Source organism: Chrysemys picta, chromosome 1, assembly GCF_011386835.1.
Source record: "Chrysemys picta bellii isolate R12L10 chromosome 1, ASM1138683v2, whole genome shotgun sequence".
Lineage (NCBI taxonomy): Eukaryota > Metazoa > Chordata > Testudines > Emydidae > Chrysemys > Chrysemys picta.
In genome coordinates, this window is record NC_088791.1 from 134,204,375 (window position 1) to 134,276,463 (window position 72,089).

The 72,089-nt window shown below is 42.4% G+C and overlaps 2 protein-coding genes and 1 long non-coding RNA gene across 4 annotated transcripts in view; 1 reads left to right on the top strand and 2 right to left on the bottom strand.

Annotated features, from left to right (window-relative positions):
* LOC135976210 (uncharacterized) overlaps nt 1–4,144 on the bottom strand; it is an 8,615-nt gene extending 4,471 nt beyond the window's left edge. Inside the window, exons 1-3 of the long non-coding RNA XR_010593408.1 lie at nt 2,975–4,144; nt 1,683–1,737; nt 1–794 (exon numbers count right to left, since the gene is read on the bottom strand). The exon at nt 1–794 is cut by the window's left edge and continues 4,471 nt beyond it. This is a non-coding gene — a long non-coding RNA (uncharacterized LOC135976210). The remainder of the gene's footprint in view (nt 795–1,682; nt 1,738–2,974) is intronic.
* Nucleotides 4,145–32,019: 27,875 nt separating this feature from the next.
* NDUFA9 (NADH:ubiquinone oxidoreductase subunit A9) lies at nt 32,020–56,742 on the bottom strand. 2 transcript variants are annotated; one of them, XM_005307011.4, is made up of 11 exons: nt 56,566–56,742; nt 49,526–49,690; nt 48,437–48,534; nt 48,147–48,238; nt 44,757–44,898; nt 43,306–43,408; nt 42,443–42,510; nt 42,246–42,322; nt 36,645–36,740; nt 35,290–35,356; nt 32,020–32,296 (listed from the first exon to the last, which is right to left on the bottom strand). In XM_005307011.4, the coding sequence occupies exons 1-11, from the start codon at nt 56,621–56,623 to the stop codon at nt 32,126–32,128; spliced, it is 1,137 nt and encodes a 378-aa protein (XP_005307068.2). In that variant the 5' UTR covers nt 56,624–56,742; the 3' UTR covers nt 32,020–32,125. The 2 variants fall into 2 exon arrangements, with proteins under 2 accessions (XP_005307068.2, XP_065427027.1); XM_065570955.1 differs by lacking the exon at nt 35,290–35,356 and having other exon boundaries at nt 56,566–56,722.
* A 13,853-nt stretch (nt 56,743–70,595) lies between these two features.
* Nucleotides 70,596–72,089, top strand: part of AKAP3 (A-kinase anchoring protein 3) — a 13,625-nt gene continuing 12,131 nt past the window's right edge. Inside the window, exon 1 of the mRNA XM_042850273.2 lies at nt 70,596–72,089. This exon is cut by the window's right edge and continues 720 nt beyond it. Within this exon, the coding sequence (XP_042706207.2) occupies nt 70,767–72,089 (1,323 nt within the window). The 5' untranslated portion in view covers nt 70,596–70,766.

Sequence of the window (72,089 nt, forward strand, 5' to 3'; positions counted from 1 at the left end):
AACTGTTTTCATGAAACATTTTCTGATTTTTTTTAAAACAAAAGCCAAAAAAACATTTTACAGAAACATTTTTAGTTTCTGGTTTTTCTATGTTCGTTAAAAAAAGTTTCAATTAAAAATATTTTTCAGAGGTTCATAGATTCCGGGGCCCAGCAGTTGGGGCATCCATCACACTGAGGAAATTTAAACTTAAATCCCTGAAAATATTCATTTTTAGGAGGGGGTTCACGAGATTTCACAATTTAGTGAAAGGGGTTCACGGGCTGTTAAAGTTTGGGAACCACTGTTTTAAGGGTTATGGGGAAATTATTTTACTGTTTAGTCATTAAATTTATGAGGTGGTGTACCTCATTTCTTTTTCTTTTTTTTTTTTTTTTAAACAGCAGACTAAGTTTACAATGTCTTTTCTGCTGTGTTAAACTTTAAGTTTGTTTACAGATAATAGCTGAAAAGCATTATTATTATAAAGGATTTTTTCAAAAATCATACACACTATACATTGTTACAGGGTAACTTATTAACATTACATTTATTTTAATTAAAGGTATCTTTTTAAACCGTGCCTTTTATTTAGACAATTTGTTTGCTGAAGAGGTATGTCCTTTATTTGCAATTACTTTGTGCTGGCAGTTCTTTCCTTCCTTTATCAGTTAGGTAATTTGCATCAACACAGGCTTGGCTTTTGGATTTAAAGCCATCAGCAGAGCTCAGAGACTCTGTCTTAAAAGGAACACAATTAACTTTTACCAGAGTTTTGATTACTTTTAACTTTTGCTTCCAAAACACACACAGATCTGAAAAAGAAAACACAATTTATTGTGGCGCCTTTGGAGCCCTAATAGGATTTTAATTAAGTAGCATGTTTCGTTTGCATTTTTTTTACCCCGTCTATAATATACACTGAACATGTCTGCACATTTCTTTTATACTTTTAAAACATTAGCCATATTAATTTTTACATAAGGTGTAACGGTTTCTTTTGTTCTTACAGAGTTTTTATGTACCCTTATCAAAGTGAAAGTCTGATTACACAGAGGCATTTTAAGGCTCAGTGTTTCTAACATTGCTTCTTTTTGTTTTGTGCACCTCACCCCTGCTGTTGCTTCAGAGGGGCACTGTCTTTATTATTTTACTACAGCTCTTATTTGCTATTTTGTTACAAAAACAAAACAAACAAACAACAAGATTCCAGAATCTCTTCCTATTCTTCTGATTTTGACTGTCCTGCTGCAGCCATGACTTGGTCTTTATTTAAAAACATTTTAAATTTTGTAAAGAATCAAGTTACCCCTTAAGGGTTAACTACCAAATCCCAAATCCAACCAACACTGATTACCTGTGTCTGGCAAAAAAGGTCTGTCAGTTTTGCAACTTTGAATTAAAGAGTTAAATGGATTTTAGTTGCATTATATACAAAACAAAACCAATTTATCTTAAACATACAAAAAAGGAGTTTTACAAACCTTACATATTCCCACAGACAGACAGATACATACTCATTTTTTCTTCCTTAACATCCCTTTTACACTGCTTTGTTTTTACATAGCTGTACATAGATTACATTACCTTTATACATTTTGGACAGTTAAGTTCCAATAGAAACCCCCCCCCCCTTATGTTCTTTTAGCAAATTTGATTAAATTGTTTATAGTCAAATGATTTTAATTAGATAGTCTCTTTACCTGGATTATTTACAGGCATTCCTCTGGAAAAGGGCCCATTTTTTCTTTAGAATGGCTGCAAAGAAAACCAAGAATTTTTTTAACAAGGTCCTTTTTAACATTTTTACAAAGTTTAACTGTTTAATTTTCTCCAGTTCACTCTCTTTCCTTAAATTACTTGTTTATTTTCCAAAATGACACCTTTAGCAACTCAGATTTTACCATTTTAAGTATTGTTCCAGGGGTTCATACTTGCACTTACTCCTGACACTATGCCCTTTGGGCTTCCAACCTGTTTTTTAGTTTTTTTGTCTGTTGCTTGCCTGCTTGTCTGGGCCCGATCCTGCTTTTTCCAATTAACCTTTTTTTTTTTTTTTGAGTGATATTGTGGTCATTTCACAATTTTGAAATAAATGTTCAAGGAAAGGGACCAGGAAGAGTTGGGGCTAGTTGAGGAGCCCACCCTCCTTGCTGAATTGGTAGTGGAACACTAAAGAATCAGTTTCTGAGGCAGACAACGAAGGGGAACAGAACAAGGGGCATTTTATTCTTTTTACAATGAGAGGGGAGTATAAAGGGGGTTGGGATCAATCCGGGGTTGTTGTTTTTTCTTTCAGAGAACGGGGAAAAGAGGAGCGCTCGGTCTGGTGGCAGGAGAGGAGGCTTTTAATAAAGCTTTTAACTTATTACTTGAATATTTGAGAGAGGCGAGTTTTGATTTTGTCCACCTACGATTTGCCTCTTCCCACCACTGCATGAAACAATTAACCTCTCCTTTAGCAATTTAGTTTTAGGTCAGCCAAGTTTGTCTATTAAGACATCCACTCAGTCTTTGTTCCAAGATCTGAACAGTGGCCACTGAGTTTTGGGATTCCCCTGAGTTAGCCTAGACCATTTTTCCAGAAATTTACAGGAGTCCGGACCCTTCCTAAAATACAGAAAATGCAGAGCTGGCATTCCTTTAGGGAACTGTCCCAACTTAGACGTCTGGTTACCAATACAGGAGGACTTTACACACACCAATTACACAAGAAGGAAATTCGGGTTCGTCAGAGCAATGCCTGGTGCAACACACAAAAGTAGCCCACAGGCTACTGACTCAATCGCCCTTGCTTTCACACTAAGGATTTTACCCAAGGTGCGGTGCGGCTACGATTGTACAGATTTCATTCACTCAGACTGCGGGGACAGGAACCCCCTGGTCGGCCGATCCCCGGACGGAGATGGCACCCAGACTCAAACACTCCACAGGAGGACGGATAGACACAGAGACAGGACAGTCCTCAGTCCAGATAAAACACAGAAATAATTACCTGACCAGATTCCTGATGTCAGATCCCAGGATCCCTACCAGAACAGAGTGGGAACCAACAGGTTCGATGGCGTAGACCTCACTGTGGTCGTGCGCCCTTCCGTTCAGGAGGAGGACCGCTCGGGCCAAATGCCCAGGTGCCGGCTGCCACAGTCATCCTACAAAAATGGTCAGGAATCACACGGCCCCAGTGAAGACGGTTGCCATCTCAGTGGGACCTCCAAATTGTCAAAGTTAGACTCAGGACTCATAGTTTGTCAGACCACTCTGTTTTATTAGCACAGCGCTCTGCTAATACATTCAGATAATGTGAGCCCCCTGCAAGATTTAAACAGTCTTATTTATACAGATAAAAGGGTGCGAACTAAACAAAGGGACAGAGAGAGCAAAATTGTAAAATTTGCATGGGGCACAATATGCATATCCTGCTTTCTTATTAACTCTTATTAATCTAAGGCTAATGCTTCACTAATCGCCCTTAAGTGGAGCAATTCATTAAGCAGTTAATGTCTGCTTTCCTGCCACATGGATTGCAGCATTTCTTATTTCTACTTAAAGGTAGATACAGCATTCTTTAATTCATTCTATTTCTTTAATATAATTCATTTCACTTTCACAGTCTCAAACACAAACTTCACAGCACATGATATGGAAAAGTTTTAGGCTATGTCTACACTGGCAGAGTCTTTTTGCCGAGAGTTTGGTTGATGATCAAAAAGCGTTTAAAAAAAATTATTGTTGGCGTGTTCATATTGTCTTCCACTGGCGGCATAACATGTTCACACTTGGGGCAATCGCATCAGCAGTGAGAGCAATGTACTGTGGGTAGCTATTCCACAGTGCAGCTCTCCCCCTTCTGCCACTAGGTTTTGTGGGAAGGCAGAGGGGATCGCAGCACGTCAGGGGTCCAGGCTCAATGCCCCACGATGCATTGTTTTCCATCCCAGGATTGCATGTGCTTCTGTCTTCTGTTCGTGGCATTTTTCAACGTTCCTTGTTTTCTCCCCGCCACAACTGTCTGCAGGAAAGGATGCCATGCTAATCTCCACTGCTCTGCTAGCTGTCACTAGCACATCACGAATAGCAGTGAAGTTATTCTTGAAGTCAGGAAGGCAACGGCAGTCATATTTGCCTGATGAGTGTCCGACATGGATAGCAGCAACATTAGATTGCTTTTGACATTCACAGAATAGCTGAACACAGTGGAATGTAGCTTTTGTACTCAGAAATCTAGCACTGAGAGGTGTGATTGATGATTTTGAGCAGCCAGATACCAGGGCTATTATAGGGGTGCAACGTGGGGCAATAAGAATCAGTGAGGCCCTGAGGCAACACTTCGAAGATGAAAACCAGTAATGTTTGTTGCTATGCTTGGGACTGCAACGGTTAATGAATTTTGGTAGGCTAGGAAGCAGTTGTGATTGTTCAGGCCTAGGATTCAATATAAGCAACTGATAAAACTGCCTGTTGATTTGCAGGTGCCATCTGCTACCATAGCTTGCATGGAAACAAATAAAAAGTGCTTATCATTAAAACAATTTTGTTTTTATTGCCAATAAAAACCACAACACCCCTCCCCCCCCCCACACACACACACTCTTTCAGGGGGAGAGGAGGTAGCAGGGTAGCAGGGGAGGGCGGACTTTCAGAGCTAAGAGGAAGTCCAGCTTTCATGTGAAAAGGTGTCTGCGGGGGTGGAGCATAGGGGAAAGTGCCCAGACACTGGAAAGGAATGTGCGGGTGGAGTTTGGGGAGGATATGGGAAAGAAGTGCCGCTTCTCTCCGTCCGGCTTTGAAGGGGAAAGCGTTGCTTCTCTCCGGCCGCTGGCTGCGCGGCTGCCCCTGCTCCTCCTGAGTCCTCCGGCCCCTGCTTGCAGGGCTGCATTCTGAAAGAGGCTTTAGAGCTGCAGGCCAGGCCCCCGGGGCCCCCTTAGTCCAGGGCCCTGCAGCCCCTAAAGCCCCTGCATTGCGGGTGGCTCTGCCTGCTGGGGGAGCGGGGAGGGGCAGCTTCCCCGCTCGCTCCCTCCCTTCCTCCCAGAAAGTCCTAAGCACTGGGAAGCGCTGGGAGGGAGGGAGGGAGAAAGGGAGGGGAAAAAGGTGGAGAAGAGGAACTTGTGCAATGCTCCCTTGTAAAGTCAGCCAAATGATGTTATAAGGGAGCATTGCACAACTTTAAACGAGTATGTTCCCTAATGGAGCAGTGATGTGACTTTGAAACAATGTTAAGCGGGAGGACATTAAGTGAAGAGTTACTTGTACTTTGCACTATTAAATTTCATCCCATTTCTATTACTACAGTTTTCAAGGTCATCCAGATCTTCTTGTATGATATCCCGGTTCTCCTCCTTATTGGCAGTACCTCCCAACTTTGTGTCATCTGCCAATTTTATTAGCTCATTCACACTTTTTGCATGAAAAGCATTAATAAAAATGTTAAATAATATTGGTCCCAAGACTGATCCCTGAGGAACTTCACTAATAAGATTCCTCCAGCCTGACTGTTCACCTTTCATGACCCGTCGTAGTCTCCCCTTTACCAGTTCCTTAACCATCTTTCAATTCTCATATTAATCCGCATTTTATCCAATTTAAGTAATAATTTCCAATGTAGAACTATATCAAATGCCTTACTCAATGCCAGAAAGATTAGATCTACTGCATTTCCTTTGTCTAAAAAATAAGTTATCTTCTCAAAGAGATCAGGTTGGTCTGGCACAATCTGCCTTTTGGAAACCATGTTGTATTTTATCCTAATTACCATTCACCTCTGTGTCCTTAACTACTTTCTCCTTCAAATTTTGTTCCAAGACCTTGAATACAATTGAGGTCAAACTAACAGGCCTGTTTCCCAGATTACCTTTTCCCCCTTTCTTAAAAATAGGAACTATATTAGCAATTCTCCAGTCATAGGGTACAACCTCCGAGTTTATGGATTCGTTAAAAATCCTTGCTATTGGGCTTGCAATTTCATGTGCCAGTTCCTTTAAAATTCTTGGGTGGAGATTATCCGAGCCTGCTGATTTAATCCCATTAAGCTATTTCAGTTTGACTTCCACCTTGGATGTGGTAATTTTTATTTTCATATCGTCATTTCCATTAGCCACCCTGCCACTACCCCTAAACTCTTCATTGCCCTTATTAAAAACTGAGGCAAAGTATTTGTTTAGGTGTTGGGCCAGACCTAGATTATCTTTAATCTCCACTCCATCCTCAGCATTTAGTGGTCCCACTTCTTCTTTCCTTGCTTTCTTTTTATTTATATGGTTATAGAACCTTTCACTATTGTTTTTAATTTTCTTTGCAAGGTCCAACCCTGCTTGGCTTTGGTAGTTTGGTAAGTTTATCCTTACACTTTCTGACCTCCAAGAGAGAGCTTTCCTTCCTGATCCATCCCATCTTCCATTCCTCGTAGGCTTTCTGCTTTCTCTTAATCACCTGTTGAGATCCTTGCTCATTCAGTTTGGTCTGCAACCCTTCCCTACACATTTTTTACCCTTGCTTTGGATGCAGGTTTCAGATAGTTTCTGTAACTTTGACTTAAAGTAATTCCAAGCCTCCACCTCATTCAGATCCTTGTGTTCTTCAGTCCAGTCCACTTCCCTAAATAATTCCATTACATTTTTTTAAATTTTCCCTTTTGAAATCACGGACCCTAGTTGCAGACCTATTTTTGTTTATCCTTCCATTTAGTTTAAACTGAATTAGCTCATGATCACTTAAACCATGGTGGTCTCCTATAACCAGTTATTCTATGAGGGCCTTGCTACTCACCAATACCAAATCTGAAATGGCATCGCCTCTTGTTGGTTCGGCAACTATTTGGTGAAGAAATCTGTCAGCTTTCACATTCAGGACAGTCTGGGCCTTACTATTCTTAGTAGCACTAGACCACCAATCCACATCTGGGATATTAAAATCTCCCATAATCACACAATTCCCAGTAGTATTTATCTCATTAAAAACAATAGAAAAGGTCTCTCTCCATATCCAGATCAGGTCCTGGGGGTCTGTAGCACACCTCAAGCACTGTGCCATGGGAGCTTCTGGTAGCTTTCTTCCCCAAAGTGATTTTGACCCAAACAGACTCTGTCTGATCCATTCCATCACTTCTAATTTCTTTACAGTCTACCTCGGCCATGTCTACACTTACCAGGGATCGACGCTGCTACACTAGACCCGCTACATTGGCTGCAGAGTGCTCTCTAGTCAACTCTGGTACTCCACCGGAATGAGAGGAGTGTGAAAGTGAAATGAATTATATTAAAGAAATAGAATGAATTAAAGAATGCTGTATCTACCTTTAAGTAGAAATGAGAAATGCTGCAAGCCAGGGGGCAGGAAAGCAGACATTAACTGCTTAATGAATTGCCCCACTTAAGGGCAATTGGTGAAGCATTAGCCTTAGATCGATAAGAGTTAATAAGGAAGCAGGATATGCATATTGTGCCCTATGCAAATTTTACAATTTTGCTCTCTCTGTCCCTTTGTTTAGTTCGCACCCTTTTATCTGTATAAAAAAGACTGTTTAAATCTTGCATGAGGGCTCACATTATCTGAATGTATTAGCAGAGTGCTGTGCTAACAAAACAGAGTGGTCTAACAAACTATGAGTCCTGAGTCTAACTTTAACAATTTGGAGGTTCCACCGAGATGGCAACTGTCTTCACTGGGGCTGTGTGATTCCTGACCTTTTTTGTAGGATGACTGTGGCAGCCGGCACCTGGGCATTTGGCCCGAGCGGTCCTTCTCCTGAATGGAAGGGCGCACGACCACAGTGAGGTCTACGCCATCGAACCTGTTGGTTCTCACTCTTTTCTGGTAGGGATCCCGGGATCTGACATCAGGAATCTGGTCAGGTAATTATTTCTGTGTTTTGTCCGGACTGAGGACTGTCCTGTCTCTGTGTCTATCCGTCCTCCTGTGGAGTGTTTGAGTCTGGGTGCCATCTCCGTCCGGGGATCGGCCGACCAAGGGGTTCCTGTCCCCACGGTCTGAGTGAGTGAAATCTGCACAATCGCAGCCGCACCGCACCTTGGGTAAAACCCTTGGTGTGAAAGCAAGGGCAATTGAGTCAGTAGCCTGTGGGCTCCTTTTGTGCGTTGCACCGGGCATCGCTCTGATGAACCCGAATTTCCTTCTTGTGTGATTGGTGTGTGTAAAGTCCTCCTGTATTGGTAACCAGACGTCTAAGTCAGGACAGTTCCCTAAAGGAACGCCGGCTCAGTTTTAGGAAGGGTCCGGACTCCTGTAAATTTCTGGAAAAATGGTCTAGGCTAACTCAGGGAGATCCCAAAACTCAGTGGCCACTGTTAAAATCTTGGAACAAAGACTGAGTGGACATCTTAAAAGACAAACTCGGCTAACCTAAAACTAAATTGGCTAAAGGAGAGGTTAATTGTTTCTGCAGTGGTGGGAAGAGGCAAATCGTAGGTGGACAAAATCAAAACTCACCTCTCTCAAATATATTCAAATAATAAGTTAAAAGCTTTATTAAAAGCCTCCTCTCCCACCACCAGACTGAGCACTCCCCTTTATCCCATTCTCTGAAAAAAACCCAAACAAACAAAAAAAACCACAACAACAACCCTGGATCGATCCCAACCCCCTCCATACTCCCATCTCATTGTAAAAAGGATAAAAAGCACCTTGTTTTGTTCCCTTCATTGTCTGCCTCAGAAACTGATTCTTTAAGGAGAGTGGGCTCCTCAACTAGCCCCCACCCTTCCTGGTCCCTTTCCTTAAACATTTCTTTCAAAATTGTGAAATGACCACAATATCACTCACAAAAATGGTTCATTGGAAAAAGCAGGATCGGGCCCAGACAAGCAGGCAAGCAACAGATAAAGAAACTGGGGGGGGGGAAAAAAACAGGTTGGAAGCCCTAAGGGCATAGTGTCAGGAGTAAGTGCAAGTAAGAACCCCTGGAACAATAGGTAGGTAAAATCTGAGTTGATAAAGGTGTCATTTTGAGAGATAAACAAGTCATTTAAGGAAAGAGAGTGAAAAGTTAACTCTACAGAGGCTGGAGAGAATTAAGCAGTTAAACCTTGTAAAAATGTTAAGAACCTTGTTAAAATAATTCTTGGTTTCTTTGCAGCCATTCTAAAGGAAAAATGGGCCCTTTTCCAAAAGAATGTCTGTAAATAATCCAGGTAAAGAGACTATCTAATTAAAATCATTTGACTATAAACAATTTAATCAGATTTGCTAAAAGAACATAGGGGGTTTTCTATTGGAACTTAACTGCCCCAAATGTATAAAGGTAATGTAATCTATGTACAGCTATGTAAAAACAAAGCAGTGTAAGAGGAATGTTAAGGAAGAGAAAAATGTGTATGTATCTGTTGAGTCTGAACTTTTGATGAGCTTAAACTTAACCCAGACTTGATGTCTCTGTCTGAACTTTTAATCAAAGCTCTGACCTGCGAACTACTCATGACACCCTCCTCCCCTTAAGTAGCCATCTCCCCTTTTCTCTTTCTGAATTTACATTTTAACCTGTTTTATCCTGTAGAATCTTGATTGATTATACATGACCATTATGATCTGTTAATCACTTTGTTTACTTCTGTGTATAAATATTGATGCTCACCCCTAATAAATTTGCCACACTTACTCTGAAGCCTTTCAAGCTAAGGATAGTGTGAGCCCGTTGATCAACGAATTGGTGTCTGGTCTCTGACAGATTGTGAGCCCATACCAACTCCGCACGAACTCGGGTGCTGGAGAGGTGAGTGAGGACTTGCTTTTTTACCTAACAATTTGGGGGCTCGTCCGGGATATCCTTCTGGTGCGGTGCCTCTGTCCAGTGGTCAGACCACTCATATACGAATTGGCAGGCGCCACGGGAGATTTCTCCCAGCCAATTCAATATTGAGGGGTCGTGTACTGGACAGCAGGGTAAATGCCAGTTGGAGGGCTCCTGTCAGACACCATGGGTCAAGGGACTAGCGTGCCTCTTGAGAGTCCGTTGGGGATTGTAAATAAGTTATGGAACGAAGGGAAACTCCCAGTACAGACAGGAATGTCTAGGAGAAAGTTGTACACACTGTGTGTAAGGAATTGGACTGGGTATACTGCGGTATTGGCCGACCCGGAGATGAGGTGGCCTTCGTATGGCTCTTTCGAACAGGCTGCCTTAAGAGGAGTAAGGAGCCAGATCGAAAAAGACCATCCGGGACAGTTATGTTACTGGTTTTGTTGGGACACAGCAGCAGAGCTGTGGAAATCTTTAAAAATTATGGCAGTCAGGTATTCTCCCGAGAGTGAACCCCCTCCATGTTATTTCGATGAAGGGTGTAAACCACGGCGTGTTTTGACTCGTCAGTTGGTCCCCACTGCCCCTGCCCCTATTCCTCCGCAGGGGGACTCTCTCCAGGGCGCAGAGGGGAATCTGCAGGACTCCAGGTCGGAATCTCTGCAGAGGGATAAGGGGGAAATGGAAGGGCACACCTCGGGAGGAATAATTACTAGGCAAATGATCAAGCAGATGCAGCAGGTTGCATACCCCTCCCCGAGAATAGCCCAGAGGCTGCCTCTGCCAAACCTTTTGTGAGTGATAAAGGTGAAAGTAGAGTACTGCCTTTACAGGTGCACGACCAACCTTTTGTGGGCAATAATGGCCAGTTACAACATACTAATATTGTGGAATATAAAGGATGGCTAGAATGGGACTTGAAAGAATGGGGACGGTTGTCAGGGTCCTTTGGGGAAAATCCCCGAAAGATCACAGAGCTTTTAGAAAGATTGTTTTCAAGTCATAATCCTACTTATATGGATGTAGATCAGTTGTTAAGTAGAGTTTTGACCGGAGAGGAACATAGTAGATTGTGGATGGCAGAAAGGACATGGGGGGATAGCGATGCGGTTAATATTACTTGGATGGATAGGCGGGATCAAGCTGCTGGCTGGAATCCCCTAGACTGGAGTCAGCCAAGGCTGACTCAGCTGCGAATAGATCGAGAGCGATTGTTAGAGAGACTCAAAGAAATGGCTCGCCGCTCGCCTAATCAGGCTAAGTTCATGCAGATTCGGCAGGAATCTGATGAGCCACCCAGAAAGTTCTGGTCGAGGCTATTGGAGGGGGCCCGAATGTTCACTCAGATGGATCCTGAAAGAGAAGCAGACCACCCTACTCTTATTTCGTTTTTTGTGAATCAGTCAGTGCCCCCTGTAAGGGATTATTTCTTAAAGTTTCGCCCTGGTTGGGGAGGTGAGTCAGTCACTTCAGTGTTGGACGTAGCTGATTTTGCATGGGAAAAAGAAAGGGAAAGTAGTAAAAAGAAAGAGAAAAAGGAAGATTATAAGTTGATGGCTTTAGCTTTTCACGGCGGTGTTCGAGGCAGAGGCCGTGGCCGTGGCAGGGGATTTCAGGGTGCTCGGGGAAGAGGGTCCTGGCAACCCCAGCCACCAGGAAATTGTTTTCAGTGCGGACAGCCCGGTCACTTTAAACGTGAATGCCCCTGGGGACGCCCAGAGGGTCTGGTTGCATCCGCAGATACTTACACCAGGGACGAATACACCCCTGCACCACCAGCTCAGCCCGTTCCCCAGGCCTGGATCAACTACGGGCAACAGCAGCAGCTGCAGCAAACTCAGCCTCCTCAATGACGGTACCCCGGGGGCGAAGGCAAACCATGTGATGGTCTTATTTCCTTAATGTCTTTAGCCGGCTCCTTCCTCACTTTCTCCCCTCCCAGCAAAGAGCCTCGTCTAACCCTTTCAGTCCAAGGACTGCCTGTCTCCTTCCTCATTGATACTGGAGCTACTTTCTATCTTTTAAATCATGCCCCCTCTCCCTGGCTATCCTCTGAGGTTAAAACTGCAACTGGGGTGGAGGGCAACCCACAGTCTCTGGGACTCACTTTGCCTCTAAATGTTATTTATGCTGATAAATGTTTTTCTCACCGTTTTCTTTTTCCCCCAGCTTGTCCGATCCCTTTGATGGGCCGGGATTTACTCTGTAAGCTTGAGGCTACTTTAACCTGCACTCCTGAAGGGGTAGGATTATTGATGACAGTGTTAGGAGATTCGGCCCCAACTCAGGGTAATTGGGAAACCCCCCCTCTCTCTCCCCTGACCTCACTGACTTGCCTTTAACCCTCTGGGGAATTTCTGACACTGATGTTGGCCTGCTCCTTTTGGCAGAGCCAGTAAGGATTCAATTGAAGCCCTCCTTAACCCCCCCGTCAGTCCCTCAATACCCCCTGTCGCTGGAAGCCCGGGAGGGCATCCGCCCCATTATCGAGGGATTCATTGCACAAAAGCTAGTCCGCCCTCAGCACACTCCCTGTAACACCCCTATACTGCCTGTCAAAAAGCCTCCTAAAAAGGACGGAGACCCTATTCGTTGGCGCTTTGTACAGGATCTACGGGTTGTTAATCAGTATGTGGTCCCTCTTCATGCAGTAGTTCCTGATCCAGCTACTATCATCAGCCAAATCCCCTGGGATGCTGAGTGGTTCACTGTTATTGACTTAAAATCAGCCTTTTTCAGCATTCCTGTGCACCCAGACTCTCAGTATCTCTTTGGTTTCACCTGGGAGGGACAAAGTTATGTCTGGCAACGACTTCCTCAAGGCTACAGAGACAGCCCCACGATTTTCAGCCAATGCCTCCGCCACGACTTGGAAGGCTTCACCAGTCCACAGGGATCCACGTTAGTCCTATACGTAGATGACATCCTATTAGGTAACCGCGAAGAAGCTGCCCTCCGCATCGATGGTAAGGCACTTTTATTATACCTACACACTAGAGGCCACAAGATAGACCCTAACAAGATTCAGTGGGTCTCACAGAAGGTCCGATATCTGGGCTTCCTGTTAACCCCAGAGGGGAGACAAATGGACCCAGTCCGCATAAAGACTATCCAAAACTGCCCTCTGCCAAACACCAAGAAACAACTTCGAGGTTTCTTAGGATTAATTGGCTTCTGTCGCCCCTGGTTGCCGTCCTGCGGGGAGTTAAGCAAACCGCTCCACCGACTCACTGCTAACCTTGCTCCTGACCCTTTGCAGTGGTCCCCAGACACAATCCAAGCCTTTCAGTTACTCAAGGACAGTGTGGCCTCCTCCATGTCTCTCCGCCCCCCCAATTACAGCAAACCCTTTCACCTTTTTGTCCACGAGAGGGGCGGAATTGCTAGTGGCGTCCTTACCCAGCTGAGCGGGCCCCACCATTTCCCGCTTGCTTTTTACTCTCAGCAGATCGACCCTGTCGCTCAGGGAACCCCATCCTGCACCCGGACTCTGGCAGCAGCTGCCCTGCTGATCACAAAGGCAAAGAGCCTGACCCTGGGTAATTTTACCACGGTTTGGACCTCTCATGCCTTGTCAGCCCTTCTGCGTAGGGGCACAACCCAAGTCTTTTCGGCCCATTGTCAGCAACAGCTAGAGGCCGAATTCTTAGAAGACACTAACCTAATTTTTGAAAGGTGTGGGCCTCTTAATCCAGCTACCTTGCTTCCTGACCTGCCAGTCCTCCAGGATCAGCACGACTGTGTGGAAGTAGTTTATAGCATCTTACAGATAAGGGACAACCTGTTTGACGTGCCACTGGACAACCCTGATTGCATCCTCTTCTCGGACGGAAGCTCCTTCTATGTTGATGGCAAGCGTTTCACCGGTTATGCAGTCACCTCTGAATGGGACATTCAAGAGGCCGCCTCACTGCCAGGCAACTGGGGAGCCCAAGCCGCCGAACTCTATGCCCTGGCCCGAGCTTGCCAGTTGGCTGCTGGTAAGACCGTTACCATTTTTACTGATAGCAAGTATGCTTTTGGAGTTGTGCATTGTCACATCCACCTCTGGAAGTTTCGAGGTTTCCAGACAGCTGCCGGTAAACCCATTCAGCACCTCCCCCTCATCCACAAGCTTTTGGACGCCCTCCAAGAACCCTCGGTCCTGGCTGTAGTTCACTGCCGGGCCCATACTAAAGATGATAGCCCCGTCACCCGTGGGAATGCCCTGGCTGACGCCTCCGCCAAGACAGCTGCCGTCTTACCCTTAGCCATGCCCACGTTGGCTATTGCAGCCTCCTCCTTTACTCCACCGCACACCCTTGTGGACACCATCGCTCGCTTTTGGTATGCTCCAGGCATTCAACCCTACTGCCTGTCAATAGTGAAAGCATGCAGCACATGTCAGCGTAATGGACCTGCTCCACCTCTTAACAAAATTAAGGGTGGAAGACCTCCGCCTGCTGCTCCATTCAAATTGACTTTGCAGATATGCCAAAGGCTTTTGGGAAAAAGCACCTCCTTGTTTTGGTTTGCCCTCTGACTTCCTGGGTCGAAGCTTTTCCTACTGCTAATTGTACTGCTGCCACAGTGGCGAAGATTCTCCTTAGAGACATTGTACCCCGTTTTGGCATCCCTCTCGTGCTTGACTCAGATCGCGGACCTCACTTTACTGGTCATGTCCTTGGCCGTTTAGAACAAGGACTGGGCATTTCACACTCCTTTCATACACCCTACCACCCCCAGTCTAGCGGGAAAGTTGAGCGTATGAATAGGGAGCTTAAGTTTACATTGGCTAAATACTGTCAGGAAACAGGGTTAAAGTGGCCTCAGGTACTTCCCTTGGTCCTGTTTCACCTTCGTACTCGCCCAACCCGTGTATTGGGATTATCCCCCTTTGAACTGCTCTATGGACACCCCCCTTTCAAAGGCGGGGCGCTACCATGTGCTGATGTTTCACTATTGGGAGGGGATCATATGACCGCGTGCCAGTTTCTCTCCCTACAGGCTCGCCTCCGTACCCTTTGGAAAGCCTCGCAGTTTTCCCAGACCGTGCCGCTGGAAGAACAGATCCACCCGTTCCAACCAGGGGACTTCGTCTGGGCCAAAAAGTTCGTTCGAGGTTTACTGGACCCCACCAGGTTCTTTTAACAACCCAGACTGCAGTGTTCCTGGAAGGACGCAAATCCTGGATCCACCACTCCCACGTCAAGCCAGTCATAGTGGACCACAGTGACGGACCAGCAGCTCTTGCCACCACTGAGGACACTGCCTCTGACCAGTGGACCAGCTTACCTCTTTCAGACATCAGACTTAAATTGACTCAGCAAAAATGAGAGGACCTTTTATTCTGACAACTGTATGTTTTTTATTATGCCTTTTTAGTTTATTTTCTGCTTATGAAGATAATGCTTTTATTAGATATTCCCACGAGGTTAAAACTCGTATTTTAGGAAATAGAAGTAATTGCTGGGTAGGTACTCAATTTCCAGTAAATGCAGAACAGGGACTCCCCTTCACACCCATTCCCCTGACCACTGCTAATATGACTTGAATGCCACCGGCTAGAGTAAAAGATCCAGTCCAACACAATCTTACATGGGACAAAACAGGAGTGCCAATTAACAGATATCGCAGGGTAACCAATCAGACAGGATCACTGTGTTTTGTTAAAGAAAAGGGGTCAACTTTTGTGGGAACAAGTAAATGCAACATGTATTTTAATGGCACCGCCTTTAGTAAAAATCTTGGCTTCAAGCCTTGCGCATCCCACTTATCCCATATGTGGATCCCTCACCCCGATCCAACTTTTTCATGGGTGGGCAAGCCTTCAGAGTCAGCTTTTAAGAAGCCCTGCTCAGATCACGAGGGTGTCCAACTAATTGCTAAGGGATATACGATTGCCTTCTACAACTGCTCAAGCAGTACTACACTGCCCTTTGAAAACACCACTACCAAATTGTGCCTCTGCAGTTCGCACAACGACCCCTCTGCGTTACCAGGGGAACAGTGGTCCAACGGGTGGTGGGTTACCTCCTACTTTGAGAAATGGAATACCCGAAACGCATTGTATGGAACATACTGGGTGTGCGGGCCCAAAGCTTATTACTTTCTCTCCCCTGATTGGGCAGGGTCATGTTATTTAGCGTGGCTAACACCGCCTTCTCGCATCTCCCTCACTCCCCCTCATTTTCCCCACGTTCGTAACATCCGTGAAACCTTCAGAGATATTAATATCCGTGATGGTTTGTCGTGGCAGCGGTGGGCTGGTCTCATTAGCTTGAGGGGTGGTGTCATCCGTCTACAGGGACTACTAGAATCTTTAACCAATGAAACTGCGACCCTATTTGAGAATCAGGCCGGGGAAATGTCCCAGCTGCGCCAGTTAGCTTTGCAAAACCGAATGGCTTTAGACATAATGTTAGCAGCCCAGGGAGGAACTTGCGCCCTCATAAATGAAGAATGCTGTGTTTTTGTAAATGACACCTACTCTGACACTTTTCAACGTACCAAACATCTAAGGGAAATGGCTAAGAACTACTCCTCTGGCCAGCCACCTTATGATTGGTGGGGAGCCTTATGGAATTGGCTGCCTGGATTTGGGTGGGTTAAAAAACTCTTGGTGGGTATTGTTGGGGCCATAGTAATCCTTATAATACTGTGTTGCTGTATTCAGTGTGTCCCCTCCCTCATAGACTCATGTGGGTCAGTTTATTCTTTTCCTACTTCAGCCAAGGGCCTTACTCTCTTCGAGTTGGCCCAGGCTGAAATTGCTAAGCGGCCCTTGGCTCCTTAAAATGGGGTGTAGCTTTTGGTAAATAGTTATCCCAAAGCTACAAATGGAGGAATGTTGAGTCTGAACTTTTGATGAGCTTAAACTTAACCCAGACTTGATGTCTCTGTCTGAACTTTTAATCAAAGCTCTGACCTGTGAACTACTCATGACACCCTCCTCCCCTTAAGTAGCCATCTCCCCTTTTCTCTTTCTGAATTTACATTTTAACCTGTTTTATCCTGTAGAATCTTGATTGATTATACATGACCATTATGATCTGTTAATCACTTTGTTTACTTCTGTGTATAAATATTGATGCTCACCCCTAATAAATTTGCCACACTTACTCTGAAGCCTTTCAAGCTAAGGATAGTGTGAGCCCGTTGATCAACGAATTGGTGTCTGGTCTCTGACAGATTGTGAGCCCATACCAACTCCGCACGAACTCGGGTGCTGGAGAGGTGAGTGAGGACTTGCTTTTTTACCTAACATATCTGTCTGTCTGTGGAAATATGTGAGGTTTGTAAAACTCCTGCTTTGTAGGTTTAAGATAAATTGGTTTGGTTTTGTTTATGCCACTAAAATCCATTTGACTCTTTAATTCAAAGTTGCAAAACTGACAGACCTTTTTGCCAGCACAGGTAATCAGTGTTGGTTGGATTTGGGATTTAGTAGTTAACCCTTAAGGGGTAACTTGATTCTTTACAAAATTTAAATGTTTTCAAATAAAGACCAAGTCATGACTGCAGCAGGACAGTCAAAATCAGAAGAATAGGGAGAAATTCTGGATTCTTTTTGTTTGTTTGTTTTTGTAACAAAATAGCAGATGAAAGCTGTAGTAAAAGAATAAAGACAGTGCCCCTCTGAAGCAACAGCAGGGGTGAGGTGCACAAAACAAAAAGAAGCAATGTTAGAAACACTGAGCCTTAAAATGCCTCTGTGTAATCAGACGGTCACTTTGATAAGGGTACATAAAACTCTGTAAGAACAAAAGAAACAGTTACACCTTATGTAAAAATTAATATGGCTAATGTTTTAAAAGTTAAAGTATAAAAGGAATGTGCAGACATGTGCAGTGTATATTATGGGGGGGGGAGGGTAAAAGAAATGCAAACGAAACATGCTACTTAATTAAAATCCTATTAGGGCTCCAAAGGAGCCACAATAGATTGTGTTTTCTTTTTCAGATCTGTGTGTGTTTTGCAAGCAAAAGTTAAAAGTAATCAAAACTCCGGTAAAAGTTAATGGTGTTCCTTTTAAGACAGAGTCTCTGAGCTCTGCTGATGGCTTTAAATTCAAAAGCCAAGCCTGTGTTGATGCAAATTACCTAACTGATAAAGGAAGTGAGCGAACTGCCAGCACAAAGAAGTTGCAGATAAAGAACATACCTGGTCAGCAAACAAATTGTCTAAATAAAAGGCACGGTATAACAAGATACCTTTAATTAAAATAAATTTAATGTTAATAAGTACCCCTGTAACAATGTATGGTGTGTATGATTTTTGGAAAAATCCTTTATGGTAATGTTGCTTTTCAGCTGTTACCTGTAAACAAACTTAAAGCTTAACACAGCAGGAAAGACATTGTAAACTTGGTCTGCTGTAAAGGGGAAACTGAGGTACACCAGCTCATGGATTTAATGACTGAACAGTGGGATAATTTCCCCATAACTCTTAAAAGATAGAAGCCATTGAAACCTGGCCTGCCTGTAGAACAAAAACACAGGAAAATATGGAGGTAATTCTTCTTGTTTTGCCTGCAAACAGCAAGGGTGTTTGTAAAAGAAAGGAATATTTTAAGCAATAATAAATGCCACCCCAAAAGGGGTAGAAAAATGTTATTTTTGTCTTTCAGGAAAAGCTAATATCAGCTACAGGACAACCTAATAAAAAACAAAAGTGGGTATGATTATCCATGCCTGTTGCTCCAAAGCCCTGTAGTAAAGACATCTCACTAGGATCCTGTATATGGGATAAAATGAATAATGAGACCAAAGTACTGTATAATGGGCTATGTGTATGTGTTAATTCTTGGGGAAAAGTGTTTTAAAAGAATGGAAGTGTTAGCAACCTTCCAATAGACAAATGTAAATGTAATGTAAGTACTGTGTTTACAAAAGGTAAAAAGGTAACATAGTTCCTAAAACAAACAAAAAGGGCAATGTGGGAAACCAACCCATTCATATTATACACGCAAATGGGAACATGTTAAGAATTGCCACTGCAGAAAGACATAACAGCTTACCATTGGTATAACATATTTTCTGAATGGTCTCCCACAACTACTGACATACTAATGTTACTAACCCTAATTGTTTTTGGTTTTAAATTGTGTTTAATTTAATCAAATTTAATGTTTGAAATGTGCTGTTGGATAAAACAAATGTATGCAAAGCTAGAGCCACAGGCCCAAATCACCTCCCAGTATTTTCTATTACGTGGACTAAATAAGAAGTGACACTGGCGATTAATAATCTTAGTGTCAAAAGGGGGATATGTAGGAGCAGGATAAGAATTAATGTATGATTTGATTTCATCCTGTCAGCCATCCTTTTTGAATAGCAGAAAGGAATGACACACAAGAACAATCCTTATGACTGATTATGGTCACCCTTTTGTTTTAGAATAAGTTATAATGTCTACTATGACAGGTGTCAGAGTAGCAGCCGTGTTAGTCTGTATCTGCAAAAAGAACAGGAGTACTTGTGGCACCTTAGAGACTAACAAATTCATTAGAGAATAAGCTTTCGTGGACTACAGCCCACTTCATCCGATGCATCCAATGCATCCGAAGAAGTGGGCTGTAGTCCACGAAAGCTTATGCTCTAATAAATTAATGTCTACTATGGTTTCCTATATGTATTACAAAGTAGGCACTCTAGTTAAATATACATTTCTTTGTTTAAGGTTTAGTAAGTAAGAGACAGGATTCTCTATTGTGTCTACGTTAAGTAGATTAGAGGAACATTAAAGGCCTGGGTCTCAATGTAAATTGTCTTGGTTGTTGATTGTAAAACTTAGCAAGGTTTTAATTTGCAATGCCTTTTTGCTTGATATAAAATACTATTGTTTGTATTCTCAATCTGTTTGTGTGAGTGAGGAATGTATGCATCAGAAAAAGATAAGGTGTGAAGGCCATTGTTATAGCCAGAGTCAAGGAAAAAGAAGTAAAGAGACTTAAAGGACATTAAAGAATTATCAGGTACTGCTTACTATCCAGATGGCTTTTAAACTGTCTAGCATCACAGCGTGGATACATGTTTCGCAGTGTAAGAAGGCACCACCCCCAGCAAACCAATCACCACCTCAGGACCACGCAGAGTCAATTTTGACTCCAGAAGAAGACGTAGAGGAACAGCCTGCAATACCTTACCATCTACGCGCTCATAAGGGTTGCCAGAAGCAGACGATGACCTAAAGCAAGGCCCGAGAAGGAGCAGTAGCGAGCCTAGCGCCTGCTGCCTGGTGGATGTAAAACCGTGACTGCGGTTCCCTCAGTTGAGGTTGTCAGAACCAGAAGGGCTGTGCCTCCAACATGCACCTCTGGTGGCACCTGTTCCTCAGCTGCTGGTGTCTTAAGGTCGGGAGAGTCCACAATGACAATTCTTTTATCCAGCAGCAAGTGTGGATAGCTCAGACCCTTAATATTTCTAATTGCTGGGTCTGTAGCCACATCCCAGCCCACTCTCAAGCTGGTGTTCCTGTCCTGGCAATCCCACTCAATTCCCCAGACCTCACTGAGGGGGAATAGTTTCTGGGCAACAGCACCTCTGTGACAGCACCAAGCTTTTCTCTTTGAGCAGCCAAGGAAATTAAATTGAAGTAAATGGGACTAAACAAGTGCTAAAGTACTCTGCTGGGTCCCAGACCATGGACTACTGGACCAAGGAGGTTTCTCCCATCTCTAACATCTGCATTTCCATGAGCTTTAACAAAACTACCATACCCCATTGAAGCTGGAGAACAGGAACCCAAACAGCCTACACATAGGCACCATCACTACACCAGTGAGTTACAAAGTGACCGGAGAGAACCCAAACATAAGCCTAACTGACTGGAAACTCAAATTGTTGGCAGAAGAGGCTCCGATTTAAACATACACCCCAAATGGTGTTTTTAAAAATTACTTCCTCTCACCTCTAAGTCATTTGAGTATCAAGAAAACCAGATGTCTTAGATTCTAGATTTCTTCAGCTCGGTGAACTACAAAACGTAAGACCCAAAACAAAAACCCACTGACAGATTAATGCACAGGCCCATGTCCCTGCCAATTTGGGGGCCCCAATAGGAGCGCCAAAACTTGGGTAGAAGTGGGGGGAGGGGCACTGGCACCGGAACTGTGGCACCATCCCCAGCTCCTCCTCTTTCCCCCGAGGCCCTGCTCCCTGTCCAGGCTGGAAGCCGGACCAGGGCTGTAGTAAGAGCCTCCCAGGGAACCTGGGCCTCTGTGGGGAGCCCTGGTCCCTTCACCTGCCCTGGGAGGAGACTGGGGTGCCAGAAAGCAGCCCTCAGCCCATGTCCCTGCCCCCCAGGGCATGCCGCTGCCAGTGGGACCCAGAGGCAGGGGCTCCAGTCCAGCATCCTGCCCCCTCCCCAGGGCCTGCAGACACACTTTGTGGGGAGAGGAGACCCTGCCCCGGCTAGGAGATGCGGGAGCCCTAGAAAGGTCACAGGCAATGAGGAGCTGGGCAGGGAGAGCTCCTCCGGCGCAGCTCCCGCTGCTACTGGACTGGCCTTAATGGCTGCTGCACTCCACCCAGGCTCGCTCAGTGTCTGCCCCCGACAGTCCTGGTCCAGCCCGGCTGCCCCCCATAGGGTCCTGCTGCTGCCAGGCTGACCTGCTGCCCCCTGCTGGGTCCCTCCTGCTCTTGGAGACAGGCTACCCCCACTGCCACCTGGGCTTTGTGCTCGAGGCAGCAACCACATGCGGTACCACTCCTCCTGTCACCTCTAACCCAAGGCTTGCAGTTCGGGGGGCAACACCCTCCTACCCCTCCAAACTATTCCCCAGGCCGCTGCTGCTTTGCACCTGCCCGAGGCTACTACACCCATGTTAAAAAGTGGGGGGGCCATGGGCCCCCTGGACCTCCAGTTCTGGCACTTCTGGGCCCCCAGAGTGTGGGGGGCCAACATGTTCTGTCTGTCCAGGGCCCCAATAAATCTTAATCTGCCTTTGCAAAAACCCCTGTAGAAACATAGATCAATATTGATTGAATATTTTTTCTTTTTTTCTTAATTCCCAAAGATTCCAAAATCAGAAGTGTGAATAGACTTTCTGGATATGATTTACATATCAAAACTTAGGGGTTAAACCTACCGGTAAGTGTTTTTTCCCTTTGTGATGCATAAAGACAGTCTGAAGATTATTATTGGTTTTTAAATTATTATAACAACACATTAAAAACTCAGATCCTATATTTTAAAGAAAAGAGGAAGAATGACAACTCTGGCAATTATTGTATGGCAAATCTAACATAAGAACAGCCATACTGGGTCAGACCAATGGTCCATCTAGCCCAGTATCCTGTCTTCCAACAGTGGCCAATGCCAGGTGCTTCAGAGGGAATGAACAGAACAGGTAATCATCAAGTGATCCATCCCCTACCTTCTTTACTTAGTAAAATGGTGGAACAATCAGTCTAATTTAATATCTTCATGAATATTTTTGAAGGGTAAATAAAGAGCATGTTAATGAAATAAACAGATGATAGTATCAGGGAAGTGTTGGGAAAACTAGCATGTCTGAAAATAACGAAGAGGGATTTAGAAAAATTGGAAACATGGACAGAGAGTAACAAAGTTAGATCATCCAGGAAAAATGCAAACTAACAAGGCTGTAGTAAATTAATGGGCGACGCCTAGACGTTAGTATAACCTGGGGTAATTATGATCAAATTAGATACAATGTGATAAGGCGGGGGTGGGTGGGGAGGCAGTATGATTCAGGATTTTAAGTACAGTGGCATCCCCCCATCACAGGCCAGGGAGAGAATAGTTCCTGGCTGGTGAGACCATGCCTGGAATATTGTGCTCAACCTGGACACCTTATAACTACAAAAATATAGAGACACAAGGTGGGTGAGGTAATATCTTTTAGTGGACCAACTTCTGTTGGTGAAACAGACAATTGGGAGGGAGTTCAGAGAAGGTCATTGGGCAGACGGTATCGATTTATGGAGACAGAGAAATGTGGATAGCTGTCTAAATCTAAATGAGTCAAAAACTAAGATGTGTCATGATAGCCATCTGCAAACATTTGAAGGGTGTCTGCAGCAAGGGGGGGAAACTGATACTTCAAATGGCACAATGGGTATGTATAACTAGGACTGATTTGAAAAGAAAATGTAGGCTAAATACTGGGGGTGGAAATGGGTATGCTAATTCCAGACATTAAAGTCTTTATGGCCTGATGCTGAGGGCCACACAGCACCTTACATTTCTATTGAAGACACTCAGGATGAAACAACAGATCAGTCTGAATCAGGCCGAGCAGGGGCTTAAACTTCAGTCTCCTACATCCCAGACCAGCTCCCTCATCACCAGGCTATAGAGTGCAGTAAAGTCTCCCTCAAAACCTTTCCACAAAATGTTTCAGCTTTGACAAAACAGTATATTGCTATGAAATATAATTTCACCAAAAAGGTTCCAACCAACTTTTCGATCATGGAACAAGAAGCTGGTTTGGAGCCTTTGATTTTAAGGTCATGGGGACAGAGATTGAGTTTTCATCTGTAAAAAGCATTGTGTGAGACAGCTAATAATAAAGCAGACAGGAGAAAATAAGATGAAATGTAAATATTCACTGAGCATAAAATACAAATAGGGGCAGTACTAAACTTGTTGCATGAGAAAAGAAATTATCATCTCTTCATAAACAAGTATTGAAGGCCACAAATTTGACTGTAAAATGGTTCCTTGTATGTCACCAACTCCTTTTATTGCACTGAAAGGACATAAGCAACATAAAAATAAATAGTGTCAAGTATCAGGGGGTAGCCATGTTAGTCTGTATCTACAAAAACAACAAGGAGTCTGGAGGCACCATAAAGACTAACAGATTTATTTGGGCATAAGCTTTCATGGGTAAAAACCTCACTTCTTCAGAAGTGCTTTTGATGTCATGAGTTATTAGCTCTCCTTTCTCACTAAGTTTCCTTCATCTTTCCTTCTCCTCATGTATTTAAAGAACCACTTCTCGTTGTCTTTTATGTCCCTTGCTTGATGTTTCTGATTTTGTCCCTATGTACTTATGCTATTCTTTCATATTCCAGCTTAGCAATTTGTCCATGTTTCCAATTTTTGTAGGATTCCTTTTTGGTTTTCAGGGCGTTGATGAGCTCCTGATGGAGCCATATTGGCTTCTTACTATTCTTCCTAACTTTTCTTCAACAGGGATAGTTGAGAAACTGCCAGCTCTCCTAAACTCCTTTATCTCTTAGATTTTCTTCCCACGGTACCCTTCCTACCAGCTCTCCAAATTTGTTAAAATCTGCTTTTTTGAAATCCATTGCCCTTGTTCCGCTGCTCTCACTCCTTCCTTTCCTTGGAATCATTAAATCTATCATTTCATGATCACTTACACTCGGATTGCCTTCTACCTTCTGATTCTCAACCAATTCCTCCCTGTTAGTCAGAGTCAAGTCTAAAATGGCTGTCTCTCTAGTTACTTCCTCCATCTTCTGAAACAAAAAGTTGCCCCAATACATTCCAAGAATTTATTGGAAATTTTGTGTTTTGCTATATTACTTTTCCAACAAATGTCTGGGTTGTTAAAGTCCCCCATCACTATCAGGTCTTGTGTTCTGGATATTTCACCGTTTGGGTCCATCCCTTACATACAGGCATCTCCAGAGGTGTTCCATAGGATTTACATATCCTCAACAAGCATACAATGTCCCTTTAAAATAATTTGCAGCCCCTAAAGACACATTTCTCCCCACCTCCTATTTATTACACCAGCAACTATGTCAGCATTAGAAGACAAGGGCTGCCAGCATCTCCAACGTAAGCCTGCAAAAATCTGCAATAATGCCCTTCTAATTTACGTTTTGAATAAGTCCATTAGTATGTGAGCACACACTCAGAAAATACCTGTGGGGAAAAATACCATATTGCCCTGATCCATACACATGCAACCCCCATCCAGATCAGTGAGAGCGCCACTGGTGCCTGAAAGCGGTATATGACACTGAGAAGTTTAACATGCCTTCCAAATATCCTGTCCCCCTGCTGAATGGTATTACTCAGATGTGTGTGGTGGTTGGCTGGTGGTAAAGTTTTCTCTCTCCCTTTTTTAATTCTCTCAACCTCAGCAGCACGGTAACCTGAAGAAACACGTGTTCCCCATTGTTCCTGGACCCCACATAGCTGAGTCTGTTCACTTCCAGCCCGGTGATTGAGCTGGGAGAGTACTTTGATGAACTCTACCTGACTGCAGGCAGAGCACAGAGATCATGGATGGCAAAAATCAGAGGGCAAAGCATGGAGAGGGGAGGAGATCACTGTCAGAGGGTTTAGATGAGCCCAGCTTTACAAAAAGGTCATCACTCTCTGCTCTAGTAGTGTCCTCCTGTGGTCAGTGTGGCAAACAACCCTTGTGTTTTATATGAAAACTTAGTTTCACCTTTAAATTGCTTTGAGCAATTTCCTGTAAAGAGGAAACAGGATTGTCTACATTTTCAAGAGACTTCTGCAGCAAAGTGTATAGCTTTGTTGTACAAATTCACTGTGGGCTGAGAGTTAGTATCCAAGGTCTTCACTATCGGAATAATACTTTTCCATTACAAAATCATGAAAAGTCAATTGTGTGTTTTCTTATAACAATTTAATTAAATACAACAAATAGAGAAGACCGGTCCTTTCTTCTTCTCCTTTCCTTACTCTGCAAACATCAAGATGTCTCCCCAACCCTCCAAGCCCTCCCAAATTTAAACCCTGAGTGTAGGAAATTTTTACATGAGCCAACAGCACTCTCCTGACCAAAAACGATACCCTTCTCCAGTGACAAAGAGAAATGAAACCAGAATCAGCACCACACACTCCATATTCTGTGCTACCAGTCAGTTTACCAAACAGCATCTCCGTTGGAATAAATTCAAATATTATGGGAACCTACCAAATATTTAACTATAAATTCCTTTATTAAATCTAAAGGCCAAATGGTACGTATACAATTGCTCTAAACATGCCTAGAAAGACTAAATAATAAGCAATTTACTATATCCAAACAGTAACAAAACATTTATAAACATTTAATCAAGATACTTACAAATAGGCTAAACCAAGGGGTGCTTATTGGTCAGCTCCAGCGTGGTCAGGCAGGTATTATCAACAAACTCTTTAAAAATCTACTTTTTATACCCTTTAACCAACAAGTGATCATTGCCAATTATTGTCAGCTAAAAAACAATTTGAGACAATTCACCCTTATTTCCAGTCTTAATCAGGAAAAGATTTACAACTTCTTTTCTTCCCAAGGCCTTTCCTCCCCCTCTTTCTTTCTGTCCAACAGTTTTCCCATTGCACCTGGGTTCACACAAGCTTTAACACTGGTGTGTGGGTAGCAAAGAGCCATGTTGGCTCATTTTAAGACACATTCTCTTTGCTTGATTTAAAACCATTTGCAGTCAGCCATCCCTATTGGTCACAGGCCTTCTTTTTAGAAACTTCCTCTTATCTCATTAGTTATTCTCTGAGCCAGACATCCTCCCTACTTCATTCCTTCTGGCCTTCTAACATTACTTTCAAGGCTTTCCCTCTACTTGCAATTCAGGGCCTTTCTTTACAACACACACATTTCCTTAACCAAACTTAAGCTAACTTTAATTCTTTAATTTTATACTTATCCTACAAACCCTTCTAGACAAGAAATGTAATGCTTTTGTCTAATCCAGGATATTCGGCTCAGTACAGGAGTAATTGGGTGGGGGTGATGTGCAGGTCACATTAGGTCCTTTCTGGACTTAAACTCTATGAATCTAGAATCCCCTCACAGAGGAACAAATCCTGAAAGGAGCAGAACATGTGCAGATTGCACATAAGTCAGTGGAAGTTGCAGATGCTCAGCATCTCGCCCTAATTGTGTTTTGTACCAGATATTTCTACAGTAAAATTCTTTGACATTTCCAGATTCTGGAAAGCTTCCTGAATGTTTCACTTTCCAGTTTAAATTTATTCCCCCCAAATAATAATTCCTAACACTTACATAGAGCTCTTCATTCCAAGATCTCTGACATTACAGAGGAGAGCAAGTATCATTATCCCCATTTTACAGATGGGGATATGGAGGCACCAGAGAGGTTAACTGACCTGCCCATGATCACATAGCCAACAGAGGGTAGAGTTATGAACAGAACACAGCTCTTCACATGCCCAGTCTAGTGCACTAGCCACTGGACCATGGTGTCTCTGGAATAACCAAACGTTCTACCATAAATGAGTTGGGAAGGCATGATGAACTATACGCCATCCCGCCCTCATCTTAGCAGATGCTGCAGAGGCTCTGTATTGTAATTAGCTTAGAAAAGTTATATCAAATCTGACAGATGGAGGCAACCAGAAAACTCTAAACTGGTTGAAGTACAAGTGGTGAATGAGACCGTAATGAAGGGATTTAAATTATGGAATAGGACATATGGCAAGGAAACAGTGGAAAAGAATAATGTTAAGGCGTGGCTTGATTACAGTCTGTGCCTACCTACATGGAGAACAGAATTTGATAATAGAGGGCTCTTCAGTGTAGCAAACAAAGGCACAAGGTGCAATAGCAGAAAACTGAAGCTAGACAAACTGAGACTAGAAATAAGGCAGATATTTTGGATAGTAAAGGTAATTAACCAATGGAACAACTTACCAAGGCTTTTGGTGGATTCTCCATCACAAGAAATTTTCATATCAAGATTGGATGATTCTCTAAAAGATATACTGTAGTTCAGTGGTTCCCAAATTTTATTGGTTCACATACAATATTTGTAAAAGAGGATGTTTGAAGTACCACATGCAAATTTCTCCATCTTGTGCATTTTTAGGCCTTAGTAGGTTTAGCTTAAGTATTTATGAACTTATAATAAAAAAGGTTTTGAATTCGGTTGGTGGAGATCTGTCTGGAGGAAATCACAGGTGAAGAGAGTTTGGCTGGGAGAGACTGGGTGGGAGGGTTGGTGGACATGAGGGTTAGAGATGACTGGAAAATGTCTATTTGTCAACACTGAAATTTTGCAGGAACCTACCTGTTTTGATGAAAATTTCATCACAAAAGATTTCTCAGGTCTAAGATGGAATTTATGGTCAAGACCAGAGAGAAAGAAACCCACCTCAGACCAGCCTGGTAGTCAGAGCACACACCTGTAGTGTGGGAGACCATTCACTCTGCTCTGCCTGATTCGGAGGAGTGCCCAGGCTATTGGCTACTCTGGATTGGATGGATCTCTACCTCTCTTGCGCACTCACTGATTTTTCATGAACAGCTTTGAAAGTTCTCGGTTTCATCCTGATGCAGAATGAAAAATTTTTGACATCACAAAGTTTCACAAAACGGGAGAACAATTTTCTATCCAGCTCTAATGAGGTTAGGTTGAGAGACAGGATTCTGGATGGAGAGCAAGGGGGCTTTTTGGGGGTGGGGTCTAGAGAAAGAGAAGGGGCAGGGAAGACTCTGGTGATTGTGTGTGACTCAGGGAAAGGGTCATAGAGGTGTGGGGAGTCTTGGCTGGGAGTGAGGGGCTTTACCTGGGCATCAGGCTGCTACCACCCTTCTTCTTGCGGTCGGTTTGATGGAGGCAGGCTTCCTCAACCCACCAGTGTTCCTGCTGCTTTTGTTACCCTCACCAGGGAGTTTTACTCCAGACTTGATGCTCCCTTGCAGTTCTCCTCTCCAGGCTGTCTGCCCTCTTCCTTTTAATCTTCCTAGAAGTCACTTATCAGCTGGATTTCATCATGATAAGGAGATAGCTACCTTTCTCCACTAGTCTGCTGCTCCCTTGAATACCTGATTCCTTAAAAAGGCCGTGTAATGTAACAGGGACTGGCTGGCCCCAAGCCCCACTACGCCTTCAAGGGAACAGACCACTCTGTTACAGCACAGAATCCTAGAAATGTAGGGCTGGAAGGGACCTTGAAAAGTCATCTAGCCCAACCCCCTAAGCTGAGCACGACCAAGTAAACCTAGACCTTCCCTGGCAGCCATTTATCCAACCTGTTCTTAAAAATCTCCAGTGATGGAGATTCCATAACCTCCTATGGAAGTCTATCCTAGAGTAGCATGCCTCTTCCAACAAGCTCATGTACCACTAGTATACATGTCACAGTTCGGGAACATCTGCTGTAGTTCAAACAGGTATTAATGCAAAGGAGTTCTGTGTTACACAGGATATCAGACTAGATGATCATCGTCCATTCTGTCTTTATGACATATGAACGACTGTTTAATCTAGAGGTAAAATTTGTACCTAAAGCCTTCTCTACAACTATCAAAGTACTTCAGAGAAACTGAACCACTGTATTCAAAGTGACATGGATGCCGAGTATAGGATTAGAGTCACCCTGTGAATTTTGTTGCACTGTAGTTGCAAAAAGTCTTCACGGTTTATTGGCTATGCAGCTATCTGCAGCCAAAAAGACAAGTAAGAGCCAGCAACTTACCCTATATTCCAATTACACAAACAAAAACTATGGTAAATACCCCATTATTATGGTCGCTAAGTCAAGCACTCAAAAAACAGGAAGTGCCAGAATTAAGGTTGCCCATGAAAACTTAGTGTAGCTCCCTCGTGCATATGCATGATAGTTTTTAATGACACGATTACATACTATGTTTTCCACAGGCTTGCTTCCTCCAGTGCATAGTATAGATAATGGCCACTGAGCTGTTCAATATTTTATTTTATCCTCATTGCTCAACATGTAGCTCAGGCCTTATGCACTGAACACTAGTCAAATCCTGCCCTAAAGACAGAATTACTAATTTCCTCATGGGTTTTATTATGGTTCTCAACAGTGTAATATCGGAGCACTCAATAACCTTTAATCTATGTTAACAATACTCCTCTGAGGGGAGGGGTTATCATCCCCATTTTATAGCTGGGAAACTTAAGCACAGAGATTTCAGGCCCAAAGTACCTACTACTGCCCAATTTGAGACATCCTGTATCGGACTTTTCCAACCGTCTCTCATTATGTACCACGTCATATGCTCAAAGCACAGCTCCCACTGACTTCATTTTCAGTGAGAGTGCTCAGCGCTTCTGCAAGTCAGACCCAGGGTCTCAAGTCAGGCACCCAGGAAATGAGGAACACAAAGTGACCACGTGAGAAAAGCTTGGTTTAAGTGACTTGTCCAGCATCACACAGGAGCTCTAACAGAGACAGGGATAGAATGTAATTCTCATGGGCAGCATTCAACTGCCTTTACTACGAGCCCTTACTTTCTCTTCCTGCAATCCTCAGCCTCATTCATTGCACATCTTCAAAAAATGAAACAGGTCCTACAGAAACAGCCTCTTTCACTACATACTGCTAATTCAACCCCAGAGCAGGTCCTTCCTGGGCACTGAATAAGGTAGGGGGCCTCTGAAAAAAAATGTGCTGATCATGTAATTAAAGACTGCATCATAATAGTTCTGTGCAATCTTAATTCAATCATAAGGGATAGATTAAGATTGCACAGGCAACCTTCATTCTAGCATTTCCTAACTTCTGAGTGCTTGACTTTGCAACCTTACTATTCTTTTAACTCTTATGTGTGTGCAATTTCCTAGTTTTTAAAAAAGCAAAATGAAAACAAATTCCATCATCGGGCATCATATTAACCTCCACTTTGTTCATCAGCAAGGTTGGAACCATTAGATCCACAACACAGACTTCTGCCACTTCACCTAATGGGATAAAAGATAGCAGTACTAGGTTGTCATCCTCTAGGTAGATCAGCACTAGACAAGGACAGGGCACTGTCAGCAAATATGTGTGAAACACACGGGCAGCAGAGGAATAGTGAGACTCAGAAATTTTGAGTTCCACTGCAGGTTCTGGAAGGGTGTGTTCTCTGGTGGACACAGACACTTTTGCCCATTCTTCCACATGGGACACTTTCTATTGTGTCCCCTCCCACCTGTCTTTATCTAAGTTATGGCTCAGGCTCCTCCCTGGTTCTTTTGTTACAGATCGATTCTCCTCACCTAGCCAATCCGTCTTCACTCCTCAGACCTCTCATCCCTCTGCCAGTTTCCTTGTCCAGCCGGTACTAATCTCCCACTCTGGACGTCTTGTCCCAGTCCCCTCTCCTCACACCCAACCCCAGTACTGATCTTCTTGCCCAGTCACAATTCCTCCCTTCCTCGTTCCTCATTTGATCTCTCCCATATCAGCTTCTAGTCACCTCCAGACACACGTTTCCTGTCCCCAGTGTCCCAGTCCCTATCACACCCCCTCTTCCTCGTCTGATCTCACTCGCCCCTCCCCCGCCTCCCAGTCCCCTTGCCCAACCCGGTTTGCCACCCAACTCCCAATCCCAGTTTCCTCTCACCTCCATCACTCCCACCCAGTTCTTTGTCACAATCTACACCCACAACCTCTTGTCCCCTCTGCATTTGATTCAGGCAGTTTCCTCCTCCATGCTGACCGGGTCCAGCAGGGTGGGGCACTGAGAGCACAGGACAGGCAGGCCCCCTACTCTCAGTTCTGGTGCTCGAACCCAGACAAGCACGAGCAGCTGGGAACTATGATTGCAGGGACAGTCCTGTTTACTCCCAGGCTGCAGCATGCAGATGGAATCTTTGGGGAAATCAAACTGCGAAGCTCTAGCAGGTCTCTACTGAGCATATGTGAACTATAACTTTTCTAAGCCTTATAACTTAGCCAAACTCAGGCAGATTTTCACAGGAAGAGCAAAAGGCACATCCCTGACACAAAAGCTGACCCCCGGCCAAATTTCAAGTCCCTGCACCAAAGCATGGTGGCACTTGAGCTTTTCAAAGAAAGTCACCAGAATTATTTTGATCAACACAACCTTTCCCCCTAGCCTTGTTCTCAAAAACAGCTGAACTGCTTTGGGCTGAAATCCCCCCCACCCCAAATTAAAAAAAAAAAAAAAAAAGATCAGCTTGAGGCAGACACCCAGTATGGAAAATTTCATCCCAGCTGTTAAACTCTGGCAATGTATAAGCAAATAAAACAGGGGCTTATAGTGAGAACTATTGGGCAACCTTAAATAGGCAGCACTACCAGCTCCACCTATAATAAGGGATGGCTTCTAAAGTCTGATGGAGGAGCACTGAAGATGAGAGGACAAGGGCTCTGAATTTGTTTGAGCTAGGTTACACTAAGGTAAGGAGCCCACTGTACAGTGGTTTTGAGATTGGAAGAAGGAACTGACTGTATTGTTTAGACTCCCATGAACTAAAACATTTAATGATCACAAACTGAGCAACATCATGCAGTATGGATTAGATGAGCTTTAAAAAAAGAGAATTAAAGACATCTGAGACTCCCCCCCCCCATGATTAAAAACTTGAATGGAAATGATGACGCGGCTGAAATAACGCTTACATGATCAACATAGGGATTTTACTCAGTATGTACAGAATTCTTCAAACAAAGTAGGTAGCACAAAGGCAGTCTGAGAAGCACTAGAAGCCACCTTTGCCACTGTTAGATGGGAACAGTCTTTGATGGTTTTGTGTCATCTAGCTCAGCATCCAGCCAGCGATATTTGCGGTGACGGCGCAGAACTTCAATTGCTTTTAGTTCTACGGGAGTTGGTTGAATGCCCAGGTCCTCCAACCCAGGAAGATCGGGAAACTTCATGTCTGTTGTATGAAACTTAAAAAAAAAAAATAATAATAATAATATGAATGAGCATAGCAGAGAGAACAGCTATACATGTACAATTACTCAGCTATTACAGTAAATCTAATCCTTAATGTACTAAATACTATGTACTTATAACTGAGCTTTCCTTTTATCCTCCAGTAAAACTGGTATAGAATACTAGGACTAGAAACAAATGTAAGTCAGTCTAAATCCAATGCCATAGCATCACTGCAGATCCTGGGAGATTCTACTTCAACTATTTGCAAAATTCCCTTTACATTACTGAAGGCTGCTGGCAAAAGATCTTTCCCAGGAGAAATAATGCTCCAATACAAGGCACTGCTGGATTTTACAATGGATTACAGGGGACTGTGCAGCTATTGCTTAGGGATCAGGTAACTACATGCCGCCTCCAGATCTCTGATCACAATTTGCATGCATGGATGTGTGTGTTTGTTGGTGAGGGAGGGCCTGCAGGCAGGCCTGATCCAAAGAAGTCATGTACATTTGTGTCCCGAATTAGCTTCAACAGGAGTTGCAGATTTATATTAGGGTACAGGGGAGACAAGCAAATGCACTGCATTTCTTTACTCCCTCCCTTCTCTTTCATGGGACGTTTACTGTGCACCACCTGCAAAGAATTAATGCTGACCTTGCATTCACAAGCACATAGCTGGATTGAAATTACTTCTCTGGCACTTTGTCAGAAAACTTACACTGAATTAACAACTGTGATGGGCTGCTTTATTCAGTTTGCAATCCTGTACAGATTCTGTCATACAAAGATATATTCACTCATCTAGCCCCGCCTCTGGTAGATGGTGCAAGATTGTTCCTTACTGTATATTCCCCAATGTTTTGGTTCAAGTCCAATTTTAAAATGGCTCGAGTGATGGGACCTTAGGAGCATATTCCATAACAGCTTCCATTTCACACATCACAACTGAGTTTGAACTTTAAAGCCACATACAGATGGCTAAAATCGTCATTTTAAAAGAATTGTTATAACTTGAGAAAAATTGCACTTTTTAATGAAGAAAATTAGCTACCTTTGCTATGAAAGCTCTTTAAAACGAGGTAATTAAAAATAGATTCTGGATTCCTGAGATCAGCATTTGCACCATGTCCTTGCACCAACAAAACCTCAACACATATATCTTCGTTTATGCTATTTATGCTCTCCCTATTTAGCTGCACACCGGCAGCATTTTATCCTCATCTCTGCTACACCACAGCTTCCCCTGCTTCTCTGCTGTGTGCTCCAGCTACTGCATTATCAAACTCTGTTTAATCTTGACTGCTGCAGCTGCTCACCTTAGAGCAGGAAGACAGCTGGATTTTGGTAGTTTTGGTTTAGAACATTGCAACCCCTGAGAACCTTAGAGCTGTGGGTCTCCCACTGTGATCCAACAACAAAGGCTTGCAAGCAGTTTATCCAGCTGAGCCCACTGAAGGTAGTGTGCCTATGAGCTGCACTGTTATGATCACGACAGACCCATTGAGGGCAACTTTCTCTAGGGTGGCAGAGCGAGGAAAGAGGGTCAAGTATTTGCAATATGCCCTGGACTAGCTCATGAAAAAATAATAAGCTCTTACATAGCACTTTTCACAAGGAATCTCAAAGTGCTTTACCAAGGGGGTGAGGTGCTTCTATTTCACAGAAATGGAAACTGAAGCGTCAGTGACTTGCCCAAGGTCACACAGTGAGCAGATCTGGGAACAGAACCTAGGTCTCCTGACTCAGTCCAGTGCCATGTCCTGCAGACGATGCTGCGTCCAATTAAAAGTGATGCACACATTATGTTCAGACAGACTACTGCTGCCCTACCTTAGTGAAAGATTATCTAAATAACTCCATTTATGCAAAGATTTGTGGAATATCAACCATCTTTGGAAAAAATTACATCAGGTACTGACTTCAGGGGGTATGACTGCATTTTTGCTAACCTCACCCATGGAATAACAGGACTTTGATATGTTAATATTGGCTAATACCCACATTTTCACAGTTGAAACAAGGTTTGGCAAGAGCCACATGGCTAAAACCACATTAAAAGCAACTATGAAAAGTTATGGATAAATGTCAAGAGGCAACGCTTTTGCTTATTGGTCAGAAGATCACGGATTCCACTGTTAAATTAGGACTTCAGTCATACCGAATGCCGAGATTTCACCTTGAGTTGTTAAAGGTGTCATCATCTGGATGGGATAATTAAACCAAATTCCCTTCTGCCTATCCTAGTAAAACAAAAATCCTGCAGAAAATAGCTATGTACGCTTAACTGTGCTACAAGGGAAGGTGCTTGTGATTTATTTAAGTGCACATAAAACTAGGGAAAAAATCCTCACTCACTGCACAAAAATAAGTAAACTTTTCAATAGAAAACAGTCACCTGCATGCCAGAGGTCTACTTACAATAGTTCTCTCTTCCCAGCCACCCCTTCCTCTGATACTTCAAAGAAAAGGTTTCTCTTTCCAGGTTACCGTCAACAATTCTGTTGTCAGTCAGCCTGGCTCCTTCCTTACATGTTTAAGAGAAATGTGCCAAACCCAGCTGGCCCTGATTTCCCATTAAATAGCTGCCAGACCAAACCAGGGGAACCTCCAGGCTGCTTCAGGTATGAATCCCTTTGCAGTCAACTCCCACATCATCCAACAAGCCTGGACAGGTAAAAGTAAGTGGAAGTTCATGGGGTAAAGTAGCTGCAGGAACTATGCTATGTATCCCATGAGGATATTTGAAGACAGTAAAGGAGAACACTGAAATCTTAACATCTCCATAAAGAGATTTTTGTCTCCAAGAACAGTCTGAGAACATTTGCAGGGTTTACACATTCTGTTAATGACACTCTATAACACCAAATTCTATTTGTGGAACAGATTGAAACACTGCAATATACAATCTGCAAGGATATCATGTTTCATTACTTCTTGGATTGCGAAGAAACACTCATAACACTTCCCCAATAAAAAAGATTAACTAGTGCTGCCCCAGACCTACCCGATCCACTTTGTCTCTCGTTGTCCATGGTTCAAATGGACTAATCTCAAAGAATCTTGCAAATAAACTGTAACCATGAAAAATGGTGCAAACGTGAGTATTATCATAATACAGATACACAGAAGGCAATTCAGACAGGCATAAATATTCAGACTACCCAAGAAGTTAGCATTTTCTGTTCCATATTTCATTTTCCTAGCTGGAAATTCCATTAGTGCATAGTTAAGAATGTTAAGGTTTCAGCAAATTCTCAGTTATGGTTCTGATTACTATAAATGATCGCTATGACATTCTTCCATCTCCCACCCCCAGAGAAATGATGTGTGTGTGTGGAATAAGGGGAGGGAGATAAAAATCCACATCTAATAAATGCTCACTTCTACCCCCACCTTTGAAACTGGAAGGACTAGTATGCCTCTTTTTCAAGCTCTGCTCCTTGGCAGGCATAGGCAATAATCTCACCACTCATAAATGCTACAATTCAAAGCCTCTAAGACTAAAGTATGCTTGCTGACAGCAAAAATTTAATGGATGTGCAAGCTAGGGGATGTAGTTTGGAGCTATCTGCATATATAATTTCCATATTATAAAAAGTGCAGTTTTAGTCTTTAAAAAACGATTGAAAATGGCAGTAGGGTGATGAAGCTCAATGTTTATTTTTGTTCAATGTCTCAGCATCAGATTTGCTCAGTTTAAGTGAACAGGTGGGTTTTCTAACCGCTAGCCCTGCAAACGAAGCCTGGAATCTAAGAGCCAAGATGTTTTTTTTCTGGTTCATGCATTATCATCCAATAGTCGTGATTCTGTAAGCCAATTTCTGTCTTCAGTTACCCTTATACAATCCCATGGTCTCCAGATGTAAAAGGGCAAAATTTGGTGTTGCAGATTTACTTAACAGTTCTGTTGACGATACTCAAGGCCAGAAAAGAATCCAGTTCACTCCCTCATAGCTATGCTGTCTCTGCAGTGCTAATATAAGTGGATTCATTTTGCCACTGAATGACTGAACACACAGTAGATCTGGACACCTTTGGTTAGTTTTGATTTAGCAAAAATGAGACCATTTAATAATTGCATAGTGAGCATGCACAGTGAAGAGTTACCTTAAGACTACTACAACTGCACACTTAATTGCAGTACAGCCTAATGGGTGGATTTCTGGCTGAGCACGAGAGCCAAAATAACTGATGAGTATTTTGGGAAATTCAGTCTACATCGACCTCTTATTACATCCCTTGCAGTTATCCTGTAGTAACGTTTAAAGACCAATGCAAATACTCAGTTACTTTACATTCTTCATGCTTCTACCCACTTGACGGGCGGCAATTTCTAAGCCAAGAAATAATTCTACTTACTGGTAGAGAGGACGTGGGAGTGGGTATGGGAGATAGTATCTATGGGCAGTTGCATACAGATAGTCTACCAAGTCATAAAGAAGGTATCGATGAGGTCTGCAAAAAAAGGGTATCAGTTAAATGATGCTATTTCATGCCTCCTTTTGCAAATATTCAAGTAAACTTAGCAACATCTACTTTTCTTCAATCTAAATGATTTTTCACTCTTGTTGCCAGAGGGCACCATTAAGGGAAATTTAATAGTTCAAGAGAAAACTCTGTTGTTTGAAAGAGTAAGCAATGAGGTCAGTTAAACGTACGAGCATCATATACAGAGCGTGAGGACACAATAGGTTTTATGAGCTTAGTATTACCAACCAGATTCATCCCCAAGGTGTAACTCTATTGCCTTCAATAAGCTTACCACAGGTAAATATGGCCTTATTAAACCTGGATACAACACTTTCAATGTTGGGACTGAAATGGACTTGCAGTGTCCTAACACTCAGACTTCTATCCATCTTGTCCTGGAAGGAGGCCAAGAAGTAGTGGATCTTGTTTAGATTCATCAACATCTTGTTTTGAACTAGGACCCCAAATAAAAGACTTTGCCAAGGAAAAGGGGGTGGTACCCAACTCTAACAGGGGAGATCAGGGGCTTCCAGAACACCTCTGGACTAAGAGTTTACCTATTATCTGGAGGACTCTGCCTATCAGTGAGAAGGCAGAGTTGTAGAAATAAATAAGAAAACCTCCCAGAAAAAAAAATGCATCCACCCCAGGGCTAATACCTTTAGCACTGGAATGTCACTTTCCTGCTTATCAGGTTAGGTACTAGTTCCACATACAATTGTGGCATTTTAAGAAGAAACAGATTATTGGAGTTCCCACTCCCCTGCCTGGTTCTTGATCTGGTTTTGCCAGTTTGTCCTGGCAGTTTAGTACTCCTGTTAAGTGAAAGGCTGAGCCTAATAGAGAATTTCTCTTGACCCATATAAGGATGTGTCAGAACTCTGTGCCAAATCTTCACAACTACTCATGGCAGCCTTTTATTATTGAGCTATGTGATATGTCACACAGTCTGTTTGAATCCTCATAATGTTGTCATGCAGGTCATGATCAAAGGAGCATTGAACATGCCAACAGCTTTGGTCTCTGAAGGATTTATTGGGAATTCTCAGCTAGCAACCAGTGGCCTTGATGACCCACGAGCCCTGATGTGACTGTTGTAACTATTATACAGTCGGGGCATTCCAGAAGTAATACTTAGTGGCATTTTCATATTTAGTTTCCAGGGGAAAGTGGGATTTCAGATCCAGCTGTAAACACAGGAGGATCAGACAGTGCCAGGATTATGGTGGCCAGTAGGTGAGCTTGTTAAACTACACACACATTACATCTATGCAGATGGCCATGAAACTGCAGGTTGGGACAACTGACTCAGAGAGGTGAACAAACTTCAGTTTGACAAGCCAAGGTTCTGACGGGAAAACTTTGTGTTTCCATGCATCAGAACTCATGCCCACAACTGACAAGCTCTTGGGAAGGAAGAACAACGTTTAATAATTGTGTAATTCTATTTTCTTAAAGAATATGGAAAGTACTATGGTAAAACCACAAAAGTTTTCCAGGGCACCAGAGCAAGGATAGTACAGCAACACCTTTAACTATTTTTTTTTTTAAACTGACTAGGTCAAATATTTTCTAATTTGTGTGCCTAGAGTCAGATACCTAAATGCAGAGTTAGGAGCCACCTAAATGTAGGTGGCCTGATTTTCAATAGTGCTGAGAACCAGCAGTTTCTATTGACTACAATGAGATTTGTGGATCTCAGCGCCTTTGAAAAATCAAGCCACCTATATTTAGGTGCCTAAATATGGATTTATGAGCCTAACTTTAGGCTCCCAGCATTGAAAATGGTGACAGGCTTCAAACTGACAGTGCCCCTTTAGTACCTCATTCTTATAAAGCCACATTAAATTCTATTCTCTTGATAAAACGTGAAATGAAAACAAATAAGTAATGTCAAATTCTCCTGAATTCGAATATTACCAAATGTTGAATCAGAAAAACGAATAAATCAATTCATTCTTAAGGTTTGTACTGAGTTTCTTGCACTCTTAACATACTCTTGTCTCAAATTAGTTAAAAACGAACATAAGTCAACTTCTATATTGGCTAAAAATCTATCGGTATAATACTGTATATAGTAGGGGGTGTTAAAGTATATTCACACTTCAGCACTCATTTTTTCTTTAGTGTTCTCTGCTTTCCCACTAGCAGTTTCTTGGTGATAACAGGGGCCTTATTGTGCTAGGCACGGTATAATCATATAGTAAATGAAGAGCTTACAATCTAAAAGACAAGATATAACAAGTGGAAGTAACAAACAGAGCCAAGGTGGGAAAAAGTGGGAAACAAGATCGCAATAAAATGTACAAAATTCTTAGGCATTCAGGAGCAACAATTACAACAGCACCTGCCCTGTCACAATTTAACATACATCTCAAAGAAATGTAACAGAATATTAGAAATCAATGTTTTGTTTTACAAGATGAGCGATTTTATTTTGCAACATTTTAATAGCTTGAGTTGCTAGCACCTTTTAAGAGGCAGTGTGCAGCTTTAGTCAAAGATTACTAGGCAGCCTTTCCTTGATTTCCCAAAATTGATCTGAACCTTAGCTTAGAAAATTACTTATTCAAAATCTTTTTAGTCATTGCTAGGGGCTTGAATCTCCAAATTCCTTGGGGTGAAAGGATGGTATCCCTTGCTTGAATTCCTGCCTCTGAATCATGGGTGCTTAACTCTTGGTCTTCTATGGACTTTCAAAAAATTAGACTTTCAAACAATATGAGTATGTTCAGAATTTAGCTGATTCATCTTTATATTTGGCTGGAGAGCGCTATTTAATCCTCACTTCCTTCTGAAGTTGGAGCACTTGTTTCAACAAGGCCAAAGCGCTGCAGTCGAATGCATTTTTCTGTTCTAGTAGGAATTATTTGCATACATAGAGACCTATCTTCTTGATTGCCCCCACCTGTAAAGTACGACAATTCAGAGGTTTAATTCCACTCTGATCTTGTTGTCTGGACTCTCTTCTAAATTTGCTTGATCCTTGTATGTTCTGCCCATGTGATATACTTCTCTCTCATTCTTTCAAAGAATTCTTTGATCTGCTGTGCAACATTTGTCTCTACTTGTCCTTTAAGATGACACTTCATATCATCCAAAGACTCGTAAGATTTTTCCAGGTTCCTTAAAACCCCCATTATCATTATTTGCGCCTTTAGCCAATTACTTGCTTCTTCCTATTGCTTTGCCATTTATTGAGAGAGATTTTGTAGTGTACTTTTCAGGAAGAGTGAGTAATGGCTGGTTCTGGACAGGCAGCATGAAGCACACCTGCCACAACAGCTCCTTCTAAGAGCCCTGTGTCTGAGAGCTTAGTTACAGTGCTGAGGACAATGACATCACAAGAGGGAAAGACTGACCACCCGTGTCCACTGCATATGAAACTGGAGGGCTACCATAGTGAAAATATCATAAACTAATGAATACAGAAAAGTTATTAAGTCACAGATAGGGTTTTTACAACCCAAGTCCCAGGCTACTAAACATATTTTATATAACTGTGTGGAGGTTTTTTTAGAAGCACTTTGTAACTTGACTACTTAGCTACCATTCCTCTCCATGATGTAGTCAAATGCTTCTCTCACCTCATATACTAACTAGACCTAATTTTGCTTTGACCCCACATTACATCACTGAAATGTGGAAGTCAGAGCAAAATTTGGCTCTTGGGAGTTTCTGATATCCTATTCTACCCTGGAGTTTTTGTGCTTAAACCACTGAGTTGCTACCCAGTTTGGTTCTGAGTGCCCCTACAGAGCTGTTCCAGAATTCTCTCCAAATCGAAGGGTCTGCATCAGAGGCTTTCACCAAAGTCAGTGGGATTTCTCCTTTAGTTTTTGCCTCTACCTTGTATTACTACTTTATCTTAAATACCAGGTATTATAAATCAGAATTACCAAAAATAAAGATTATAAGTGAGCTGTTTCTACTTCATGAAAACATCTAAATAGGGCTCTTAACTAACAGAGATACACTTGTTAATGTGGCATAAGGGAGGTGTAACTGACATAGATTTCTAAATTTACAGTAAGATGTTAAATTATTTTCTTCAGGGAACTGGCTGATCGTTCTCTCCATGCTACTGAAATAATGCATACAAATTTCTCTTTAAGCTTACTCCTCTCTCACTTCCTTTATAGAATATCATGACAGCACATATGCTACTCAGTCCTATATAATAAAAATCAGTGTTTATAAGAACTGTTCCCTGTGTTGATGTTTACAATATTAGACAAAAAAAAAACCCAGAACAGAATGTCATGTGTTAAACATTAACCATCTGCCTGTATGTTGTATCCCTTTCCTACACGCTTTATCTATCTTGTCTAGTTAGATTGTGAGCTCTACAAGCAGGACTGCCTATTTCTCCGAATATGTACACAACAATAAATACAATGGTGCCCTAATTGGGATTACCAAAATATTAACCTTCATGGCTCAAGTCTGTGTTTTTGTTGGGTTTTTTATTATTATTTTTTCAAACAAAGGAGATGGAATTTATTCCAGCTAAAACGGCATGCATAACACAACGGGGAAACAGAATTTACTGCATAATATGTAGGGCCCTTCGTTTTCAGTTTTTATTTTATTTAAATTTTTCCTGGGAATTTATCAGTGTTTATTACCACAACAAAAACAAGTGAAAATCAGTGCAAAAAACTTAATAGTTTTTCTGGGTAAATATCGGGGTTTATTTTGGTGGACGGAAAGATGGGGGTGGAAATATTCAGTAGATTAATGCTTTGAATTCCGTTCATCAATGCGGTTTGCTGCAGAACTAAAACAGAACTCAAAACACAATGCCACCTCTGAGATTAAGAAAATATCTCTCTAATCCCCAATAAAATTTTTCATTTGAATAAACAGTTTACTGTTGTAGATTTAGAACTATTGGCCTATAAATATTTACATTTAATAATTGGACCACACCATTTACAGAGCATACACTCAACTTCATAATTTCTCCTTTTTTTAAAAAAAATTTCGAATACTTCCTTGTGTTCTGAAACATATTCTGATACAGATTTTCATTTTCTTCCCATTTTAGTGCATCACATCTTTAAATCGTTATCTGTTAATGGGTATACATGAGATGTGTACATGGTGGGCGTAAGATTCGTCAGTATGTTCAGATGCGCACGCACTTCAGAGTGTGCGGACCTGTTTGTTTGTGTGGATCTTCTAGACTAGTACATAGCCTTACTTCAACAAGTAGCTTTGCATACACACACAGACTAATGTAGTATCAGAATATATCTATCTCATGCAATGTATTGTATTTCCCTAATAAAACAAGTTATTTTTTATATATTTGAATTATAGAAAATAGGGTGAAAAATCAGAAAAAACTGAATATTGCTTTTTGTAAAATCTGGAAATTTTTCATTAAAAATCGGTTTAAACTGAAAACGAAGGGGCTTAATAATATGTGGAAAAAGGCACCACATAGAAGCACTACAGTTAATTAGAATCAGATGAGTAACCTACCCAGTCAAGGCATATGTTTTTCCTTTAGCGTCAGGATCCTTAATTGCACTAATAATTGCCTTGGCTACATCAACAACCTAAGAGAAATATTTATATTAGTTTAAAAATATTTTTAAACTAACTTTAGAAAAGCAATTATACATTTTCTACAAGCGGTTTGAAAACAAGTTTTTGTTTTGCCCTTTTTTAATACCTACATATATAGGTTGCTTCTCTGTTTTCCTGCCCAGAGCAATAAGTGGCACACCACCAAAGGAACGCATATCTGGTAAAGGAGACACATGAGTAACTTAAGAATGTAATCAGTGAATCAGAGCATTGGGCAATAGCCAACATATGATGTTTCAGAGCAAGGCAGAAGAGCCAAAATGCAACTACACAGAGTTGAGCTACTATGGAAAGGGACTATGTTTAAAACCACAATCTAAAATGTTTATTAGCTTTTATTGCAATTAGCAGTGCAGAACCCATACAACCTTGGGAGGGGGACCTGGATTCTATTCTGGCTCATGTATCAGCATCAGAATTGCTAAATAAATTACAGTTCCAGAATCTTTATTCTTGATGATGCATGAGCCAGAAAGAGAACCCAGCTCAACTGTTGCACTCCAGCACTGGCAATTAGATAAAATAAGCAGACAGTGTCTCAAATACTCCAGATAAAAACATGAAGTCCAACGCTATAAAGTCACTTTTCAGAGTAGACACTGAATATTCTTTCCTAATCCCCACAGGTCATGATCTTAAACATGAGGTTCAGTTTTATTTACATTATATAGATGATGACTTAAAGTACAGGAGATTTTCAAAACAAGTGTCAAGTATCAGAGGGGTAGTCGTGTTAGTCTGGATCTGTAAAAAGCAACAGAGAGTCCTGTGGCACCTTTAAGACTAATAGATGTATTGGAGCATAAGCTTTCGTGGGTAAATACCCACTTCATCAGATGCATGTCAAAACAAGTGTGCTTGTCCCTTTGAGAAGGGAAATTAATTATTCACTACTTCTACAACCTCTAGGGTTAGTTATACAGATTGCATATTGTTTTATTGTAATACATACGTGCATAATAATTGAAAAATCGGTCCTCTCTTCCAAATATCTCAGCGGGCTTCATAATGATAGCGTCTGGAAATTCCTCCCTCACTACCCTCTCTCCAACAGCCTGCATTAAATCAATATGAACAAACCAAACAACATCTCATTAATGTTATCCACTCTAAACAGGCTGGGTGTTTCTCAACCTTTTTGATATCAGGGTCCGGCTTGCTGCCTTCCTAAACTGTGTTCTCCAGGACCAGCACCGGTCCACAGATCGGTCGTTGAGAAACTCTGATATATAGAGTATTATTGTATCATACTATTGAAGCATTACCCGAATAAAATATTCCATGAACTAACTCTGGCAATAACATCTCAACATTATTTCCTTCCAGGCCATTTGGTCTTTGATACGCACACAGTTATAGCAATGTGCAGTTCTCAGGACAACCCACAAAAGCACCATCAACATTTCTTTAATGGTACTCAGATGTAGGTTACCTACGTAACTCCCTCCTTAGTGACAAGATAAATATGTAAAGCAAAGGAGTTTAAGAAATAGCTTGGCCTCAGCACGTTTCTCTGACACATGCAGGGTTTAGAATAAGTCAGGTGAGTCACAGGGCCCCACTTCGCCATCAAAACAAATAAGTTGAGAAACTCTAGCTACAGTTTAAACTTGGTTGCAGCTGAAATATTTTCTAACATTTGGCTGGCCTATGTTGACAAGGCCAAACTATTTTCTAGCCTAGTTAGAAACCAGGGCTATAACTCATTTTTTAAAATTGTCCTAATATGATTTGGCCCCCGTTTTTAAATTTTGTTTTGATACCGTGAAAGTCTCGTGAGTTCACTGAGAGGCCTACATACCCAAAAATGAGACAGAAGCCATCTGAAAAAAGCAAGGGAACAGAAAAAAATGGTACCCCCTATTAAGAAAAAGAGATTAAACACTAGTATGGATAACTGTGGTGCAAGAGAGCCTATGTGTTGTAATCCCAATACAAAAGATAGTGCTTTTGAAGCCTTTCTATACTCTCGTCCCCCATTTCTTCATTCCCACTACTCACTTACCCCACTCATATGCCACACCACCACCAGTTGTTAGGCCTGTTCCCAAATATCAACTCATTTTTGCTGTCCAAGACAGTTCCCTCCTCTTAATGAGAGTGATACTAGATGCAGGGGATGCTTGAGGATATAGGAGTAAACCAGATTAGATCCAAGATTACTTTTTTTCACCTAGAAATGTGTATGGAGTGCTAGGGGGCTCTGTATACACACTGAAGGGCACACTGCACTGGGCCCAGGTGCGCTGTGTCTAATGGTGTAAGGAGACTACGTTTTAGGAATTGCTCCCAACCAGGGAAAATAATAACTAAGCGAACACAGTTCCTAAAGTAATCTCTTGAAATGGATCTGGCAAAACTTTTCAATCTTCTGAATAAAATACAGACTGAACTCAGACTCACTTTATTCCTAAGGTATTTGGAAGGACTTTTCATGTCAGCATTCAGGTGAGAGATGTGAATGAGCTTTTCTACTCCAGCTTCCCTGGTTACCTGGGCAATCTCTCTAGGAATATTTACAAATTCATCTTCAAAACTGAAGTTTCTAAAATAAGAAAATAAACGTTACTTTAAGGATCTTAAGAACAACCGATCCTGTTATCTAGTTCACTGTCACATGTTTCCTGAACAGATTTCAGAAGCGCATTATGATGCCATTGTTAGAAAAATGTCTTTAAATTAAGGGACTCTTTGCATATTAAAGACACCAGCAACTCAAACATGGCAGAATACTGTACCAAAGCAACTCTACTTTGTGGTTTTACCTTGTCTCTAGTTAGACTAAAGCACAGCTTGAAAAATTCACTCATCTGCTTGTCTGTGGCAAACAGGAAATTTTTCCAGGCAAGTACTATCAATTTCAGCAGAGGCTAAACTTTTCAAAAATAAAAAGTATGCTTGTAGCCCTTTTTTCAGGTTACCTTTAAGCCACATGGTTAAGACTGTAAACCATTTTGATGTGTAATCTTCCTGAAAAATATCAGTTTCAGTGCTTCTAACTGTTCCTTGGTTTTTCCAAGTTGCAGCCTTGTGAAATCTGACTGGTCTTGTCAGTTTTCACATCATCTATTCAAAACATTCCAAGCAGTGTGAAACTGACAAGAATCAAGTCAATTTCATAGCGTTGTTGTTTGGGAAAACTCCAAACAGCTTCAGAAGCAGGAATTGGAGCTATTCAATGGGAAGCAGAACATAAGAACTGAGGCTCTGAAACGGATCTGTTCTTGTGGAAGCCAGAAAACTGAAAGGGGCAGAGCAGCAGTGATCACCTCACAGAAGTGAATAGGCACTCGAATAGGAGTGGATGGAACAGAGAATGTTCCTTCTCACATTCAGCACCCAGAAGGGCTTGGGGGAGGAGTTTCAAATTTATCAAATACCTACTAGACTGAGCCTTATACAAAAAACAGGTCCCCACAGCACGGTAGAGATACAATAACCTGTAGAAATCCCAACAGACTACCACTGGCCAGAAACTGAAAAAGGAGGGAGTTGACTTCTCTTGCCTACACACTATCCCTGGAAGAACCCCCAGCTTCCATCATCTACATCTGTCTTTGGATAGTAGAAGTTTTAGTCTAATGCTGCTATTGTAATCTGTCACCCCAACTCCACAGATCTCACTGATGTCTTTATTTTTGAGCATTCCGGAGTCATTCTGATCCTGGGAAGTTCTTGGAAATGTTACTCTTGCTCTGCTTGCAAACATGCATATACTAGAAACACACAACAAGAATGAACAGCATCTTCTAGAATTATGCACTAACTAAACAACATGGGATACCAGATGAGATCGGATACTAATACTATGCAGAAAGGCAAGTATTAATGAAAGGCTCAGTAACGGAGGTTAGCCATAAAAGGAATCCCACTGTTTTTTCTTCCTGCTTATGTGGTTTACAGGTATTAGAGACAGGAGGGATCATTATGATCATGTAGTCTGACCTCTTGCATAAGACAGTCCATGGAATTTCATCAAGTGGGTTCCTGCATCAAGCCCTATCTTCTGGTTCAGCTACAGCATAGTAGTTGAATTTTTATTAATGTTTAGTCTGTGAAAGGTGTTACTTCAATAACTAGACTATCTTCCCCCTAGATAAAGCAAGGTTTCTATATGGGGCAGACAAAGGTGTTTTAAATGAGCACATGAAGAATATAATGTGAAGGATATAGGTAAACCCAGTGGCAAGTCTACAGACACTTCCCTCTCCCCCCTCCTAACCCCCTCCCCTCCCCCTCCGCCCACACACACATGCACACAGACAGGCACCGCATTTAAATTTATCCCAGGATCAATTTTTTGTCTCCCAAATTAGCAATAAAGAGTTCAAAGCCACTGTATTCAGATTTTAGAGATAGTGAACACAAATCTAATGTTTTAGATATAACTAGTAATATATAAACCAAGGTTTTAGGAATGCATATCAAATAACATGGACCTTGATAGATACACAGAGCAAGTCATTTTTTAAAGTAAGTGAGCATTCAGTAGATTCAAATGATGTAATGGAAGGCTAAAAAAGCATCTACTAGAGTAGAAGTAACTAAAACGGCATCTACCAGACAGAAAAGAAAAAAAGCAGGGCCTTTATAAACTAATTGTGATCATCAAATGAGTCTGTCAAGCAGGCTCCCTCCTGAAAGTTGTGTGTTCTGCTTGAATAGTCAGGTGTAAGTTGACGCATATGCTTGCTTATAAAGGCATACTGCTTTAGTCTCTAATTCACAAATATTTTTTCTAATGACACCAACTGACCATTGAGAGAGAAAAGAAAACCATATCACAACAAGTTTTTTGGCCACAATTAGGGATGTCCATGTTGTAACATTTGCTTCTTTGCAGTGTGGACACAAAGAAAACAGGTTATACCACATTAGGGAACCATGTTGTAACTTAAATTAAAACTTATGCTACTCTTTTATTTGTCCTTGATGACACACACACAAAAGTTTTAAATATGGATGCAAGTCACAACTAATCTTGGTAAAGAACTGAGTTCTAGTTTGGGTTGTGTGTGTAAACAGGGCCTACACAAATTTGAAGTAGTCATGATTACAAATAAAAAATAATTGGAGACTATCACAGGTATTTCTTTCAATCTAAAACAAGCTTTGGTTTTTTATGAGTTTCACAATTTATTCTAAATCCCACGTCTGGTAATAAATTAGCAGTATAAAAAGGAGCATACTGCTTTTGAAGCTAATAAGGTGTCCATGACAAAATCCCATAGAACTGATGAATTCATTCATAGATTTAGGAACTCTTCACTAGCTAGTCTCATTTATTAAGGTCTATAAATGAATAGGAAATGCTTGGCCAGCATTTATATTAGGCCAGAATTCAATCCTGCATCAAAGTGGCTGTGTTTTGTCAGAATACTAGGGTCTCCATTTGCTACAAGTTCTATGAACATTTTTACACTACAAACGTAAATCCACAAAAATTTGTACACATTAATGGCATAATATTAGTTCAGCAAACCAACATACATTATGATTGAGAAAGCAGTAAATTCAACTCTTTGTAATGGAGCAAAACTCATGCAAATGAGCAAAACTCTGTAACTATGGAAAGAACATAAAGCTTAGCTCCAGCTCACACTCAAGACCCCAGTTAACCCTTCGGTCACACAGAAGAACTGTGACACACAAGATTTCAGTCTTGTCTCTTTATAGATAGGGAGAATAATCCCAAAGTGATCATGTACCGTACATTCTGTGCTAATTATGTTGCTAAAATACCCAATACCTGTTATGAATCTATCCATACAGAGAGACAAACAAGAAAATTACTTTGTTTCCCATTCTTGTCCAACAAGATTAATGACCACATTGCTGTGTTCCACGGCTCTTCGGGTAGAGTCTTTGTCTCTAGAATCCCATTCCTGTAACCGTAACACCAAATAGGAAGGATATGAGATAATGTCCAAAGAAGGTGTAATCAAAGTAAGTTCTTTCACATAATTTCCATATACAATTTAAACAGATGGAACTCTGTGGCTTACTTCACAAATGATAACCACTGGCTTCCTAGCATAAATCAAAAGCAATACTACTGCTAAAGTCAAAGCCAAAAGACTCACCAAGAACAGAATTTGCCCCAGGTCACCCATGGGTCGAAGATACATGAGCTCATACTGATCGCAGCGATGGGGTATGATTATCTGGGATCCAATACGCCCTAAAATGTTCAAAACAGTATTTCTTGATTTAAATCAAACTAACTATTATATAAATATTAAAGGAAATGCTGCTGTTAAAGTACAATAATTTCTTTTTAACTGCATAAAATAAAAACTCAATAGATGAGCTCAAATAACTGGATTCCAGAGATAACTTTTGTGATCAGATTAATGACGACTTTCACGCATCTGAGGATCTAGAGGTATTGTACAAATAAGTTACATTTCTCAATAACCTATTTTAAGAATTCTTATACCAGTTATGGATGCCTCATGGATCAAACCCTGTAACTTTATAATAAGTTGACTTCTGTAAACTGCCTGCAAAAGAAAAATTCCGTGTAATAATATGCCACATACATGTGTGTGTATTACGATATGACTGACTAGCACAAAAAAGTGGATTACATCTAAGGAGATTTATGATTTGCATTGTGATTAATATAATTTTTTTAAAAGTCGGGGGGAAATTGCAAATATTTGACATTTCAAATTATAAAGGACAACTTTAAAGGGTCAGATCAAAATTCTAAATAAAAAATATTGCTGCAAAAAGGTTTTTATTATGCAACTAAACACAAGGTCTCATCACTATTTACTTAATAATGTTTCTTAAGAATAAATTCTCTTAATGTTGAAAACATAAGAACTGACCAGAAGCTTCACCTAAACCTTGAACTGGATTTTATGAGTTCAAACAAAAGGTAATTCCCCTTCAATCACTATCCCCATTACTTTAAAATGTGTTCCGATTCTTCTGAACTCCCTGGATCAAAACCAGAAATCTTGTGAAAACAGGCCAGTTTTCATTTCTTGGGACTACAACATTAGACAAACATTAGGAATGTACCATGGAGAACAATCCCACACTGGGTCAATTTCTAACCTCAAGTACTCAGGAGATTTCTTTCCCAACTTTGTAGACTAAAAAGATGTGGATAGTTTAGACAAACATCTGAACTGCTGAATGTTATTCTCAGGAAACATTACCCAGACGGTTGACAACATATCGTCCCAGAAATCCTGTGGCCCCAAAGACAGTTGCCACAATGCCACTAAAGGAGGAACGCCCGCTTCTTCCATGGGGGATCACAGCATAATGTACATGGCGATGCTGCTGCAGCACAGGAGATACTGAGGCAGGAATGCCAGAGCCTGAAATACACAATCAAAGAGAGAGAGCATGTGAAGTCACTGCAAGAGTTATTATTTTCACTCCACAGATAAAGTTGAAGTTAGCTTTCCATTAAAACCCTGATTTTAAAACCACTTCCTTTTATTTCCCTCCAAAGAAACCAGTCCCCCCGTGAAATTTCCCATAGTACATACTAGGGTAGGATATAAGTTTGGAAAAGTCAAAAAAGGAGTGGGTTTGGGTACAGGATCAGAGTGAGAGTGGGTTGTGGGGGAATTACAAAGGCGTAATATAAACACCACAGCAAGATAGACAGGGAAAGGGGTTAACTAAAAGATCATTAAGGCACTGATACAGACAAACACAAGGCAGCTCCTGTAGGGACCTCGAGGAAAGGAAATGTTCTTCTTCGTCAATCCAGGCAACAAGGGGAAACTGATCACTTTGCTATACTGTTTATAAGACATTTTTAATTTAAGGTCTTTTTGCTCCCATCTATACAATTGACCAGGATGAAGAAGTGCTCTGTTCAGCTGTATGTGCTATAAGGTGGCAAGACGCAGTATTTTCTTTCCTCCCTCTTCTTTTTCTTTATCTGTAGCTAAGGCCTGTTATTTCTTATTTGTATTACCATAGCACCTAGGAGACCTAATCGAGGTCCAGAACTCAATTGTGTTAGGTGCCGTACAAACATAAAAAGATGGTCCCTGTCTCAAAGAGATTACAATCTATGTATAAGACATAAGACAACAGATGGATACAGGCAGATAGACAAGGAAGTGCAAGGAAACAATGAGACAACATTGGTCATCATGGTAGGCAATGATATCAGTACATCATCAACCTAACAGTTGTCAAGCTTTTCGCAGGCTTCATGGCAAGGGAGAGTTTTAAGAAGGGATTTGGAGGACAACGATGAGGTTGCTTTGCAGATATTTATGGGAAGTTCCATCCAAGCATGAGGGGCAGCATGGGAGAAAGCACAAATCTGTTTTCACATGTATAAGAAGCAAAATTAATAAATATAAACTGCTTTGCCACTGGGCACAGGGATACATGGTAGGAAATGAGGAGTGGGAATAGATGTGATGGCGCAGGCATATGGGAAGGGACATGAGGGGAAATGGATTGGGTGGTAATGAAATATGTTACCTACTCCTAGAATATCTGGGAGACGGGTGAGTAAGACAGGAGTAGAAGACTAACAGGGCAGAGGAGGCTGAAGGGGTGGTGGTGTAGACTATGGGCAGGCATGGATGTGGACAGGGGAAAGCAGAAACTTTTAACATTAAACTTCAAATGCTTATCATTTTCTAGATATAAAAACCTCTTCCCTTCCACTGTACTGAAATAACGATTGTACACCTAACTAGCCAGATCCTGATAGGAAAGCATCCTCCTTGTTTCCCTTGTCTGATGCAAGTATAACTTCCACACACTTCCTATGGACTTGCTAAGGACTGCAGCACCTTCAGGTCTAACAGTGCAAGACTACCCTCTTGTGGGCCTTACATGCCAATGCAAGTTAAACTATTAGGGCTTATTAAAAAAAATGGGAAATTCACAAACTAAACAATTTGTTAAAGAGTTCAGTTGCAAAGAGTCCATTTAACGCCATCAATTATACGTTAACAGAAACATTTAACGTCTTTTTAAAAACCTAAACATTAGAATCCCTCAAAAATCAACATTTGAGGAATCTGCCAGCTCATCATGATCATCCTTCATCACTCACTATCACCCCACCCGATTTACACCTCTGAGTCTATTTTAAAGTTGCCCCCTAAAATTTACAAAGATATAAACAAAGGTAAAAAAAATTACTAGGAGATTATAGAATCTCATTTCCTAGTCAAGGAATTCATTTCTATATAGTGTATTACACCCTACATTATTGCTCACTACAGAAAACATTAGCTGTTAGACAATTTTGCAAAGTCTACACACACACACTCAACTCCTTATTAATAATATACTTCGTAACACTAAATATTTATTCATAAAACAATATTCTACTCAACCAATCCATTTCTTCAATGAGAATTTATAGAACTCACATAAATTAATATAGGTTAGGACTATATTCCTATCAATATATAACTTCAACAAATATACTTCCAACAATCTTTTTCCTTTATAGAACAAAGCAAGGAGCAATGTTTAAAGTACACTAGGTAATATAAGTGAAGTAGGTAAATAGTGTGTGATCCAGAATTATGTTATGGTAGAGAACTGGATGGATAGTTTAACTTCATTTTAAAGTATTCCAACATTTGGGGTGTTTTGAAGAGGTAAATAATTTTTGTAAAGAAAGCAATTGCTTTTTGAGTAGTTAGCTGGACTCCTTTGAAAATACACTTTCAACCTTAAATGTTTACAGTTTTTTTGTGAAAACGGTATATAATATACACATACAGTATCAGTGCTGCTAGTTGTATTACTAACAGCAGGAGAGTTTCGGTCACAACACATCCTCCCAAAAGCAACATTACCTTAGACAGGTATGAACAGAATTTGAAAAATGTGCATTACTAGACAGATGATTAAATCAAGTGGCCAGAAGCTAATATGAAAGATGGGGCAAAAGGTTCACCAACAATATATCAGTAAACATCCGCAAAGCTACCTCATTATCTTCCTTCAAATCTCTCTACAAAATTCTCATTTTCCATGATACCTATAAAGAAATTTGACAACGGTTAGGCTGATGTTGCACTGATACCACTGCCTATCATGCTGACCAATATTGTCTCGTTGTTTTCTTGTACTCCCTCATCTAGGTCTGTATCCATCTGTTCTCGTCTTCTTCTCAGATAGTGAAATCTATGAAGTAGAGGGCATCCTTTTGTTCGGTCTAGCACAATGAGATCCTGGTCCATGACGAGGGTTCCTAAGTGCTAATACAAATAAATGATGAGAAAAGATCCAGAGGCAATACTCTGGTAAGAGTCTTGATCTCTCGGTTGCTAGAACTACGATCCTGGACTCTGCTCAGGGATTCCATCTTCTCTGGTAAAGATCTGATATTTCATCAATTTGAAACTAATTCTTTTGGTTGATGGAAAGAAGCACGTCTCTCTCCATTCTTGCTCCCTTCTGTTACACCTCCAGAAACCTTCTGATGCTTTTGGGAGGAGGAGTTCTGTTACTCTGCCCTTCCCCAGCATCCTTTTAAATCTTCCTTCTCTCTCAAAATAGCTCCATCGCCTGTTCTTGCTGCTACCTGTAATTTTCTGAGGCAGCAGTAGATCGACATAGATTTTGACAATGTTACCGCTGCCCAATGTGTTACGAATTACAACGGTGAAACCAGGTTTGTTAATTTCACTCTGCTGCTTGCCAGAGCTATTGTAACTGTCTGCAAAGTCAGGAAGGTGAACAGAACCCCCAGCTGGCAGCAGGCTAAGCAGGGCCGGCAGCCAGGACCCCGGCTGGCAGGACCCAGCGGACCGAACCCCAGACCGGCAGCGGGCTGAGCCGCTCAACCCGCCGCTGGTCTGGGGTTCTGTCCGCCAGGCCCTGCTCAGCCTGCTGACGGTCTGGAGTTCCGGCTGCCGGCCTCTTGCCAGCCGGGGTCTCGGCCGCTGGCCCTGCTCAGCCCATTGCCGGCCTGAGTGAACGGAACCCCCAGCTGGCAGCAGGCTGAGAGGGGCCTGGGATACCAGCCGCCGGTCCCGCTCACCTCGCTGGCTGGTCTGGGGCTCCAGCCATCCGGCCCCCTGCCAGCTGGGGTCCGGGCCTCCGGCCCTGCTCAGCCCTCCTGCTGGCCTGCGGTACCAGCAGTCAGCCCAGGGCTCTGCTCCTGACGGTACCAGCAGTCAGCCCAGGGCTCTGCTCTTGGCCAAAAATTACACTACAATTAGCTTAAAAACTTGAAAACTTTGTATATTACAGTAATCATTAAAACATGTATAATGTTAATAAATACATAGGTTTGATGAAACAAAGTAGTTGTACTTATGTGCCTCTGCTTAATTTGTGTTTTTGATGATTTACCTTCTAAAAAAATCTTGCACGTCTCGCACCCCCCAGGGGGTGCATGCACCCCAGGTTAAGAACCACTGCACTAAACTGATAAGATCTGCATTTTAATTTAATTTTAAATGAAGCTTCTTAAACATTTTAAAAACCTTGTTTACTTTACATACAACAATAGTTTAGTTATATAATATAGACTTATAAAAGCCGTTAAAATGTACTACCGGCACGTGAAACCTTAAATTAGAGTGAAATAAATGAAGACTCGGCACACCACTTCTGAAAAGTTGCCGACCCCTGTCTTACAGGAAAAAATCCAAGTTTAATCCAGTGCCTGTGTAAATTCAGTCCTGCAATCATGCCCCTATTCTCCCCATTTCCTACCCAATGGTTAACAGTTTCATAGGCCAGGTCTACACTGCAAAGGGATGTGAAAAAAATCCATCCCTAACTGACATATGTTACAGAAACAAGGGTGGGCAAGATAATATCTTTTATTAGACCATTTTCTGTTGGTGAAAGAGACAAGCATGACAAAATCTCCCATGTAGACACAGTTTATACCAGCAACTTTTGCAAGTATATAGTTCAGGGAGATGCATGGGCAACAGGTATCATAGGCAGGGATAGGCTGTGCCTCTCCAAACAGCCTAGTATGGCCCCATTCACACTCTACTCCCAGGCCAAGCCCCTTCCTGCGGTTCCCAGCACCCTGCCCTGGCTGGCCCAGGCTGGCTGACCAGCTTCCCGCAGGGACTCAGGGCAGCTCGTGCTGAGGCTGTGCCACCTGGCGCAGCCAGACTCGGGATGCCAACATCCGGTGCACTGGGGCTGGGGCCCGCAGTGGGGGTGCTCTGGCCTCCTGCAGAGGAAGGGGTAGAGGGAGAGGAGGGGCAGGGCTTGGGCACAAGCGGAGGGGCCGGGAGCTAGCCTCCCCCAAAGGCCACCCACGGGGAGATGCATTAACTATGGAAAAAGAAGAACAAGAGTACTTGTGGCACCTTAGAGACTAACAAATTTATTAGAGCATAAGCTTTCGTGGACTACAGCCCACTTCTTCGGATGCTGGGCTGTAGTCCACGAAAGCTTATGCTCTAATAAATTTGTTAGTCTCTAAGGTGCCACAAGTACTCTTGTTCTTTTTGCGGATACAGACTAACACGGCTGCTACTCTGAAACCTGTCATTAACTATGGACTTGTCTACATGCACAGCACGTGGCACCACTGTAGTGCTTTAGTGAAGATGCTACCATGCCGATGGGAGAGCTTCTCTCATCTGTGTAGTTAATCCACCTCTACAAGGGGTGGTAGCTGTCGACAGGACATAGCACTGTGTACACTAGGGGTTAGGTTCACACTCCTGAGTGACAGTTATACTGATGTAAGTTTGCAGTGTAGACCTGGCCTATATTGGTAAAAGTATTCCTTTTGTCAGCATAAGTTCTCTCTCTACTAGGGAGCTTTGCCAATATAGCTACTGCACCACAGACTAGCACATATGTCCAGTGCAACACAGCTTCTGTGTAGGTTAGGGTAAGGAGAAGCACTGTCTCACTCTTGCTCCAAACGTAAAATGTAGGTCTACCTGGCTACATCACCCTGGAAAACATCATGCCCTGTGTGATGTAGTTAGGTTGACCTAATCCCCACTGTAGATACAGCTAGATTTCTTCCACTAACATAGCTATCACCTCTCCGAGAGGTAGATTCAACATAGCAACAAAAATACCCTTCTGTCACTGTAGTAATTGTCTATCTACACTGTAGCAGCTGTACTTCTGTAGCAATTATGGCACTAGACATACCCTGAAGTAGCTAGGGCCAATCCAATGCAGTACTTTCAATATCAAAACAGATCTTACATTGAACTCTATTAACTGGGGAGCTGGAGCAAAATACTGAAATCATGGTAATCACTGTAATGATTTGTAAATTTAAAGAGTTCTCAAAACTGTAATCCTATGAGCTTTTCCCAGCGCTCCGCAGATCAGGGATAGATCATGCTCTTATGAAGCGGGATGCAGAAGAGAGATATCAGGGATACCGAGCTTGGTGGAGTGGAGAAAGCGCAGTGGTGGTGCTAGACGTAAGCAGGCTATGCAACTGCTTGGGGCTCCAAGCAACTCATAAGTATTATCTCCAATATATCATTCATCTTATTTAAGGTGGACTTTTCAAGAAGTGTATTAGTATGAGCAAGCACTACTTCTGTGTCTGTATCACCAGGTATGCAGTGTAGTTATAGGCTTGTCGGTCTCAGGATATTAGAGAGACAAGGTGGGTGAGGTAATAGCTTTTATTAGACCAACTTCTGCCGGTGAGAAGCTTTCACACCATATGGACTGAACAGACACACTGGATTTATGGCTTATTACAACAATCTGCAACCCACTAACCCTTTTTGTCCTATGACTGCAGCGGGGTCAGCAGGCCACTCTACCTTGAACAGTTCCTAACAATCGCGCTAACTGCTTATGCCAGACAATCTGCCCCTCCTTGCACTTTGCTGTGACCCCGGGAGTTCCTTTTCCAGACATGACGAAGGGCTCCGCGCAGCCCGAAGCTTTTCTCTCACCAACAGAAGCGATTACCCCGCCCGCCTTGCGTTGCTCTAGCTCGGGCTGTCACTCCCCCGGCACCGGGCAGCGCAGACGCGGTTTCCAGCCGGGCGGGTTTCTGCGGCCAGGGATTAGCAGCAGCCTCCCCGGGAGCTGCCCCCAGCCCCGGTGCGGGGGCAGGACGCGCCCCCGAGGTCACGCAGCGGCAGCCGGGGAAGCAGGAGCTCGGTCCCCCCCGCTCGTTTCCGGGCGCGGTCCCAGCAGCGCGAGCCCAGGGGCGAACCCAACGGGCAGCCCGCGCCGGGGGCGAGCGAGCCCGGGCTGCCTCAGGGGGAGGCGCCGCGGCGGTGACACTCACCTGCCCTTGGCAGCAGCAGGAGACTGCGGGCAGCCCGAAAGCAGCCAACCTCCGCCATCTTCCTCTCCCACAATCCCCCGCGGCCAACGGGTCCTCCGCGGGGACAGGCTTCCCCCCTCCTCCGCCGGCCGGGGAAGGGAACGGAGCCGCCTCCGAGCTGCGCATGCGCCGCTGGGCGGGGCAACGGCGCCGGCCCTCCCCCCCCCGCCGGGAGACGGGGCGTGGAGCCGGGGCGGGGCGAAGCAGCAGGGTCAGGGCGGGGTTTTCGCAGGGAGCAACCCGGGGGCGGGGAAAATCGATCCGACCCGACCCGACTGTCCAACAGCCCGGGCCCTGCTCACACCTAGCCAACGTAGTCCTGGGTTGCCTGGGGGACTGTGGTTTGCTGTGTGTGACCTTCCTCAAGAAAATAGGTCACTTTATAATCCTAAATTAGGAGGTTTTGAAAAGCAGTAATATTAAGTGAGTTTCAGTGCAGGTTTAATAGTGAGAGAGAACAAGTTCCTTTGTTTGTCACAGTACAGGTAGCAAGCAACAGAAGGTCCTCTGGCACCTTTGAGACTAACAGAAGTACTGGGAGCATAAGCTTTCGTGGGTAAGAACCTCACTTCTTCAGATGCAAGTGAGGTTCTTACCCACGAAAGCTTATGCTCCCAGTACTTCTGTTAGTCTCAAAGGTGCCACAGGACCTTCTGTTGCTTTTTACAGATTCAGACTAACACGGCTACCCCTCTGATACAGTACAGGTAGCAGTTTTCAGTGTGCCTCACCTTGGATGCAGACCGCCTTTAGAAAGTATGGGGTTTGAACTCTGTAGCCATCCAGGTTTGGATTTACAAAAGCACCTAATACAGTCAAGTGCCCAACTTCCATTGGAATTTAATGGAAGTTGGGCACCTAACTCCCTTAGGTACATTTGGAAATCCTTCATGTACCAGTATATTTATGCGTGTATCTGTAATTTTCACTCCATGCATCTGAATAAGTGTTTTTTTTTACCCACAAATGCTTATGCCCAAATAAATCTGTTAGTTTTTAAGGTGCCACGGGACTCCTATTGTTTTTGTGGATTCAGACTAACATGGCTACCCCCTGATACTCAGGGCCGGCTCTAGGTTTTTTGCCGCCCCAAGCAAAACATTTTTTGGCTGCCCCCCACCCCAGCCCTGGTCTCTCATCCCCCCCACCTGTACCCTCCCCCACCCGCACCCCCTGCCACCCCAGCACTGGGCTCTGACCCCACCCGCACCCCCTGCCACCCCAGCGCTGGGTTCTCACCCCACCCGCACCCCCTGCCACCCCAGCCCTGGGCCCTCACCCCACCCGCACCCCCTGCCACCCCAGCCCTGGGCTCCCCCCAAACCAGTGCTAACTCTGCATGCTCCCCCCTCGCCTCCAGCTGGTCCGATGCTGGCAGGGTCGGGGTAAGCAGTGGGGCTTCCGGGCCACGCCTCAGCCCAGGGTCCCTCCAGCCAGGGCTCCCACCTCCAGGACCGGCCAGGAGCAGGGTAGCCCCAGAGGGAGCGGAGCCCCGGAGAGCAGGACGCGGGCCCCACAGGGCAGCTCCCCGCCCTCTATGGCCCTGCTGCTGCTGCTGCTTCTGGCCACTCTGCCACAGTCCCTGGGTGGCTCAGGCTGCTTTGCCCAGCCCCGGCTGCGGCGCTGGGGGGCGGCCACCCTGCGGCACCTGCAGGCAGCCCCGTGTGCCCCGCGGGGCGGCCCTCAGCCCAAGTGTCCCCCCTTCGGAGCCTGCCCGGCCCAGCCCAAAGGTGCGGGCGCTGCTCCCCTGCGGCACGAACCGCAGCAGCCTCAGGGCGCGACGCGCTGCTGCCGCCAGGGCTGTCTCTAGACTTTTGCCAACCGAAGCGCAAAAAAAAAAGATGGCCGGAATGCCCCCCCTTTAATGTGCTGCCCCAAGCACGTGCTTGGTTTGCTGGTGCCTATAGCCAGCCCTGCTGATACTTGAAAATCCTAGCCCCACTCATTAGTTTTTCTGGAGGGATTGCCATTTGTCAGGTACTTATGCATACTTCTGAATGCCTGTCCACTAAGAAACAAACTTGAGACCAAGAGTTCAGCTACAACTTTTGGTCACTACCGCACTGTACTGATTTAAATCATACTTAGTAACTCATTACTTATTCCTTGAACCACCTGGTCCTGCGAAATTGATCTTGAATTGACACTATGCTAATACTTATATGAATTCTGCATATTATCTGTTTATTAAGGACATCCAGCAGTTCTATGATTCCTAACTCATTCCTCCTCCAGCTCTTCAACTTCTTTTTCATCCTTAAAGAGTACTGCTGTAAAAGTTGCATCGTAGCCAAACACAATGTTCTCTAAATCTGCTACATGCAGTTGTGTTTTCCTGGATTTTCCTACTGATTCCCTCTGCTTTTTAGTCTACTTTGAATACAAATGACCAGTCTTTTGTAATCTTGCTTACTTCATTGTAATGAGCACTCATATTCACTCAAAACATTTTAAAAACATGAACTCAGCCAGTGAGGTGGGGAAGACAAAGATCTGTTCCAGTAATTGTGGAAGTGCAAAAAACACATCATGTAAATGGAAAGAAGTAGGATAATAAATGGGCTAGAATATGATCTCACTTATGCTGGCATAATTTCAGAGTAACCCTCAAGATGCTTTTCATATATATTGGTGTAAGAGAGTAGATGCCACATGGTGTTTATATTGACTTCAGTAGACTTAATCCTAATACACATGCAAGTGTAAGTGACAGCTAATCAGGCAACACTAGACTCTAATGTAAAACAACCTCATTAAAAAATTATCCAGTTTTGTCCTAATTAAGGGCCCAGTACTGTACTCAGGGATGGGGGCTGTTGCACATATCACCCCTTCTCTTTCTCATGCACTTGCCTTCTCTTTGGTGTGTATTTATTCTGAGAGTGGGCTGCATTAGTGGAACATATTTGCTAAGACAGAGGCTAATTGCAAATTTGTTGTTATAGAGTGGGCCAAAGTCTGTGTTGGTGTAACTATTTGTCACACTGCCAGTGAAGTTACGCTAGCTGAAAATATGGGATAGTGTCAATTGCTTAATGGGCAAGCAGATGTGTTGAGGCAGCATTTTAGTACTAAAGGCAATACGGTCTAGATTCTGAAAGTCTTACTCAATTTTCTCAATACTTTCTCAGACACAGATTTCCTTCCAATCAATGGAAGTTTGGCTTAAGTAAGGTCTGAGTCTGACTTCAGATTCCAGCACTATATAATGAATATATTGTACTGTGTGCTCAGGTGGAAACCATGGAGACTTACAAAGCATAGTTGGAAACCAGTCTCATTTAACCTCAGAACTGTAACTTGTGAGTGTGTACTTTAGGCATCTAAATACAAGAGAATGTCAGGGGTGCTGAGCACCTACAGCTAACATTCACTTAAGTCTATAAAACCATTCAGTTCCCAAGCAGCTGCATGGATCTTCCCATCTTCCTCCTCCCAAGCTCCTAACCCTCATGTTGCCCTATTCTTGTGTTAACCTAGACTGGAAGCTTTGTACTGCAAGGACTCCATCTTTCTTTGTGTTTTACAATTCCATGCACGTGTGGTGGTATATAGAAAGTAATAATGTTGTTACCATAATGAGCAAGGATGGATTGTGACTGAGACAAAAGATTGAAAGTCAGCCAATGTGGGTTCTATTTCTGGCTTTGTCATAGACTTCCTCTGTGACTTTGTGCAACTCACTTCCCATATCTGTGCCATATATTCTCCTTATATAAAATAATGCTTTCCATTCTCACAGTGGTGTGAAGGTAGATTTGTTAGTTTGCCAGAGATGTTCAATTATTACAGTGATATTCATTATTAAAAAGCCTATAAAATAATAAATAAATCCTTCTTGCCTTGATCGTGCAATGAGTCCCATGAAAATCAATGAGATTAGTTGTGTGACTTAAGGTGAACAGGATTTGGCCCTTTATATTTTAAAAGATTTTGGGAAGGCAAAGCTGAGTGGAAAAGAGCTCATTGTATTTGAAACAGGAGAATAAAAACCAAAGACCAAAAAGAAGTCTAACTGTTATTGATCACCTAAAGATCTGGTAAAAAACCACATACTTCAGCAGTCATGTATTTCTGCCCCATCCCCTACCGTACCCCAGGGAGGAGAAAGTAGAGCTGCAAACTCTATATTACTTAATATGCTACAAGAGTGGAGATCAGCTATAAATGGTATAAAGAAGAACAGGAGGACTTGTGGCACCTTAGAGACTAACAAATTTATTAGAGCATAAGCTTTCGTGGACTACAGCCCACTTCTTCGGCCACGAAAGCTTATGCTCTAATAAATTTGTTAGTCTCTAAGGTGCCACAAGTCCTCCTGTTCTTCTTTTTGCGGATACAGACTAACACGGCTGCTACTCTGAAACTTATAAATGGTATGTTTCATTTTCCATTTGCCCATCTAGTCTAGATCTCCTCCTTGTGGTGTTACCGTTGCTATAGAAACACTGATGTCTCCAGAAAGCCTTGTGATGTCACTCTACATTCTGACAGGAGGAGGTTAAGTGGATGACCACAGCTACTGTCTTGCAAGAACATCCTAGCAGTTTAGTTGATAAAAGTGTCCCTTGAAATCCTTTTGGGCCTTCCACTTTGATGGCGCAGAGGTAGGAAAGTCCAACTGGTTTTTTATTCCACAAGTTATTAAATGTGAGGATTAAACAGTAACCTAGAGAGAGCTTTCTTATGGGCCTACTCAGAGTGGAGTAAATCCAGATTACTCAGTCTGAGTAAGAGGGAAAGTATTAGGCCATGACTTACTCCCTGCAGGTTCCTTCTTTTTTATATCATCACCCTGTGAATTGATCCAGATGGCTCAATGTTTAAAAAACAATAAAATGTTCTAAAGCTATTTGCTGAGTCCTCCCATCCCCATCTTTCCAAGGCTCTCCTTGTCCCCAGTTTGACATCTGTGAGTCTGTGGCAGGATGGGGAGCAGATAATCTCTACCTTCAGGAATGCTCATTTCTCTATTAATGAGCTCAGAGAAGTTGGGCTAGTGGCTAAGAGGGTAGAGCAGAGGTTCCCAAACTCTGGGGCGCACCTGTCGGGGGGGTGGGCATGGAAGAACATCTGGGGGGAACATGTTGGGGCTGAGCCAGCCCCCCCGGGGGACAAGGAGGGATCGCCATCCAGACCCTCCCCACCCCCAGTTCTGCTCCGGTCCAGCCACGTATCTGACTCCCAGCCCCACGCCTGGCCCCAGCCCCAGCCTCAGTGCAGCTCCGCTCCCAGACCCGTCACCAGCCTTGACCGCTGGTTGGGGGTGGGGAGGGGCGAGGTCAGGGCCCAGCTGCCAGCCCCTGCCACAGCCCACCTGCGGCTCCACTCCCACCCTCAGCCTTGGCCCTGGCGTGGTCCCAGACCCATCCCCAGTTGTGGCCCCAGCCTCGGACCCCTTACCCCCGTTCGCATTCCTCCCCCACATCCTACCCCGAGCCGCAGCCCTGCTCTAGGGAAAAGTTTGGGGAACTCTGGGATAGAGTATAATGTACCAGGGGTAGGAAACAACCTTGTAACACACACATGCAACCAGAATAAAGTTATTGAAATGCTGTCCATTAACTTCTCTAACATGAGAGGTTACATTATTTCCCCAAATCAAAAACTTCTCGTGTCAGATTAAAAATGCCCATGGCACTAGATTGGAGAGTGCAAGGGGACAGTTTTCAGCTGTTGAGACCACTGCACATCGGGATGGTATTTAATGTCTCTCTTCTGTTGTTACTTGTCAGTCTGTTTTGTCTGAAGTTTGATTGATTGCTCTCAGTGACAGATAGTAAAAATTAGTTAAAGCTATTGCTGGGGAGGCAGTGTTGCCTAGTGGCTAGAGTGCTAGATTACCACTCAAGAGACTTGGAGTCTAGTCCCCCCTCTGGTACTAGCCTGTTAGGTAATCTTGAGCAATTCACTTCACCTCTCTGTCTCTGTTTCCCCATCTATAAATGAGATAATGAAAACTGTTTTATAATGCTCTTTGAGAACTACTAATGAAAAGTGCTATAGAAGAGCAAGGTATTACTTATTAATAGTCACTTACTATTTTTTCCCTAGGTAGCATATTTTGTGGACTGAAATCTCAACTCTACAATCTCCCCTGTTTTTATAGTTATTTATATCTGTTGACCATTGTTTACTTTTATATAATTTTTTTTAATGTCTTTTTCCTAATTGTCCCTTTAATAGCAGAAATCTCTTCCAGCTTCATTTTTCTCTTGACACAGCGGTAATGTAAATTGTCACTTGATTCTGCCTCAGCTTTCCTCACAAAATTCTCTTTCCCATAATATATTTAGAGAAAATCTTTTAGAAGAGCAGATGTGTCCAGCTCACAGTCAGACCCATTCAACCAAATTACTTTAGCACAAATGTAAAGACCTGCTTTTAGCTGGGCAAATGCTAAACTGAGAACTGTTTTCAAGCTAAATTCAGTCTAGAATCTACTGTAATGAAATCTGGTGTTACACCTAGACACAGGGAGTCTGAGGCAGAAAGTCCAACAGGAGGCGGTTTGTTGGGGGCACAGATCAGCCCAGAGTAGACTCCTTTCCATTGGGGTGGCAGGAGGCTAGTTGGAGCCACACACAAAGCATGATTCAGCACATCCTCTGCTTCAGGACCTGACTAGTTTTTAAAGCTGCCTCCCTTAAATGGAAACCTCAAGGAAAGCAGGGGACAGTAATACTCTCTGCCCTTCCTGTGGTGCAAGGATCTAGGCTGGTGGAAGGAGGAGGTAGGTATAACTTACACTTTCAGCACCATGCTCAGGAAATCTCTCCCAGCACCTAATTAAGACATTGCTGTAAATGATTATCAAAGCTCATCTCTTCTTGTCATCCATACTATGTGAATCTTAATACAAGCAGATTGTCCCTTCAAGGCATGTAGGGGTGTGATTTGCTGAAACTGGTGTGGAATTCACTTTCTGGATAGGCCAGGCATTAGTATTTAAGGGTTATGCTAGGTCCAAACTTCTAATCATAGTCAGAGCCCATAGGATTGCTGCATCTCTTGGGTACCCTGTTCACACTTTGTAGCTGGACCTGCCCACTTGCACCAACTGGCCCCAGGCTTTCCAGCAGCGTGGGGGTTGCAGGCAGCTTGCATTGCTGTTTGCCTATTTCCTTTTCCCTCAGCCACGGCAGCCTTTCTGCCCATGGCCTAGGTTTCTCCAGTACAACTTAGTGAATCAAGCCCATTCTCTTCTGCATTACACGCACACAGTCATTTTGAAATGTAGTCATCTAAAAAAATTATATGAGTTGTTTCAGCTACTACAAATATCCCTGAGTCTTCCTGACAATTTTTGTGGTTTTGTAATCATATTTTCCTAAAATTTTAAATGTTTTCTCCCACCTGTTGCCACATGAATGATCCAAACAAATTGACTATAAGGGGGGAATAGTGAAACAGATGATAAACAAAGTGCATCAAATGCACAAAGTAAATAAATGGAAATAATCAAGCTTCTTTCTCTAATCTTTCAGCTATATTAATCTCAAGTGGTACTTGTAGTAGTACTAGGCACAACATATTCAGAGAGCAGTGTAATTTTTAAGTTGACAATTCATCATTCCCATAATCACATCTCTATGTACTCTGTGTCAAACTTGACCTAAATTCTGTAGCACTCTAATGCAGCAGACTGGAAATTCTGTGACATCTTCAGATTCCTTGAATGTATTTGGTTTATTGAATGAAATATGATAGAAAGGGATGTTCCAAGGGGATTTACACATATGCTTAATTTTACACACTGTGAGTACACCCATTGAAGTCAGCCGGACTACTCCCAGCCTGTAAAGTTAAGCACGTGCTTAAGTCTTTGCAAGACAAGGGCCTAAGGGAGTTATAAGCCTAAATCCTTCCAAGCCATAATGAATAATATCAACAATACACTGCCTTTGTGTTAATTTGGTATTTAATTTATTTTGTTTCCTCATAATTTTTACTATGATGCAGAATTTTGTATTGAAAGTGGAAATCACTAGGGGGCTTGTCTAAACAAATAGTGCATGACAAGCTGAAGTGTAAATCTACAGTGCACTAGCCTACCACACACTAATTGTCCATGTGGACCTTGCTACCACGTATTAAACGTTTTCTCATCAGGGCCGGCTCCAGGCACCAGCGCAGCAAGCAGGTGCTTGGGACAGCCAACGGAGAGGGGTGGCACATCCAGCTCTTTGGCGGCGGGTCCCTCTGTCCCTCTTGGAGGGAAGGACCTGCCGCCAAATTGCTGCCGAAGAATGAAGCGGCGGCGGTAGAGCTGCCGCCGATCGCAGCTTCCCGCCCCTTTCCTCCCCTCCCCCGCTTGGGGCAGCAAAAACGCTGGAGCCAGCCCTGTTCCTCGTGCACATTGATCTCCCTCTGTTTCAAAGCAGAGTAGATCCTATCACACTTTTAGTGCGCAGCAGCGGGGTGCACACAGACAGTGAGTGCACAGCACCCTAGGGCACTGTAGATTTACACCCCAGTTTGCTGCATGCTAACTGTTCGTCAGGACGAGCTCTTAAAAAAATTCAGGGGTAATTGGGAAGTTTGGGAAATTGGATAGGAGGCATTTGAAGCTTTTGGCAGCTGACAAGGTGTTGGAGGCAAGTTAACAAGCATACTAGTTGGATGTGAAAATGATCAGCAATGTAATAGTGAACAATGTTGATAGTGAACTTCGCATAATTAGATTTCCAAATTAACACATCTCTCAGAGCTGTGGTTTCAGGATGTGTGGAGACTCACACTGTAGAAGGACATGGCTGTGCCACTGTACACGCTGTTCAAATCGGTAAGCTGTCTTCACAAGTATAAGGGCTAGAACTCTGGAGCATAAGGCAGCAGCAAGTCCACAGCTACAGAGTACATAGAACCTTGACCATATCCAATTAATTATTATTTACATCTGAACCATTACTGTATTATTCTGCAGTTTTTCCAGCCTTGCTACTTGTTGCTGGTTTTTTTTGTTGTTGTTGTTTTTTTTGACTGCAGCATAAACTGTATTTGAAAGGATAGAGAGCTTAGTCCTGAAATGTTTAATTTTCTTTGTCTTCCCCCCATTCCTCAGACTTTATTTCTGGCATCCAATGGGCCTTTAATTAGCTGACACTGCTGCTGTCTGTGGTTTTTAATGTTCTCAAGTATATGGTGATATTTCTAGTCACAAAGAGTTTTGCAGGCTGGATGGAAAACAGGAAGTTGATGCTGCCACTTTACAAAGATGTCTTAAAATCAGATATTTTTCTTCTCCCTTTATAGGTTCTGATTTTATATGGCTGCCTACGGGAGCAATTCTCAGAAATTGTGAGGACAAATCACAATTTTTCAGAGACTTTCCTTAGGTCTCAGAACGTGTCCTAGAAAACGGTGAGTTCATTCATTCTGTTTGAACCTTATTTTCATTAAAACTCAGCTCTGAAAATGTTGGGAGAAGTGTCTTGAAGACAAGGATTAGATTAGTTCTTTCTGCTCTTTGTGAGTATTTGTGTAATATATTCAATTGTCTGGATTTTCAACATTTGCAGTCTTCCTTTACACAATCATGGTTCTGTTTTCTGGCAATTGTATCCTTTGTCAGGCTGGGGTTTTTAAAAAAATCTAAGGGAGTTAGGTGTCCAACTCTCACTGACTTGCCTTTGAAAATCCCAATTATAGAATACAACTCTCAATGCTTATCAAAATCCATTGTGCCATACCCACATTCCCCTCTGCAAAATTGTGCTTAAAGGGACATTGCTATCTTGACATTTTGATTTCTAGCTAAAAGAATTTAGTGTGAGCAAAGAATTGTCTTTGTTTTTTCTACAGTTCATTGCTAGCATTATCTTCTACTGCATGGTAGGGCATAGGTGCTGGAACTAGAGGTGCGGGTGGTGCTGCAGCACCCCTTAGCTTGAAGTGGTTTCCATTATATACAGGGTTTACAGTTAGGTTTAATTGCTCTCAGCACCCCCACTATACAAATTATTCCAGCACCTCTGCGGTAGGGTACTGCTCTGAGATTATCTCTGGAGTGGTGAAGGGTCATGTGGTATCAAGAGACTGCATTTTGGATATCTCTACTGTAGATCATCACTGATTGTCTCCAGCATTGTCTACATTCCTTCACTTTTTATATCCGTGCCTCTGATTTTGGTTTTCTTTCTACTTCATCACAGATGACTGACAACATTGACTGGTTACAGAGCCAAAGTGGACTCTGTAAAGTGGATCGTTATACTCCAGGAGGCGAAGAAGAACAGAACTGGACAGTAAGAAATGTGTTGGTTTTTTTAAATTATTTTATAAATCTATTTTCATAAAAAAGAACAGTCTAGAAAAATAACCAAAAAATATACCATACAGAGTATGAAAAGTGATTTGTCTCTGTGTGGATATATTAAAGAAAGGCAAATGTTTTTCCCAATGAATTTGTTAGTAAACAGGGCACTCTACATTGCAATTAGATTTTCAGTCACGTAATCAAAAATGCCAGATGTTTGCACTGTTATATTACAAGTATGGATTCATTTGAATGGTTTTCTTCTATATGTTTCATACCTTGGAAGTAGCAAGGTCTTTGTCTCTCATATATGGTAGTTACTGGTCCCTTACAGTAAGGGATTTACTCTCCAAATGAGAGAAATCAGTGTTCAGCTCCATATATTGTAAATAATGTAAAGTTACCATTCGGGAAAATGGGATCTAGAATTTTTTCATTTGCTACAGACATTACCTTATCTTCCAAAGTAAAATATTGCATGTTTTTTCTTAGGCCAATTAAGGTTTCACTAACAGAGCAGGTAAAGGTGGTGGGGATGATTTTCCTGTCCTGTGAACATTTTTGAGACCATGAAAATGTTCCTGTTCCACATTGGGACAAAACCTGAGACTTTTTGAAGTTTTTCATGAAAAAAACGGACCACAAGAGTGGGACCTCAGAGTAGTCTAGTTGTTAAGGCATGCATCTGGGATGTGGGAGAGACAAGTAAAAATCCCTCCTCTGTCATGTTTCTGTATCTCTATATCTTACTGTGGTTTCAACCAGAAAGTCCACCCTGGACCTGCAAAACTTTTCCCAATGCAAGTTTTGTCAAAACTGGTACATTCCTATGAAAAGTTTCAGTTTTGACAAATCTGCATTTTCCAGTGAAAACCAAATTATCCAAAAATTCACAACCAATTCTATTTAGCAATATTGTATAATGTAGTCTTCGGCACAAGCCAGGAATATCTAGGTTGATGCTAGGAGCCAAATTCAGAGAGCTGTTATGCATCTCACAATACTGTGCCTTAAGTGTTGGCTTTATGGCTGATGTTAGTTTAATCTCAATGAAAAGTCGGTTGCTGAATGTTCATAATTAATCATCTTGATGATAAATTTGGTTATGGATCATGTACTAGAAGAAAACATAGGATACAATGACTCTGTCTCGCTCTGGGTGAATAGTAAGAAAATTTATTCACAAATGTTGTGCTGAGATCAAACGAGAATTTACTTTTAACTTTGTTCACCTCCCTTTTTATTAGCTTTTTGCAAACATTCAGGCAAGCAAAGTTTGTTCATACAGAAGTTCCCCAGAAGCAGTATTTCTAACCAGAACCATAGATTTGTTTAATACATTTGTCAAATAAGTTATTAGTTGTGATTTGTTTATCCAGCTCTTGTACCCAAAACGTTGTGACATCACCAGCACTGTTATTAGAAATACCAACAATGTGTTTTAGCTTGCTAATGTACGGTAAAGAATATGGATAAGATAAGAGGTATGTACCATCTTCAAATTATGTGAATTTGATTATGGTAGTTGTTCTTAAAATAAAGATACTGATAGAGTTGTTGATAGGTGCAGTGTATAAAGTGAAAGAATACATAGAAATATTATTTAGGGCTAAATTGTGCTCTTTTACACTGAAACACATACAAAGTAACTCCACCAGAGTCAATGGGCCAGATTCTGCTTTCAACTATATCTGTGTGAGTCCAGACTAAATCCGCTGAATTTATCAGTTACTCTGGATTTACACCAGTATGACTTAGGAGCTGCATTTCCTGGGTGTGGAATCTTTTACAGAATAAAGTATACTTCAGTTTGGGTAAGGTTGGCAGAATTGGGCCCACACAAAGCCAGTGGCAACATTCAGAAACAGAACTCAAGAATCCTGAACGAAGCTGTGAAATTCTTGTTGGTTTTAGTTTGCCTGGGTTCAAACCAATTTTCTGTGAATTCAGATTAATGTAGTTGTGCACACTGAGTTTTGATGAAAGTTTTGGGTTTATCTGACTCCCAGATAATGATGGCAGTAACGAGCAGTGTGAAACTGGCAAAGGTTTGTAAAGTTCTCTGTAATGCCAATAGGTTTTAGTTTGTGATATTGCTATCTGTTCACCACTCTGTGTCTCTCTCTAGTAGTGTGGGCCTCTTGGTCCTGGTGTAGCTGAGGTTGTATCCTGGACTGACACTCTGGAGTTCTTTTGTGTGGGTGATATTGTGGGGCTGAAGTCTGCTGTTGTCCAGGCTTGAGGAGTTTATTGGATCTAAGCATTACATCCCTTCTCCCACCCAATCATGCAGTCAGATAAAATACATTATGCATCCCAAAGAGATGTCCTTTTGCTATAATACAAGGATGAGTTGAGAGTTAGTCATATATCTTCTAGCATCTGTACACTACACATAGACATAGTGAGTCACATCAGTGATGACAAAAATGTAGAATGCACGCACAATGGAACAGCTGCAGCGTTGAGGCAGATACATTAATTAAACCACCATTTCCCCCATCAGGTTCTCATAATTACTAGATTTAAGCATGTTAAAATTACTGGACAACATTATTAATTATCAACTATTTTATTATTATTATTTATTATTATTATTATTATTATTTTATTTTAAAGTGAACAGCAACAAGAGTACAACTGCTATATATTTCTTTCATTCTCGATGGGGGGAAACTATCAGATCCACATCAGTCTCCTCCCTTTGAAGCTGAGGGGATATCCAGATGGTCTAATGGGATAGTTACCTGGCTATTCATTATGGCTGTGATTGTTCTGTTCCTCTTCATCAAAGTGCTTTAAGAGGGAAAAAGTAGTTAAACAGTCCCTGTGCTGCTGACAGCTACTAGATAAATGGCACCAACACTGGTGAAGCTGTGATGAGAACACTAGCCCTTCAGCTTCACAAATACTGACCTCTAACTGGCAATAGTAGATCCTTTTCATGAGAGTGAGCGAGCTAAAAGAAGATGACATCAGATACACACACAAAGCAAGTACATTTCAGAGGGATGGGGGAAATAAGATTAAATTTGCTAAATGTCATTCCTTTGTTGCTGTTCTCAGACAACAAGTAAACTCATCCTCAGTGCTGGAAGGGTAAAGCAAAGAGCAGTCTCTGATCTTTAAAAGACAATGTATTTCTTGGAGAATCAAGTGAATGATACATGACATTTGGATCTTTGGTTTGTTCATTCACGAGAGATTAAACTCAGATGTATCTTTTTTTTTTTGCTTCTCTCTCCACAGTTGTTAAAACATCCAGTTTTTACATCCATTCATTAGTCCTTGTCATTTACATTTTTCTCTATTATGTAACCCATACAGAAGAAAGAGGCCAGACTACATCCTAGTGTAGGATCTGATCCAACTTCCACTGAAGTCAGTGAGAGTCTTACTATTCACATCAATGGGTGCATCTACACAAGAAGAGTTAGTGTCCATGTTGCAGTTGCACCAGTGCTAAGCCACAAGTATAGAATAGGGTTTCATGCCAGTATGTCATCGTGTCTGCTCTAGCACTTATGTTGGTTCTACCACGGGTTGAGCTGCAACACTGCTGGCAGTTGCTACAATTTAAGTATTTTTTTCTGGTGTAGGCAAGGCTGATGAGAGTTGCATTAGGTTTTTATAGACTGCCTTGGATTGAGCAAGGTCTTTGTACCAAGGGAGTATGAATATTGGGGAAATAAACCATTGTAAATTTGTGATTTGTTTCAATCCTTAGACCGATTCAGCAAAATTTTTCAAACAAGCTGCATCCGATCCCCTCAAAGTCTTGAGCTGGCTCCGAAAAGATCTCGAAAGATGTGCACTTGGAATCCAGGATGTGCTGAAGTCTACCGGTAAACAAAAGACTGGTGAGAACTCAAGGGAACCATCAATAGGTGGGCAGAGCATCCAAATGCGCAATGCACCCTCACCAGGTGGTTTCAGTGTCTATGATGAGCAGTTTAGCATGGACGTTAGATCCAACAGTGGGTCACCCGATTTTCATATGGAGATGAAAGCCACCTCAAGTCAAAAGGACCCAAAGGACATAGAAAGTCAGCTAACTTCTGCAGATACCAAGCAAGGTGTGGATGAAGTCTCTTTTTATGTTAACAGACTCTCTAACCTTGTCATTGCAATGGCACGTAAAGAGATTAATGACAAGACAGATGGCACTGATAAGTGTATACACAAGTCACTTTTTGCCTCTCTTGGGGAACCAGGTCACAAGTCTATTGGAGTGAGCACAGATGAAGGCAGAAATAATCCATCAGCAAATACAACTCATATTAATATGAAGGAAACCAAATATGAAGATAATCCATCTTCCAAGAAGAAAACATTTTTTTATAAAGAAGTAGACGAACAATCTTCAACTAGAAATGAGCAGAATCATGAAAGAAGGTCAGCACACAGTGAGAACAGAACATGCCATCATAAAAAACGCTTTGGCCCAGATGAATTTACGAATACTTTAAGCAAAGGGATTCTGGTTTATGCCAATAACGTGGTTTCAGATATGATGGTCTCAGTTATGAAGACCATGAAAGTTGAAGTGAATGACTCAAGCATAGCTTGTGTGGTGCTGAAAAAGGTGATACTAAAGCACTCCAAGGAGGTAGTTTCAGACTTAATAGATTCCTGTATGAAAAATTTACACAATGTCACAGGGACACTCATGACTGACTCAGATTTTGTTTCTGCAGTGAAGCGGAGCCTATTCAGTCAAGGAAGTCATAAGGCTGCAGAAATAGTACAAGCAATGCTAAATCGTTTACATACTACCTTAATAGTGCAAAAACCAGCAGGAGATAAGTCCCAGTCTCAAAGCCTTGCGTATGCATCTGTGAAGACGGGTTCACGAGCAGCAGATGCAAAGGCTCAGAACTTGAGGTTTTCAGCAACAAAAACTGAAACAGTTACCAAAGAGAAAGAAAAAGAAATGACCTGTGCAGAAACAGTAGGTAACCACATAATTAAGCATGGGCTTACTCTATGGCATCAAAACCAACAAAAATGCAACAGATGCTCGAAGTCTCAACCTTCAGCAAGGGAAGCTGAACCTAAACCCCCAGAAAATCCACACTGGAGTTCAGAAATTCAGAACATGGCCAAAATGTCTGGAGATGCATGGGCAAAAGATCTGATTGTGACTGCACTATTGTTGATACAGTATCATCTAATCCAACAGGAGAACGCAGGCAAGGGCACAGCTGAAGGGGGCAAAACTAACAAA

What these genes read in the sequence shown, in the direction of transcription:
- NDUFA9 (XM_005307011.4), bottom strand. Translation starts at nt 56,623, where the DNA reads ATGGCGGAGGTTGGCTGCTTTCGGGCTGCCCGCAGTCTCCTGCTGCTG. An exon ending in CCAAATACCTTAGGAATAAA is followed by an intron (nt 43,409 to 44,756) that starts GTGAGTCTGAGT and finishes GATTTAATGCAG; the next exon opens with GCTGTTGGAGAGAGGGTAGT. An exon ending in CGAGAGACAAAGTGGATCGG is followed by an intron (nt 32,297 to 35,289) that starts GTAGGTCTGGGG and finishes TTTTTTTTTAAG; the next exon opens with TTTCATACAACAGACATGAA.